We start from the raw sequence: 72,089 nt of genomic DNA, 5'->3' as shown, positions 1-72,089 counted from the left end.
ACCAAATGTCCCTCTATATTTCGAATAGCCTTCTATCGTTTGCGGCATGGAGAATATTAATGTACCAAAGATATATCTGTACTGAACAATGGCATTTTAAGACACATCAAATCTTTGTACTAGACAAAAATCGAATGTTAATGTTGTTCTTTTATTTCGCACTTAATAGTATGAAGATATTGTTTTCGTATCATCGTCTGCGGTAACTTACTCTGAATCCAAATATTGCGGGATATATGGTCATTTTGTAGCGAGTACTCTGATGTATGTATGACAACTTCAATAGGAGAAGGATATTTTAGTATATACGCATCTATGCACATATTTACATATGAACCGAAGTAATATGCCAATACAGTTCAATCAATGTCTTGTACCTACATTAATATATATGACTTGCAGATGTTTGAATGGCACGTGGTCTGCATGTCTATTTTCCAGCCATATTGCTTGCATGTTTGCCAGCTATTCAATCAGTGACCTTCAGAACAGACCGCTCACGGGACTGATTATACCCCAAACCAGGTTTAAAATTCTTGGAGTTGGAGGCAGAGACATTGCCACCTCACATGTTGGATTAACGGATATTCTTTAACTTCTAAGGAAAGGGAAAACTGACCGAGCAATGCCGTCGGGACGCAACAAAGCGAGCGTAATTATTTTAAGGCCCTGGAAAATGCAACATGAAAAACGTGAGTTTTCACACAGCACTACTGATCCTACTCTAAGCGATATGTTTATGTAGATACATTAGTATTTAAACGCGAATTTATACGCATCAACTCCGATTCGTTCACATGTTTTGACTCACATTTCCTGTTTTCTTGTAATGTGAAATAGCACCATCCGCAGACAAGGTGCTGAAGCTTGCAAATTAAAGTGCGAATTTTCCTTCATTGTACGCGTCACAGGATTTAATCAAGGAAGAATTAATGCATTTTAACCAGGAAAATACTGTGGAAGAACCAGAGATCGAGGAAGTTCAACCTGAAAGAAAACTCAAAAATAATGGCTGAGTCCTTCCTAATGCACTGCCCATTTTGAAGATAGAGATCCCCTTAACGATAGAAGAAGTGCTTAGTGTCAAGAGAATCTTAACAAGTGCTGGAGTATTGTTTCAAGCCCGGCATTCCGAACTACTATCCAGTGTCAGGTGAAAGCTCCAGATCAATTGTGGCTGCATCTGCAGTGACTTCTAAAAATCCCATGTGTTCCTTAATAGGATTTAGAGTGACGTCAATAATGTCGCGCTGTTCATTGGGTGCAGATGAGACTGAAGTTGTGATGTACGTTCATTGTACTAGACTTTCTTAATTCACATTCACCTTCTTATGAGCTCCTGCATTAGGCTTAATCAAAAGTATACATTTTAAGGGATCTGATTCGAAGTGTGTTTTCATTGCCGTTCCAAAACCTATCATGTTCAAATACAGAAATTTAATTCACGACAGGCCTGTTTCTAAACATCAATTAGTAAAGTTTTCATACTTCTTCCTTTTCTACTGCTTTTCCCACACCATTGGGTCGAGGGTGCGAACTGCGTCGCACATGAGTATTTAGCCCTGTTTTACTGCCAGATGCCCTTCCTGACGTCAACCCTATATGGAGGGACATAATTACTATTGCGTGTGCCTGCGGTGATTAGTAGTGTAGTGTGTTGTTTGCATATGAAGAGCACAGTGCTGGAGAAAAAAACAAATACCCAGTCCCCGAGCAAGAAGAATTAATCAAACGCGATTACAATTTACGACCTGACGGGAATCGAAGCCCGGACCCTTTGAAGTAAATGCCTCAACGCTGGCTATTCCGCCAAACAGTCGGACGTAAAGTTTGCTTACTAAATGGGCCAGTTTCACATGATTTTGGCGTACACGGTGAATTCGCGTAACATTCGTTTAGGGTATAACGATACCACCCTGTAGCTCAATCTGCTCCTCACATGAATTACCTACCCGTTATGGTCTTCATATCCATAATTATATCAATTTCTGGGTCGAAGGTGGCCCAGTGCACCATTTTATCGAAGTAAAAATATCAAGACAGGGTATACTGTAATATCCACTTTTAGTTATGTTAGTGTGCAGACTCCTGCACACTAATGAATTTGTTTGGTGGGTTTATTATCTTTTATTGTTATAGTTATTACGTCCCACTAAGTTCTTTTTCGGATACACGAAAGTGCTGGAATTTTGTCCCGCAGAAGTTCTTTTACGCGCCAGTATATCTGTTGACACGAAGCTGACATATTTGAGCACCTTCAAGTATTATCGGACTGAGCCACAATAAAACTCGCAGAACGGGGCTTAGAAGGGCGCGCTCTACCGTCTGAGCTACTCAGCCCAATTTGGTTTATTTGAAACATCCCTTTTAGCACCTCAGCATACACTTCTAACCAGGACAAATAATCTACATACGTTTATCCATTAAAATGTTTCTTACATTTCCTAGATGCCTTCACGTTGACCGATCTATATATTTCCCAGCATAGAATAGGAGTATTGTCATATAAATACTGTTATACTTCCCGAAACTATTACTATTATTGCGACTTTCATTCTCATTGCGGCGCCTGCCCAGGGGCTTGTATTTCACTTTATTCCCGGGCGAGATTGCAGATCCAAATCGGTTGCTGATGAAAATATATGACAGCAATTGTTGTTCCCTTCCTGAACACGGAAAAAAGCAACCTCTCAATTCTTGTCTGGTTATTTTTATTACATGCCTCTAGAGTAGGAAACCCGACCCTAGCCAGATTAGCAATGTTTAGCTTTGTTGGCTGTTGGAATGTGAACAAACTTTTTTCTAAATACACAATTCATCAAGTAAAGGAGTTAGGTAAAACTAAATTCTGTATTCAATACATTAATACCATTATGACTGGGAAACTCGACGGAGATGTATAAAATCGCCATTCCCCAACCAAATCATGATTTTAGCTCATATGTTTCATGTCGCCCTGAACAGGGCATATCCCATTGCCGCTATAAGTCCTATCTGTGTCGGCGCTACGTAAAGCAAACTGAAAAAGGAAAGGTTTGAGAAGGAAACGACCGTGGCCTTAATTAAGTTGCAGGTCCATAATTTGAATGGTATGAAAATGGGATACCGCAAAAAACCACCTTCAGGACTGCCAACAGTGGAGTTCAAACCCACAATCTCCCGAAGCAACCTCACAGCTACGTAACTCATACCGCGTGACCGGCTTGTTCACTGAAACTATTTATTTAACTTCTCATAGATTCAGTTTGGTATGATACGCAGTTAAATCCTATTTACCTCTTGTTTAAAGAGACGAGTTTATGAAACGAGTATTTAAAATGATATTCTTCTAAAAGAAATCAACATACATACATACATACATTATCATTATAGACTGTTATGCCTTTCAGCGTTCAGTCTGCAAGCCTCTGTGAATTTACCAAACGTCGCCACAATCCTCGATTTGCAACTAGTGTTGTGGCCACATTTAGTTCTATACCTCTTATCTTCAAATCGTTAGAAACCGAGTCTAGCCATCGTCGTCTTGGTCTCCCTCTACTTCTCTTACCCTCCATAGCAGAGTCCATTATTCTCCTAGGTAACCTATCCTCCTCCATTCGCCTCACATGACCCCACCACCGAAGCCGGTTTATGCGTACAGCTTCATCCATCGAGTTCATTCCTAAATTAGCCTTTATCTTCTCATTCCGGGTACCCTCTTGCCATTGTTCCCACCTGTTTGTATCAGCAATGATTCTCGCTACTTTCATGTCTGTTACTTCTAACTTATGAATAAGATATCCTGAGTCCACCCAGCCTTCGCTCCCGTAAAGCAAAGTTGGTCTGAAAACAGACCGATGTAAAGATAGTTTCGTCTGGGAGCTGACTTCCTTCTTACATAATACTGTTGATCGCAACTGCGAGCTCACTACATTAGCTTTACTACACCTTGATTCAATCTCACTTACTATATTACCATCCTGGGAGAACACACAACCTAAATACTTGAAATTATCGACCTGTTCTAGCTTTGTATCACGAATCTGACATTCAGTTCTGTTGAATTTCTTACCTACTGACATCAACTTAGTCTTCGAGAGGCTAATTTTCATACCATACTCATTGCACCTATTTTCAAGTTCCACGATATTAGACTGTAGGCTTTCGGCACAATGTGCCATTAAGACCAAGTCATCAGCATAGGCCAGACTGCTTACTTCATTTCCACCTAACTGAATCCCTCCCTGCCATTTTGTACCTTTCGGCAGATGATCCATGTAAACTACAAACAGCAAAGGTGAAAGATTGCAGCCTTGTCTAACCCCTGTAAGTACCCTGAACCAAGAACTCATTCTACCATCAATTCTCACCGAAGCCCAATTGTCAACATAAATGCCTTTGATTGCTTTTAATAATCTGCCTTTAATTCCATAGTCCCCCAGTATGGCGAACATCTTTTCCCTCGGTACCCTGCCATATGCTTTCTCTAAATCTACGAAACATAAACACAACTGCCTATTCCTCTCGTAGCATTTTTCAGTTACCTGGCGCATACTAAAAATGTGATCCTGACAGCCTCTCTGTGGTCTGAAACCACACTGGTTTTCAGCCAGCTTACTCTCAACGACTGATCAATCAATATGCAGTAATATAATTATACACACCATTTTCTACAACATAATAATAATAATAAGAAGAAGAATACAAATTTTCTCTAGTAACTAGGTACAATTCTGAGCCTTAAAGGGCGATTATTTTGGTACCCACGTATATGAGAAGCAGCTATAAGTGAAATACCGTCTCTGCGTGAGAAATACCGCATGACTGACATTTAGATGCGCAGTCCATTAGACCAATGTTCATTATATTCATTATTCTATGAAAAATCATAAAGGAAAATGAACCGTAATTCATTATACTATAGGAGTGTGAAAATACGTCATTCAATCCTACATTCCTCCAGTGCAGTACCCTAAGGTTCATTTTCCTTTACACGTGAGCATAGGACACTGAACAAAACAAAATTGTTATCATGGACTGCATAACTATGACGATATATCCCTCCTTGTTGAAACAATGTTCGTAAAAATGCTTTCTGTAAGATGTGGAAAATGCTTATTTGAAATAAGCAAAAATATCTTGCACCGCAATTGAAATTCAGCAAGATATCGCCGCTGCACGAGGAATTTCAATAAATATCACAATACCCTTCCTATCCTGACTGACTGACTGACTGACTGACTGACTGACTGACTGACTGACTGACTGACTGACTGACTGATTCATCATCGGTGAGCCAAAACTACTGGACATTAAGAAATGAAATTTTGGAGATACATTCCTATTAACATGTAGGTGCTCGCTAAGAGAGGATTTTTGGATATTCCGTCGCTAAGGGGGTAAAAAGGGGCTTGAGTTTTAAAATTCAGTGTATCTATATCTCAAAACTTTAAAAGTTTACAGATGTAAAAATTGGTATTTAGAATCTCCCTTAAAAATAAAGAGCATGTATTTTTTTATTTTAAAAAAATCGCAATAGGAGGGGTGAAAAAGGGTGAAAAAGTGGTTAAATGCCTTTAATGAGGATACTTATAATTCAGAAACTGAAGATATTACAGACCTGAAAATTGGTATTTGGGATCTCCTTTCAAAATAAAGAAATATGAATTTTTTTCGGAAAATCCGATTAAGGGGGGGGGGGTAAAATGGGGTGAATTTTTGAAACGAGTGTATCTATATCTAAAATCTTTTAAAGTTTACACATGTAAAAATTGGTATTTAGAATCTGCTTTAAAAATAAAGAAACACGTATTTTTTGTTTTTGGAAAATCCCAATAGGAAGGGTGGAAAAGGTTTGAATGCCTTTAATGAGGATACTTATATCTCAGAAACTGAAGATATTACGGACCTAAAAATTTGTATTTGGGATCTCCTTAAATATAAACAAACACGTATTTTTTGTTTTTGGAAAATCCAATTAATGGGGGGGTGAAAAGGGGGGTGAATTTTTAAAATTGATTGTATTTACATCTTAAAACTTTTAAAGTGTACAGATGTTAAAATTGCTATTTAGAATCCCCTTTTAAAATAAAAGAAACATATATTTTTTGTTTTCTGAAAATCCCAATAGGAGGGGTGAAAAAGGGTTGAATGCCTCAAATGGGGATACTTGTATCTCAGAAACAGAAGATATTACAGACCTGAAAGTTGTTATTTGGGATCTTCTTTGAAAATAAAGAAACACGTAAGTTTTGTTTTGGAAAATCCAATTAATGGGGGTTAAACAAGAGTGACAAATTGGGGTGATTTTTTAGAAACATAATATCTACACTATACCTCAGAAACGTAAAATTTTACAGACATAAATATTGGTATTTGGAATCTCCTGTAAAAGTAAAGAAACAGAGGTGATTTGTTTTTGGAAACTCCATTTAAGAGGAAATAAAAAGCGAGTGAAATTTTATAATGAGCATTTTTACAGCATATCTCAAAAACTGAACATGTTACCGAAGTTAAAAACAGTATTTTTTTATCTCTAATAAAAATAAAGTAACATGTATTTTTTGTTTTCTGAAAAACCACTTAGGTGGAGGTGTAAAAGTGACCGAAAATGGGATTAGGGTACTGATATCACGACAGCTGAAGATGTTACAGACGTGAAATATGGTATTTGGAATTTCCTTTAAAAATAAAGGAATACGTATTTTTGGTTTTCGGAAATCCACCTGTAGGGGGGGAGGGAAATTGAAAAAAGTAATTGAATTATTTGTATGAGGATACTATTATCTCAAAAACGAAAGATATTGCAGACGTGAAAATTGGTATTTGGAATCTGCTTTGAAATTAAAGACACACGCATTCTCGGAAAATTCAATGAAAAGGGGGGGGGGGAAGAATTCAAAAACTAATTGAATTAATTGTATGATGATAGTTACATCTAATGAAAACAAAGTTGTTACAAACGTGAACATTGGTATTTGGATCTCCTTTAAAAACAAAGGAAAAAGCGTTTTGGGGGAAATCATTTTCGGGGCGGTGGTGAAAAGGAGTTGAATTCCTTTTATGAGGACACATATCTCAAAAACTGAAGATGTTAGGGTCATGATAATTGGTATTTAGAATATCCTTTACAATTAAAGAAACAAGTACTTTAAACGGGAAAGTCACTTAAGTGGGGGGGGGGGAGGAGTGTGAAAGGAAGTGAAGAAAAGAGAATTCTTTTTATGGGGATACTTACATCTCAGAACAGAAGGCAACAGACGTGAACATTGGTATTTGGAATCTCCTTGAAACATAAGGAAACACGCCTTCTTTTCTTGGGGTTCGTGGGGTAAATCAACTTAACGGCGGTGGGGTGAAGACGGAGTTGAGACCAATTGATTTTAAAAAAATAATGTTATTTGTTTTACGTCCCACTAACTACTCTTTTACGGTTTTCGGAGACGCCGAGGTGCCGGAATTTAGTCCCGCAGGAGTTCTTTTACGTGCCAGTAAATCTACCGACACGAGGCTGACGTATTTGAGCACCTTCAAATACCACCGGACTGAGGCAGGGTCGAACCTGCCATGTTGGGGTCAGAAGGCCAACGCCTTAACCTTCTGAGCCACTCAGCCCGGCCCAATTGATTGTACTGTTCACAACGTACGTATTCTGATCATAAACTGATCATTATTAATCTTTCCTGGGTTCGTTTTCAAGAACCATCTTTTCGTTAGGAGAACATAAAGTTAGATTACATTAGATTATACTGGCATATAAATAAAAATTGAAATAAACGATAGGAATGGCATTGACCTTGCAATTGTTCACCACTATAATAAGGTCAATAATGCACGGAAGTATATCAGTCGTGTCGCCAGAAATCTCTCGCACTTGCCTACGCGCGACGATGGTGCTTGTCACATCGTCAGCAATGACAATGGCAGCAGATGTTATTTACCACCAAGTAGCGGTATTGCATCTTGCTGTGGGTTCCAGATCATAAATAATAATAATAATAATAATAATAATAATAATAATAATAATAATAATAATAAAAATAATAATAATAATAATAATAATAATAATAATAATAATAAAAATAAAATAATAATAAATATCGTCCCTGTTCTGCCAAAACGGCGAATGTTACGATGCCCTTTCTATCCATTATTTCCCTTAAGACTGGTCACGCCTTCCAGCCACATTTTGATATTCGGTTCATCAGAACAATTTCCGTTGAGTTCATTTTCCAATGTGGGCGTGTAAAGGAAAATGAACCTTACTGTACCATACTGAAGGAATGTATGTTTCCATGACATTTACCCACTCCTAGAGTGTGATGTATTTAAGGTTCATTTTCCTTTACACATGCGCATAGGAAAATGAACTCAACGAAAATTGTTCTGATGGACCGCATATCAATATATTGCTGAAGGCGTGACCAGTCTTAAGGGAAACAATGGATAGGAAGAGCATTGTAACATTCGCCGTTTTGGCAGAACAGGGACGATATATTGTTCAGGACTGTTTCAAAATGTTCAGACCGCGCTGGAAACGGGTCCTGGCCGGGTAATGACCACGATTCCAGTCCGGCCGCGAGTTCAATACCGCTAAGGCACCCAAGACGGCACCACGCCGGATCTCCTCAAGGATTTGATTCATATTAAAAATGCTTATAGGAAAATATGGCAAAGATTTAGGGACCCAACTGGCCGGGTGGAATACCTGGAACTAGCCCGAGAAGTACAAAACCGATTGCTGGACAGAAAGATTCGCCGTAATCTGTCAGAAAACGAGTCAGATCACGAATTTTGGCGGAAGATTTCAGAAAACGATTTAGATCGCGAATTTCGGCGGATTATATATGAAACATTAAGCATTCAATTATAAATTTCATTATAATACCGTAGCGAAGCATGGGTATCTTGCTAGTCTATTATATTTTGTAAGATTTGTCACGCCTCCCAGCTACATATGGATATGCTGTCCTTTAGAACAATTTTCGATGTGTTCATTTTTCTTTGCTAATGTGTAAAGGAAAATGTACCTTTAGCATGTAGTACTGTATGAGTGCGTCAATACGCCATGTAAACATGCTGTACATTCCTACAATGCGGTTCGGTAAGAGGATTGGTCGATCATTGTCAGATACGCGGTACTGCTTGCGCGGCGACGATATTCTTGGTGTGATTTGGAGCTGAGCATTTATATTTCGACGCGGCTTACACAAAATTGGTTGCATCTATGTCTGTATCGAGAGGAATGGTTTAACCTTTTAAGGACATTTTATGCATGAAAAAATTTGGTTGAATGCTGTCAGATATATATTTTGTATCGTAAGATACATCATACAGTGTTATAGATTCAGATATTATTACTGAATTAAATGGTGAACAAATTTAGCAATATATCTGGGGCGTAGGCATAACATTTTCATAGATAGTGTATACACGTTGGCAATCTCTTATTCTAAAGGGTTCTATGTTTCTGCAGCAACCACGGTGAACGGATATTATTATTATTGTTTATTAAAAATGCTAGCAGTGTCATGAGAATAACATTTTATGACCACAAATATGTAGTGATAACGCAAAAGTAACTTACCTCATAGGTTTGGATTAGCGTAAAATTATCAAAAGAAGCTCCTCCGATGGAGGTAATGGTAAATTGTCACCATACAATCCTCAAGTTGCTGGTTCTAGCCCAGTAAATTAAGTTGGATAAATAAAGAGCGGAGTAATCTTTTCGACAGTCCATGTCGTGTATTGTCGACATAGAAATAGTCTCAGGTGACGCACTTTTTCACCCGACAAAATTAATTAAAATTCAGCGATAGATCTCCTACAACAGGTTCGAATTTTCTGCTAGCTGGTACGTAGAAATTCACACTCATATGGCTGAGACACGTGACAAGATTTAAGAAAAATTATAAATAGTAAGATTATTGCCTGGTATGCGGTGTTGATTCCGTAGCGACGAATTATCAGATGCCCTCGGCCGAGTGTTAGCAGAACGTCATCCTCCTTCTATTGTCATACAGGAGTTAACGACGGATCTTCTCTGTATTTTTTTTGTTTTTTTGCAAAGTTGCTTTACGTCGCACCGACGCTGATAGGTCTTATGGCGACGATGGGATGGGAAAAGCCTAGGGATGGGAAGGAAACGGCCGTGGCCTTAATTAAGGTTCAGCCCCAATATTTGCCTGGTGTGGAAATGGGAAACCACGGAAAACCATGTTCAGGCCTGCCGACAGTGGGGTTCGAACCTACTATCTCCCGAATACTGGATACTGGCCGCACTTAAGCAACTGCAGCTCTCGAACTCGGTGTGAATTAATTTTGCTCGTGCCGGGATGAGTGGCTCAGACGGTTGAGGCGCTGGACTTCTGACCCCAACTTGGCAGATTCGATCCTGAATCAGTCCAGCGGTATTTTGCGATGCTCGAATACGTCAGCCTCGTGGCGGTACATTTACCGGCACGTAAAAGAACTCCTGCTGGACTAAATTCCGGCACCTCGGCGTCTCCGAAAAGCGTGAAAGTAGTTAGTGGGACGTAAAGCAAATAACATTAAATTTTGCTCGTCACTGTTCATTGCAATAATCTTACATATTTTACACTTTGTTCCATAAGATGTTGTTCTCATAAGCTCAAATTTTATGAAATTCTAAATAAGAAGGCCAACAAACGCAATAAACTTCTTTAATTACTGCCAGAATTATTATCTGTTGTATTTTCCACTTTATAAAGACTCAGGTAAATAAATAAATAAATAAATAAATAAATAAATAAATACAGCCATGATATGAACGCCTTTGTAACTTCTAAACAAATTTTGTGAAATCTCCACTCCGTAAGATACATCATGCAGTATTATAGTTTCGGATATTATTACTGAATTGAACGTTGAATAAATTTAGCAATATATATCTGGGGGTAGGCATACCATTTTCATAGGTAGTGTATACACGTTGACAATCTCTGATTCTAAAAAGTTCTAGTTTCTGCATCAACCACGGTGAGTGATCATTACTGTCTTCATAACTCAAGTACATTACGCAGTGATGATGAGAATTAACAGGAATGACAACTTCACTACTGATCATGATGGTAAGGAAGTGACTTGGTTGGACAGCTGAGAATAACAGAAAAAAATTGGTCGAAAATGCTCCAACGAGTTAATGGACTTATCATCAAAATTAGTAGTGATATTTTCCAACATCCGTTATTAATGATTATTTCATCGGATTTACTAGTATTTTTCTTCTTCTTCTTCTTCTTCTTCTTCTTATTATTATTATTATTATTATTATTATTATTATTATTATTATTATTATTCTGCTGGTGATTTAACGTCGCATTAACACATCGCAGGTTTTCCGCGACTCATGATTTGGAAATGTATCGTTGTAATTGGGAAGTTATCGTCCGTGGCCTTAATTAAGGTACATCACGAGCATTTGTCTGTTGTGAAAATTTGAAACCGTGGAAAGCCATATTCAGGGCTGCCGACGGTGGGATTTGAACCCAAATATACGTTTACCGCTACGCGAGCCTAACCACATGGCCAACTTCTCAGTATTCTTCTTCTTCCTCTTCTTCTTCTTATTATTATTATTATGATAGTGAAATCAGCGAAACGTCTTCAATATTAAAAATAACATTGCTATTCTTCTACATATAAATTTCAAAACCTTGGACGGAGCGAGATAGGGATTTTCATATATTTTCCATTAAATAGCATTAATATATTAGTCATAGGATAATTCTTGGGATCGGGAAGGGAACGGAACATAAAATAACGCCATATAATTTAATCTCGTTTCATCCCCGATCACATATAAGGAAAGGGGATACAGTCATAGACCAATTTCCGTGGCCAATAGGCCTACTAGTACAACATAATTATTATGTTTATTCCTAGATTCGACGCGTACTTTTGAAAGCTACATGAGATTAATTTACTGAAACGTTACTTCAGTATCATCAGGTGAAGAATGGAGTTAGTTTTACGTAATAGAATTATATTATTTATGTATGGTCTGACTGATAAATTATGGCCGATAAGTCGCTACTATATTAGGCGATTTACTTATTGTCTTTCTTGTGAATTTCATTGATTGCAAACTCTTTTCCAGTTCAGTGTTCGGGCCGAGGACTGGCCGAATAACCTGCGGGCCGGAAATGCCTCCAGGCTTCGGTTAGCGGGTTAGCAAACGCTAGAGGCTATCCCGCCTCCGGGCTCGGGGCTCCGGGAGAGTGGTCCAGGTACTGAGCCTATAGCATATTGATTTTTGTCGCTCCAGGAATTCTACACTGCTACACCGCGGTACGCATGCAGAAAAGTAGCTCCAACATTTTTATCCCTCTTCGTCTCCCTCTACGGCGAGCTCGAACAAGTAGCTATGAATAGCTTCTTATTTTCGATAGCACAGAAGTGACCCAAATCTGATTTCCTATTATATATGAGGAAAACTACATTTTCTGCTTGAAATCGTGGCCCGGAACGCGTTTCGGACCGGGGAGGATAAGATAATTCCCTCATATTTTTTCTCGATGTAAAGTGACCAGTGTCCATGATCTTCCCTTCTCCTTTATTTCAGCGCCAGTCCAACAAGCTTGTCACGAATACAAATCTCTCTTAAGGAATTATTATAATCTTACTGCTTTTTACATCACGTTAACTAATTGTACAGTTTCCGGAGACGATGAGATGCTGGAAATTTGTCCCACAGGAATTAATTTACGTGTCAGTAAAACTGTCGATCTGAAGACAGCGTATATGAGCACCTCAATATATCACCAGTCTGAGTCGGGATCGAACCCGCCACCTTGAGCTCTGAATGTCAACGCTCTGCCAACTAAGCTACTCAGACCGTCAACTTCTGTTAAAGGTCAAACCAAACATACCTTTAACTTGCTTAATTTCCATTTCACGAGAAGTTCCGAACAGTAAACAGCATGCTTACAAGTAGACCTCTTCGACTTTTCGTACGCATTCACTGAGTAAGTTGTGTGAACCGTCAGTAAATACTGCGACGTGTAGGAATTACTTCTTATCTGTTTACCCTCCACTTTCGGCTTTTCTCTCGGACTCAGCGAGGGTTCCCACCTCTCTCGCCTCAAGGGCAGTGCCTTGGTGTTTCAGACTCTGGGTCGGGGATACAATTGGGGAGGATAACCAGTACCTCGCCCAGGGGGCCTCACCTGCTATGCTGAACAGGGGCCTTGAGGGGGGATGACAATATTGGAGGGGATACAAAGGAAGAGGGAAGGAAGCGCCCTTGGCCTTAAGTTAGGTACCATCCCGGTATTTGCCTGCAGGAGAAGTGGGAAACCACGGAAAACCACTTCCAGGTTGGTTGAGTTGGGAATTGAACCCAGGAATTGAACCCACCTCTACTCAGTTGACCTCCCGAGGCTGAGTGGACCCGTTTTAAGCCCTCGTACCACTTTTCAAATTTCGTGGCAGAGCCGGGAATCTAATCCGAGCCTCCGGGGATGGCACCCAATCACACTAACCACTACACCACAGAGGCGGACGTGTAGAAATTTAAAATATATATTGATTGTTTAAAGTTTCCTTCGCTGTGAGGAAATAATCGACTACTGCCAGTCAAGCTTTCTCCATTAGAATGCAATTAAGTTGTACCAGGCTGAGTCTTCCGTAAAAACGTGATCAGGAACGATTCGTGTCAACTTCTCTGAGGTCAAAACTGCACTCTATTTCTAGTCTTGCCACAAATTGCACAGATATAGAGACACGTTTATGAAAACAGTATATCCAGGATGTGTGACCTTCTTTCCCACAGAATCTTTCTCACAATGTTCTCTGTTCTTGCACGAACAGTGCTGATTGGCTCAGACGGTGAAGACGCTGGCCTTCTGATGGCAACTTGGCAGGTTCGATCTTGGCTCAGTCAGGTGGTATTTGAAGGTGTTAAAACACAACTTCCTCGTGTCAGTGGATTTACTTGCACGTAAAAGAACTCATGCGGGACTAAATTATGGCACGTCAGCGTCTCCGAAACCCGTAAAATTATTTAGCGGGACGTAAAACCAATAACATTATTAAATAAATCAAAGACAAACCAATGGCACGTGCTGTCTAAACAAGGTCGTCGGCTGCTTTGACGATTACTGTCCAGGCAGATGATTTACATGTACCCTATTGGATAGTCTCATGGACAGCGTAACGATATTCTCAGCCATATCCCTTGACTTTCTTTATCATATTTAAAAGAAACAGAAATGATAATAAAGATATATAGTCAACGTTTTATTAAATATTAATGGGCCTATGTAAAATGAAAATTCGCCTGGCCTCGTCCTGAGGTGTCTTCTCAGGCACACCGCCAATAGATTTGAGCTGCATGTAGCGTTTTAACTACGTATTAGCACTTATTCAATCTTCAATTTTTGTCAGTACCGGAAACTGAAACCCGGACCTCGGAGGACGGCATCTTATACGGGTAGCGCCAACCGTGAAAATGCGGAGGTGGTTGAGACGCCAGCATTGGAATTTAGCCCGTAAAGGGCGCTTTAATAGGTCTGTAAAATGCTGCAAAGGGCTCTCGCATTTGAATACTCTTGAATTCCGTCCGACAGTGCAGGTGATCGAACGTAGAAACAGACGGCGACTCTTAACTATCTGCACCACACAGGTGGTGCATAGAGAAAATCGTCGCTTCCGGGGCAAAACCTCCTATGTGAAATATTTTAGCTCAGAAATTTGGCTGGTAAGGTTCTGTCATCTAAGGTGCAATATTGTGTGAATGTTATCGGGGCATTCTCGCTCTTCATAATGTATGTGCTGCTGGTCAGTATATCCACAAAAATATTATCACATAGGAGGTTTTGTCCCGGCAACGACGAAATGTTACTTGTTGAAGAGTTTGGTGTCATATTCTCAAATGACGTATTCAAATTTCCTTAATACGTTACTTAGTGTCACATACGGTGCACCGTACATTAGTATGTGACCAAGTACTGGATATAAGGTAACCTATTCTCCGAGCAGAATTTGGCTTGTTCCTTCTCTCATGAGTAATACATTTTTTAAATCCCCCGCCGAACATCGCTCTGCCCACCAGGCGTACGCCCCCTCAAGCTTCAATTACTCTCTGCGCTACAATAACAACGTCCCCTCGCAGTTCCATGTTATTCAAAATATAAATATAAGTAACGCCATTAATAACTTTGCACTCGTTGAAATTACTTGAAAGGACCAGTATGTTAAAAGTGCTGAATTTCCAGTGTTAACGACGTAGCATTGCTTAATATAGTCAAAGTTTTTAAGACTCGAAGTTTGGAGTTTTGAAATATAATAGCAGCTGTGATGAAAACTACATCACAATATTGGTATTCCGTGAGAATGAAGTGAACTCTGGGACGAATTACCATTGCGTCGCTCTGTGTCCAGAGTATTTTGGTTCGATCCTGGCTCACAAGGGGGCATTCCCATCTCGTCACCACCGATTTCGCTCAAATTTATAGAACATGCAGGGCTGTGCTAGAAATTAAAGTACCCGAAGTGGGAACTCTAGATGGCCAAGCGTATAGAAAATAAAAATAAAAATATAAATGTTGACGCGGCTCTCGCACCGTATAAGCCACTTATATTAGCGCACACGCCGGGCAGTAGGTGGCGTAGCGGTAAGAGATCGGACTAGTAATTCGATGGTCGCGGGTTCGACACCCCGCGCGGAGAATTCTTTTCTATGGAGACGTTGAAACAACGATGTGGATGTAAAAATGCGGCGTTTATGACTTGTCATAGGTGCAGAAATAATTATTGTTTCCCCTGTTTCTACGATAAATATCATCCCGACACATATAAAGCATCGAATGTCAATGAATAAAGTTTTGAATTTTCATGTACAAAGTCTTTTCGTCCGCGCTTTAATTACAATCCCTTGTTGAAAAGTCTGACAATGAAATCCCAATATTTTACCTTTCATATGCCTTTTGCGTATAAATAAATAAATAAAATGAAGTATTCACCTCTTTGCTTAAATGGAAAATGAATAATATAAAAGTTGAGAGGAAAAAGAAAAATAAGTCTCCACATAGGTAGTCAAACCCACGACCAACGAATTACTAGTCCCAGCTCTTACCGCTACGCCAACTACTCCTCGCTGTGCACACTAACGTAAGTAGCTTATACGGTGCGAGAGCCGCGTCAACATTTTATTTTTATTTTCTATACGCTTGGTCATCGGGGGCTCCCACTTCGGGTACTTTAATTTCTAGCCAAGCCCTGCATGTTCTATAAATTTGAGCGAAATCGATAGTGACGAGTAGGCAATGTCCCCTAGTCAGTGCGGTGGTATTTGAAGGTGATGGATTACGTCAGCCTCGTGTCGCTAGATTTACTGGCACGTTCAGGAACCCTCACAGGAAAAAATTCCGGCACTTTGGCGTTTCCGAAAACCGTTAAAGTAATTAGTGGGACGTAAAACTACCATTTTTATTCATCATCATCATCATCTGTTTACCCTCCAGGTTCGGTTTTTCCCTCGGACTTAGCGAGGGATCCCACATCTACCGCCCAAGGGCAGTGTCCTGGAGCTTCAGATTCTTGGTCGGGGATACAACTGGGGAGTATGACCAGTACCTCGCCCAGGCGGCCTCACCTGCTATGCTGAACAGGGGCCTTGTGGAGGGATGGGAAGATTGGAAGGGATAGGCAAGGAAGAGGGAAGGAAGCGGCCGTGGCCTTAAGTTAGGTGCCATCCCGGCATTCGCCTGGAGGAGAAGTGGGAAACCACGGAAAACCACTTCCAGGATGGCTGAGGTGGGAATCGAACCCACCTCTACTCAGTTGACCTCCCGAGGCTGAGTGGACCCCGTTCCAGCCCTCGTACCACTATTTCAAATTTCGTGGCAGAGCCGGGAATCGAACCCGGGCCTCCAGGGGTGGCAGCTAATCACGCTAACCACTACACCACAGAGGCGGACACCATTTTTATTATTATTATTTTAAAGCAAATATTAAAAGTGATCTTATAGTAGTACAGTTTTTCTTTGCGTAAGTTTATTTGCATGTTTCTTATTCAAATATTCGTGCGCAATAAAACATGTATGCAGACGTAATAAACTTAAGTGAACTTATTTCCCATATCCTAATTTCCAAATTTCCAAATTATAGCTATAATGTTTTTTGAAAAAATGATTCTCCCACCTGTTCGCCTTGATCGTTAGGCATCTAGTCTATATGATCTGATACCATCGTTAGCCGGTTTGAGACGCGCTGGAGAAAACAAATTTACGATCACATGTCTGGTCAGTAGCATTGCGTGTCAAAAGCCAGCATTCAGTTACGAACCTTTCTACAGTGTTCGTGTGTATCGAGGGCATATGACGCTGCTGATCGTGATTCATGCGTCTAGTGGAGACGTGAACGAATGTGCAGAACCATTGGTGTTATTCGATAGGAGTCGACACCGGGTTTCACACTAACCCTGTATCATCATCATCATCATCGTCTCACCCCATACTCGCAGTTCACCCACGGGCGTCAAGTAATTAGACATTCAACAGACGACCCGAAAATATCTTGTGCTAAATGAATAAATAAATAGTCCGCCTCTGTGGTGTAGTGGTTAGCGTGAATAGCTGACATGCCCGGAGGTCCGGGTTCGATTCCCGGCTCTGCCACGAAATTTGAAAAGTGGTACGAGGGCTGGAACTGGTTACACTTAGCCTCGGGAGGTCGACTGAGTAGAGGACGGTTCGATTCCCACCTAAGCCATCCTCGAAGTGATTTTTCGTGGTTTCCCACTTCTCCTCCAGGCAAATGCAGGGATGGTACCTAAGTTAAGGCCTGACCTCTTCCTTCTCTCTCCCTTGTCTATCCCTTCCAAACTTCCCATCCCAGTACAAGGTCCCTGCTCAGCATCGTAGTTGATGCCACCTGGCCGAGGTTACTGGTCATCCTCCTCAGTTTCATCCCCAGACACAAAGTATCACGCTCCATGACACTGCCCGTGAGGCGGTATTGGTGGGATCCTTCGCTCAGTCCGAGGGAGAAACCAACCCTGGAGGGTAAACCGATTAAGAAAGAAAAAAAAGTAGAATAAATAAAACAACATCAATTGCTTTTACTTTTTTGCCATTACCTTTAAGCTATAAAAACAGTAAGACAAGTTCTCACCACTGCTGCTAATAAATAATGAGTTTTTGAATTTCGATTATTAGAAAATATTGAGTATATTTGGCGGAGCTACAGTAATATTTGTCAACACCGGAAATTAAACCATTTGAACGCACGTGTTCCTATGAATACCAGTCACACCCCAGGGCAGGAGGATGTTTACCACGTAATAACAATGTACAACCGTTTCTGACGGGCTAGATTGCTCTTTCATAAATATAACACCTACATGTTACTTACTTCATATTTATCAGGGCTTAGAGAACAATGAGGCAGTCCATTTTTATAACAGTCGTAATTTTCCTTTTATTACAATAATGGTCAGGGAGAGCAAAGTGTTTTCCTTTAACGTAAATTACATGAAAATTAGTATTTCTAAGAATCAAGTGATGTGTCCGGCTTCCTGCCTGAACTATTATCGTAGTAGCCTTCGGTCCAGATAGCGCTGGGTTCGATTCCTAGTCGGACCGGAGATTTTAACCGCGTCTGGTTAATTCCTCTTGTTCGAGGACCGGTTGTTTGTGTTATCACCGAGCTCGATAGCTGCAGTCGCTTAAGTGCGGCCAGTATCCAGTATTCGGGAGATAGTAGGTTCGGGGCCGATGACCTTCGATGTTAGGCCCCTTTAAACAACAAGCATCATCGTCATCATCACCGATAGTAGGTTCGAACCCCACTGTCGGCAGCCCTGAAAATGGTTTTCCGTGGTTTCCCATTTTCACACCAGGCAAATGCTGTACCTTAATTAAGGCCACGGCCGCTTCCTTCCCACTCCTAGCCCTTTCCTGTCCCATCGTCGCCGTAAGACCTATCTGTGTCGGTGCGACGTAAAACAACTAGCAAAAAAAACTGTTTGTGTTATCTTAATACACATTCTCATTTGAATACAACGCATCACACTACAGACCATCACAAAAATATATAATCGTGAATACATCCCTCCTCATAGATTTGGCGTCAGGAAAGGAAGACTACCTGGTAAGCAGTAAAGAAGTGGAACAAGACAATCATTTCAAGTTCTTTGTATTCTCCCAGGATGGCAGTCTTTTTCTTCATCATCTTCTTCTTCTCCTTTTCTACCGCTTTTTCCCACCCCTGTGGGGTCGCGGTTGCGAACTGTGTCGTACACGTAGATTTGGCCCTGTTTTCCGGCCGGATGCCTTTCCTGACGACAACCCGGTGTGGAGGGATGTAATAACTATTGCGTGTTTCTGTGGTCTCCCAGGATGACAGTATACTGTAGAAAGTAAAATCGAACGAAAGTGTAGAAAAGCTAATACAACTAACCTAATCCCATGACACTACAGCCCTGAGCGGCCTTGGCCTACCAAGCAACCGCTGCTAGGCCCGAAGTTCTGCAGATTACGAAGTGTCGTGTGGTCAGCACGACGAATCCTCTCTGCCGTTATTCTTGGCTTTCTAGACCGGGGCCGCTATCTCTCAGTCAGTTAGCTCCTCAATTGTGATCACGTAGGTTGAGTGGACTTCGAATCAGCCCTCAGATCCAGGTAAATCAATGATTTGGCCTGGAATCGAACCCGCGGCCTCCCGATAAGAGGCAGGCACGCTACTGCTACACCACAGGGCCAGTAACTCTAATACGAGGAGTTGTAAACAGGAAGTAAGTTCTCAGAGGAAAGTATATTTACTAATACTACTGCTACTACCAATAATAATAACCATAATAATAATAATCGTATGGCTTCAGCTACCATTTACAAATATTTCTTAAATTTCGACGCCATATATGCAACCTGCGTTTCAATTTCGAGGTTCCGTTTTACTCCACCGGATGACCGAGGGACGGGACCACTTCTGGGCGATATATAACTGATTTTTAGCTAATTGTATCGGTTAAACGCTTAGTGAGTTACCAGAAATCTTTTTCATTCTTATATGGATAGTCGAATGGAGCTTCCTCCGCCCTCGAAAAATCTGACAATATCTATGGGCAGTAAATCCGCCATCACGGGTTCTGAAGGCCGACACTCTACCACCGATTCACTAAGACTGGCCAACCTGCACGGGATTTATAGAAGATTGTAGTGGAAATGATTACTGGTGCAAATAAGTGATTACAATGGCAAGTGAATATCCGCAATGAAGAAACGACAGATTTACTTCCTGAGAGCACGCCTTGAAATTCTAACTTGAAGTATAAATTTGGTATCAGTATTCTATACAATGGTCTTGATTTGTATGTTATTTCTACCTAACATATATTTTGGCAAGTTTTAAACTAACTGCCTGTATGAGTAATTTGAAAATGTATTCTCGTTAAAAAATGAAAAGCAGCAGTGATTATTTCAAATCAACAAAAATACACATCGTGGTTAAAGAAACAATCGCCGGCCCCACATTGCAGGGGTAATGTGTTTGCATAACGACTGGAGGCCCCAGGTTCGATTCCCAGCCAGGTAAGGCGTATTTACCTGTATCCGAGGGCTGGTTCGAGGTCAACTCATCCTACATGATTACAATTTTGGAGCTATCTGAAGGTGAGATAGCCGCCCCGGTCTAGGACGCCAAGAATAACGGCCGAGAGGACTCGTTCTGACTACACGACACCTCATTATCTGCAGGCCTTGGGGCTGAGCATAGGTCGCTTGGTAGCCCATAGCCCTTCGAGGCTGTTGCGCCATGGGGTCTGGTTTGGTTTGGCTTAAGAAAGAGTAGGTACCATGTATCTGACAATGTACTTCCTATCCATTATTTTCTTTAAGACGGGTCACGCCTCCCAGTCACATGTGGGTATGCAGTCCATCAGGACGATTTTCGTGGTGTTCATTTCCCTGTGCTTGAGTGTAAAGGAAATTGAGCTGTAAATATATTGTACTGTAGGAGTGCGTAAATACGTCGTGAGAATACACATTCCTACAGTACGGTAAGGTCCATTTTTCTTTAGAAGCACTAGTAGGAAAATGAACACAGCGATTTTTATCTCATGGACTGCATATCCGTGTCTTAAGGAAAATAATGGGTATAAAGTACGTTCCTTAACCCGCTATATTTTAAACGTTCTTTCCATTATGAAGGGTTAAGTTTGTCACGCAACGTAACAAAGTATAGCGACGGCCTAGAATTAATACCTCGTATCTCAAAAAGTTCTTCCTATCCATTATTTCCGTTAAGACTGGTCACGTCTCCCAGCCACACATGAATATGCAGTCCATCAGAACAATGTTCATTGGGTTTATTTTCCTATGCTGAAGCGTAAAGGAAAATGAACCTTATAAAAATTATACTCTAGGAGTTAGTAAATACGTCACGCAGACATACTTTCCTATAGTACGGTACGTTAAGGTTCATTTTCCTTCACACGTCGGCATAGGAATAAAGAACACAACGAACATTGTTCTGATGGACTGCGTATTCATGTGTGGCTGGGAGGCGTAACCAGTCTTAAGGGAAGTAATGGATAGGAAGAACTTTGTGAGATACGAGGTTTTCATTCTAGGCCATCGATAGTATTCTCAACTCTGCAACGAGTAAGAGAAAAATAACCCGATTGACTCGCTTAATTCTGTTTACAGCTTAAATTCTTTTTTGCGTAACGAACAAGGATGAGAAATGACAGACTATCTCAATGGCAACTTTGGAAGGAAAAGTGATATTTGATTAGATTGTTAAGTCTTCAGTAATACCTTAATTTACTATTACATCGGGATAATAATTGCAACACTCTACTAATTAGCAACTTATTAATTAACTGGCAACTCTACTAATTAGATTTCTCCTTACAAAGAAGAGAGTATCAACATTTAAATGTTTGTTCCATGGTAGATAGGGTGCACTCAATTTCTGGAGACATTTTAAACGGTAAAATAATTCGAGTCCTGATTTTCTTCTTCATGTATGTGTGGCCTTATGCTAAACTACCGAGCGTGTTGACCCCATGTTTACTGTTGAGTGGCTGTGAGATTGTATTCGGGAGATGGTGGGTTAGAATTAGAACCCAATCGTCGGGAGTTCTGGTGATGGTTTTCCGTGTTTTCCCATTTTCACACCAGGCAAATAGTATAGCTCTACTATATTTAAGACCGCGGCCGCTTCCTTTCCAATCCCAGCCCTTTCCCGCCATACTCGAGTCGCTGAAATCTTTCGATGTGTTTATGCGACGTTAAAAGGTTAGGAAAACCCTCTAAACTGAATTAAGTGACAGGCGTAAGTGACAGCGAACGAAAGCTAAAAGGCCGTTCCTTCTTATGCCATGTGGCATTAGAACTCCCAACAGAAGGAAGTGAATTACAGAATATAATGACCACGGTATTGCAGATGTTCGGTGATGGAAGATAATTTAGTTTTCAGTGTTCCGGGACATTACATAGCAGAATTCAGTAAAACTAAGAATTCCTTCATCTTTGATTTTTAATTAGTAATCATTCGTAATACTTAAGTTCAATATCTTTAATACATTATTCATAATGTAATTAAAATTAAACAAGTTTTATTGGGTAACAGTAAGATGATCCACAAATCCTGTTGAGTGCAAAATATAAGTAAATTTTCTTCTAAAATTATAGCCATGGATTTTGTTCATATTGTCAGTAAATAAGTTGTACGAATGTGCCATTTTTTTAGTTCTTCCCAAAAATATATTGTCCCTTACAGTAGTTCTTTTGTAGCGCGAGACCATCCATATAAAACTTACCTAACAGTAACAGGAATTAGAATAAAATTTGGCGCCAGTATGCAGACTTACTCCTAACTTCAAATGTAAGCCATCTGTAAATAGGATTATGACCTATCTCCCTTTTCGGAGCGAATATATATGTACACGTAAAGCTTGTTGCGCAAAGTTTTCTCGTCTGACGAATTCTTCCAATCTAATATTGTAGACGCTATTTCAATAACACGTAATTCAGTTCTAAGAAATATAAATGATAGAATAAGGCGAGCACGTATAAATCCAGAAATAAAGATAAATAAGTCTTCTGTATATCTACACGAGACAAACGGAATGAGGAAGAAGTGAAATGGAAGAAGAAACGAGGTAGGGTGGAAGGGCATAAACTATACAGATAGAGAGCACTAATGGAAAAATAAATTACAGGCAGGTAAACAAAAGAAAAGACAAGATAAGACATCCTGCAAATTAAAGATGGGTACGAGTCTGAAAAGAGCATAGAGAAATATACATGAAGGAGCGATGGCCGAGATAGCGCGGGCTCTTGGAATGCTGGTGAAAAGGAGAGGGAGGGGACGGGTCGAGAAGCTGATTGAGAGATATGAAGAGGAGGAAGAACTCGGGGGTTGGGGTTATAAACAATGAACGTTGTTTGTAGTGGAATGGCTTCTGCTGTCAACTCAGGAGTACTGTTGGCCTGGTATTCGACTGTGAATGATCCCTCTACTTCATACGGGTTCACCTGTTTGTATAAAATTGAAATATGAAGTTCTGTGTTCTGTTTCCATATGCAATCATTCTCGAATAATGCAGAATAAGATTTCAGTAAATCAAAAGTAATTTAATATTGAATTTTTCCAATTATACAATCAAGTGATGAGAGCGAATCACTGGACAAGATAAGGTCCCTACTTCTAACCCAGACCATACCGAGCCACGTTGGCTCTGTACAGAACATAGCTCTGTGGTACGTATTCAACGTACACTGTATGATCAAAGAGCCGACAATACAGACATAAAGAGAGAATGATCGTGAACATGTAATATTTCAATCTACAGCCTACAGGTTAGAACTCTTTGTGTGTATTAGGTGCAAAGTTAGCTATGTAGCATATATTTTAGCCATCAGAGGAGGGACGGCGTGTCACAGTAGTTACTTCGGTGACCAGAGATATTTCACGGATAGACAAATGTCCCTCACCCGACATTAAGTAATTCCCTGGCCTCTTATCTTTATAGTAAATTACAGTACATACTGCACTACATAAGCTAATACCTGAAGAATCATGCAAGGAGGAAACGATGTGCTTTATATACTACGTATTTTTTTTTGCCGTAGACCTAGCGTCATATTTTTCGGAAATAAACAGCCATATTTTTCTTACTAGTGTCGTTTATGCAAGCTGGTGATCGTTTCATTACGTTTTTTATTGTTATGGGTATTCCTATGAGGGTAGCTTGCTTGAAACCGGAACATAATGCACACATACCTACAGTATTGAAGTCCAGGCATGTCAACAATTGAACATACTGCTCGATGACGATTAGAGAAACTCCGATCCGGAGATTCGAATCTATAAATCAGTGAACAAGTGATTACTTTTCAGTCGATTAGAAAATGAATTATGAGTGAGAAAGTAACGTTATTCATTCAATATTCTATTTGTATGGATCTCAGGAAAGTTGATGGAGCTCATAATGTGCTCCATATTAGCTTATTATAAATTCATGGATGATTTGTTTGACTTTTCAGATTGGCGGTATTTTTATCTGAAAGAATTCCGAATATGTTACTGGGGTATTTATTTATTTATTTATTTATTTATTTATTTATTTATTTATTTATGTATTTATTTATTTATTTATTTATTTATTTATTTATTTATTTATTTATTTATTTATTTATTTATTTATTAAGTGGCGAAGTTAGGGCCAAATGTATGTCGGAAAATCCAGTCAAATTATGGCCATCGACCCAGATTCCAAACATGAAAATGTTTCTTACTGTTTAGACACAGTCACAGGTCACAGATTTGTGAAGTTGCAACAAGTGACTAGACATCAGATAAAATACCGGTAACACGTGGCATCGAGACGTGATATAATTTGTTATATGATGGAGTGGTGGATTGTTTGACATGTAAGGTCTGTTCTGCCGAATTGATTGCGGCGAGAACTCGTTAATTACAACAGGCACGGAATAGTATATTCCTGTTCATGATTAATATCGTCACAGAACTTTCGAAAAAGGTGGTTCGTGATGTCAAAGGAGGTAGCGAGTCTGGATCAAACGAAATCATGGTCGTTGACTCCGTAATATATTTCAATTCATCAAGGCATTTTATGTTCTCTCATCAAGTGGTGGGCGTGTTCAGAAGACTTGTTCAGAACATTAGACAACAAGCTGGTGAGGTATTGATCTCGCATGCTTCTCGCTTCATATTTGAAGAATAGACTGCACACAATAGTAAGAGATATCAAGCAGAAACTTCCCTCCTTCAATCTCCTTTTCTGTCCCTTTCCCTTTATTTCCCCTCTCACCTTATGTCAGACTCGCTCATGCGAGAATTGTTCACGGTGGATCGATTGCATCAAACCCTGGCCCTCAAGGCTCACCCAAGCACCGCATATCGCTAAGAGAGAGATACAGTTCTTGGATGAGTGGGAGTAGAGGGGATGTGCCTCGTTACGTCATCCTTCAGTAATTGCATCTTGCAGGAAGCACGCGCGATCCAATTTGTTCGTACGAGTAGGTCTTTGACACCTCTCTTTGCGTAGGCCTGCCTCTACAAGAAGTCTCGGTGTGGAAAAGAAAACCCGTACTAAAATAAATACAGCGAGTTCGCCTTCTTCTCGCATTGCAGAAATAATATGGAAAGAGATGGAAAGGCACTGAGATCCACTCGTCAGGTACACTCCCTTGAAGACCACAGTGAAATTTCACAATAATTAAAACGAGAAGAATTTTAACTTGCGTTACGAGGAAGGAAAATTAAACTTAATGATAACTAGGGAAGTATTTAGAACGAGTTATCGTGCACTTCCCTACTCTGAGTGTTACGTCCAAGAATTGTGAAATGATCTAATCAATTCCCAATCCAGTCCAATAGTTTAATTCCACAAGTTACTTTTCATTGTTTATTACATCGGATATGAAGTACGCCCGAAGAGACAGAGCATACCTCTGTTAAAACAAGGTAGTTAGTACAATAATATTGTTGATAAGTCTTAGGAGCTTAAGAAATTCTAGGCCATTAGAGTTCTTTCCTTCTAACGAAGCGATATTTGGCCAACGCTTTTCTTCATGATCATACTTAGCCCTCATTCTTGGAGTCATCGTTTTACGGACTCGGTAAGCATTTTGTCAAAATTTATGAACATAGGCCTACTTACATCTTCATTATCGACTGTTACTCCTTTCAGTTTCCAGTCTGTATACTACTGTGAATTTTCTAAACGCCGTCATAATCCACCATTCGTACCCTCCATGAACGAGTGCAATATACTTCGAGGTAACATATCCTCCTCCATGCGCCCCACACGACCTCATGACCGAAGCCGGTTGATGCTACAGTTGGCCTATATGTCCTCATTCCAAGTACCCGCCAGCCATTGTTATTACCTGTTTGTACCAGCGATCAATCACTATATATTCATGTCTGTTACTCTTAGGTTATGAATAAGATATCCTGGGGCCATGCAACTTTCACTCCCGAACAACAAAGTTGGTCTTTCTTTTTGCTAGTGGCTTTACGTCGCACCGACACAGATAGGTCTTATGGCGACGATGGGATAGGAAAGGCCTAGGAGGTGGAAGGTAGCAGCCGTAGCCTTCATTAAGGCACAGCCCCAGCATTTGCCTGGTATGAAAATGGGAAACGACGGAAAACCATCTTCAGGGCTGCCGACAGTGCGATTCGAACCCACTATCTCCCGGATGCAAGCTCACAGCAGCGCGCCCCCAACCGCATGGCCAACTCGCCCGGTGAAGTTGGTCGGTGAACGAGCCGGTATAAATACCGTTTTGTCTTGCAGCTGACTTCTTTCGTACGCAATACTGTTGATCGCAACTGTGAGCTCACTGCATTCACTTTGCTGCACATTGATTCAAACTCACTGACATTACTACCATCCCAAGACACGGGGGGAGATACAACTGCTTAGGAATACCAGTACCTCGCCCAGGCAGCCTCATTTGCTATACTGAAAAGTGGTCTTGTGAGAGGATGGGTAGATCGGAGGGGGTGGACAAGGAAGAGGGAAGGAAGCGGCTGTGGCCTTAATTTAGGTACCATACCAGTACTTTCTTGTAGGAGAAGTGGAAAACCACGCAAAACCACTTCGAGGATGGCTGAGGTGGGAAATTAATCCCACTACTCAGTTGACATCCCGAGGCTGAGTGAACCCCATTTCCAGCCCTCGTATACTGTAACATTTCAAATTTCCTGACTCAGCCGGAAATCGAACCCGTGCTACCGGGGTGTTAAGTAATCACACTGCCAACTACACTGAGAATAATTTCCATTTACGTATTTAAAGCCTTGGTTGCAGTGCGTGTACTTGACAAACGCTCGAAGTTTACTATCGCTTACTATAGGCCTATTATAGGTAGACAGTACATCGAAAAGTTTTCATTAAATTGCTCACTTTACGCTACGAATTATTTGCATCCTATGGAATACTTCAATCCACTGCAACGTTATGCATTTTATGGTATGCATTATTTGTCTCAAATCTTTCTAAAGACGAATATGACAATGCAAGAAGTAAGGAAACAACACCATTACGTTAATAATACCATTGTGTCTCATATAAAACAATGAACATTGCCTATGTTTCCCATACGAATCGATGAAGATGTTCATAACCGCAACATAATTCACCGTTTCATTTGGAGAATTGTTTCCTGAATACATTTTCAGAAAAAGGTTCAATGGGTCTTGAAATTAATTTAAATATCCTCATCTAAAATAGGTAGATAAATATTGTACTGTGCTTCACAGTATTGGCAGATTCGATATAGAGTGGTTGTAATACTAACATAAGCTGTATACTGCTGAAAAAAACAATCTAACATAATTGGACTGTATTGCAGTAATAACATGCCTGGATCTAATAGATTAGGTCTTAGATCATTGTACATAAAAACTGCTTAATTAACTGTAAACAGTTAAGTGAGAACATATATATTTGACCACATATGATGTGAAAATATTATTTTATATTCCAAACAATTCATGTAATCTTTTTTCAGTTCAGGGTATATCTGAATTTGAAGATACATGTCGATGGCTTCCTTTTAAAACCTCGTATTTAGCAATGTTTTTCCCACCCATTACATTCCTAAAGACTAGTCTCGCCTCCCAGCCACATATTTAGATGAAATGGAATGGCGAATGGCTTTTAATGCCAGGAGTGTCAGAGGACATGTTCGGCTCGCCAGGTGCAGATCATTTGATTTGACGCCCGTCGTCGACCTTCGCGTCGTGGTGAGGATGAAATGATAGTGAAGACTATACATACATCCAGCCCCCGTGCCAGCGAAGTTAACGAACGACCTACCCTACCGGGAATCGAACCCGGGACCCCTACGACAGACGACCAGCACGCTATCCATTTAGCCATGTAGCCGTACTACATATTTAGATGCAGTCCATCAAAATAATTTTCATTGTGTTCATTTTCCTATGCTAAAGTGTAAAGGAAAACGAAACTTAAATATATTACATTGCAGGAGAGCGTAAATTCGCCATGCAAACTACACCTCTACGATATGGCACGGTAAGGCAAGTACTACATATCGACGGCTTACTTCTAAAACCTCGTATGTCCCAACGCTATTCGTACCCATTATATTCCTTAAGACTGGTCAAGCCTACGAACCACACATTTATATGCAGTCCATCAGAATATTTTTCGTAGTGTTCATTTTCCTGTAGTAATGTGTAAAGGAAACTAGACCTTACCATACCGTACTGTAGGGATGTTGTTTGCAAGCGAATTGGCGCACTCCTGCAGTATAATGTATTTAAGGTTCATTTTCCTTTACACGCTACCATAGGAAAATGAACACAACGAACATTGTTCTGATGGGCTGCATATCCATATGTGACTGAGAGGCGTGACCAGTCTTAAGGAATATAATGGATAGGAAGAGCATTGGGACATACGAGGTTTTAGTAAGCCATCGATATAAGTATATGGCAGGGAGGCGTGACCAATCATAAGGTATATCATGTGTAAGAAGAGCATTGGGGCATGCGGGATTTTAAAAGGAAGCCATCGATATACATGTTTACCAAGGAACGTTAAGAGTTGAATTCATATTCCGTTTTGTAAATCAAACATTAACATTACGATGCATTGATCAAAATACAATCCTCTTACAATTTACTTTTGAATTCAGTTTTTCATTCTATGACTGTTATGATTGAGAAAACTTACCGATTTGTAGAACCTGATCCAGATGCTATTTGTCAATATGGTAATGTAAACTATAAACTTTAAAGTTTTTCACCCATTATTCATGCAAGTTGAAAAATATTGCAAGGACATTGCAAGCCTCCATGAAGAAGAGCTCCACTTAGTACCACAAAAGTGATATTACATTGAAAATATGGGAGACTCTACTGTGACGATACATATTGACTGAAAGTTCTATTCAAGGATAATATAACTTGCAGGTGAGATATTCCTTCGTTAATGTAAATAGATGTTTTGATGAATTCACACAGAGACCTCTGCACTTGTTATTTCGAACTTGAAAATCACTTGATACAAGCGGCGTTGAGATGGAAATGGAAGCCTGGATACAACCGCTAATGGAGACGAAGCGCAAGAGACTGAAGAGACGATGAATAGGTGGTGCGAAGAAAATGATGAAAAGTTGGTCTCTATGACAAAGAAAAGTAAAATTTGATGAAATCCTGTATGTATGAAGTTCCCATTTGAAATTTCTACAAAACGAAAAGAGTTCACTGAACGTACAATGTGGTTCCGTCGAAAAGACCTCTGTTAATTAAAACACCCATGCCATATGGAAGAATAAATATTTCAATTTTACCATGAACCACATATTTAGCTCTTTCGTAGATATTAGGAAGTGTGATATTGGTCGGAAGATCCTGAGAAGCCTAATATTTGAAATGGTATTAGAGAAGTGTCAAAATATCCCTGTGTAAATATTTAAAGGCTCTATTTCTTGCAAACAATTTCTATATCCTAGCATGATAATAGGCTTTTAGTCCTTTCTTCAAATGCAACCCTGAACCGTGTAAGACTTTTACGGTAGTCTAGACACATGAAGAATTGTATCTGGCTACTCGCCATCAAACTCCACGAGATTAGGATACACACGAAGTTACTTTTAAATTAGATCACTAATGCTTCAAGCAGCCCGTTTCAGGTGGTTCGTGGCAATACTCTGCATGTAACTGCTGCTTGGATTTCAACTGTTGCCATTCGCCTCATAGCCAGAGCCATTCGCACTATCAGACGATCTTCTCTTGCTGTCGTCTGCCCAAAAGGACCTGTGTCTGGTCAACATACTACAGTAAGTTCCTCCGAGTACATCTCTTAAACACTCGTTTTACAGTCATTGCACAATAGCCTAGTCTCAGTGCTACCAGTCTCTCTCACGTTGCCTTGTCCTCCACGACAAATATACGACCGTGCTCAAAATCAGAGAGATGGCTATAATTTTGTTATGTACATCGTCTGGGCATCCTCTAGTATAGCTGAAACATCTCATTGATTTTTTACAATCATCAACAGTAGCAGCAGTATCTTAATCTTTAGCCTCTGTGAATTATTGTAATGTTATTGCATTCGTAATAGTGAAACTGTAACCAGATCACCTCCTTGGCAAAGGAGCCGTATACAACAAATTCCGTTATATTACGGTAAGGTCCCCATGGCGCAACACTTTCCATTCTTTGTAATGTATTTACAACCATTAAGATCAGCAATCTGAAATGATTTCTCGAATTTCACACGTCTGTTATTATGTAGAATGAACAGATGGTACGATGGTAAAGAAAAAGCTTCTAAACCTGTGGTGTATAGACAGTGGCGTGTGGTAGTGAATAAAACTACATACAAAAGTAAACATTTGATAAGAGGTCAAAATTACCATTAAATGCAAATTAAAATTTTGGATAATAACATAAGAATTCATCTCTAATACAAATAGTGTAAAATGAGAGGAACGTAGCCCTTGGCAAAAACGTTAAGACATGAACTTCTAAACATGCATGCTGTCTGATGGCTACATTATTATTCAACTTACTTTCTGCAATGATTTCATCCGTGGAGGCATCGTGTTCAATAACATGGACACAATTGGTATAATTTCTGCTCTGTACATTTTTTCCACCTCACATATAACTAACAGTGGCTGCTATACATTTATCGTAAAACTTTAACTGTAGCCTGTAAAAAATAGAATGAGGTCCAAAAAGCATAGGCAAACGCTGATAACTCTTTTTTTTTTTGGTATTAATGAGTTAATTGAACATATGAACAATAGTAAATTAATAGAATATCAAATGGACTGCAGGTACAAAGTAAAAGTAAAGGGCTATAATTTGAGCGAAACAGTTAAAGGACTGTCGTGAAAAGCAAGGAAAAAATGAATAATTCGAAAGATCTACAAATGACAGACACTTAATAGCTGGGAAATGGCAAGAAAAACGATGCTGTCTTCAGCTTATCTCAGACATTTCTGTATCCATGGACACGTGATGGCTCATTTTGGAATTTGGCCAAGGCTTGAATGCATAAAATTAAAAACATGAGGAAGTTATAATTAAGGTTTTGCGAAGCTTATTATTTTCGTACAAATTTTGAGTCTGAGTAAACAAATATTTCAGTAGAATGGGCCGTGGTGATGTCGTGATCGTACCAACAGAATCTGCAGTTCTACGTGAAATCCGAACCACAAAGATATGAATGGAAATGAAACTCCACCGCCTGTTTCCGGTCATTCGACCGGGTCAGGAATGGAATGAATGAAGCCCCATCTAGCGGCGAAGATAGGAAAAATATGTCGGCTGCCGAAGCCTGTCCCACTCCTCTGGGACAGTGATAAATGACTGACAGATGAAATGGAATGTTAATGGAGAGTGTTGCTGGAATGAAAGGTGACAGGGAAAACCGAAGTACCCGGAGAAAAACCTGTCCCGCCTCCGCTTTGTCCAGCACTAATCTCACATGGAGTGACCGGGTTTTGAACCACGGTATCCAGCGGTGAGAGGCCGACGCGCTGCCGTCTGAGCCACGGAGGCTACTTCACCTTGATATATAAACTTAATTTCAATTTCGTTTCATCATTCTACCTTCTCACTAAGAATTTACCCTATTAACGTTAACACCTATTTAGGCATACCGAATGTGAATTGCATCGATTTTATATTACACTCAGATCTTGATAATGTGTATTTTAGATGGCATATCCCTTCTTTCTATCTCTAATTAGCGTAGGAAATAATGGTCTTCCGTAGATATTCATCTTAAAACAGATCTTCCAGATTCCTTGGAAACACGTCTCGGTCCTTCCCGCCAATGTTGCCTCTTCAGGGAGAAAGATTTCGAATGATTCATGGGTTGCGATGACGTGGTAATGTGCCTTGACAAAGCGAGCACTGGTGACTGATATGCAGAGCTGCTGAGTATCTGGAACAGATGCTCTATACAGGAGATTAGTGGTCTAAATCTTTCTCTGAATTTCACTCGCGATTTAAGAGTTTGACATTTATAACCTTCCGGATTAGTTCCGGGGGGAAAGAAATTTCCCCTACACCGTAATCCCCATGCCAAACACTGCCGTGAAAGGGCAAAGGGATCCTTTCAAGTTTATGTATATCTTGAAATGCGAAGGTTACAATGCCATGGAGTTGAAAGGAGAGTCTGGGTGATAAATGAGAGCCAAGATCCGCAGAGCTTGTGGAGAAGAGGCAACTTCCATACCGAGAGTCACGTAGACAATGCACTGACCATTAATATTCGTGATATAACACTGGGGAAATTTTTGGAAGCAGTAATCGAGTACCACTAAATAAAATCTGACATTTTGTTCAACAATATATTTTATCATTTATTGACGGGATAATGATAGTCACACTAATGTATTCATTCTTGTACTCCTAATGTTGGCAAGATTACTGCTGGATAACTTTAATGTGTGTATAATTTTACCGACGGGAAAACATTTGAGTACTCGAAATGTAATATAACTCACTTTCCTAGAGTACGGGGGTTCATTTCCTCGGACTGAATATGTGTTAGAATGAACACACGTAGACAATATTAAGTAATAAACACAACTTCAACCGATCATATATATCGTCGCTGCTATGCCAGATAGACAAATGTGACAATACTGCTCTTATATATTATTTCTGTTCAGAACGGCCACGCTTTCCAATCGTTCATCAGAACAACATTCGTTTAGGCTAATTCATTTTGCTTTGCGCGTGTATAAAAAAACTTACCCTTCCGTACTGTAGGAATGTATGTTTGTATAACATGTTTACCCAGTCCTAGAGTATGATGTATTTAAGGTTAATTTGCCTATACACATGCGCAATGGAAAATGAACTTAACCAAAAATTGTTCTGATGGACTGGATATCGACGGCTTACTTCCAAGACCTCGTATGTTCCAACGCTCTTCGTACCCATTATATTCCTTATGACTGGTCACGCCTACCAACCACACATGCATATGCAGTCCATCAGAATAATTTTCGCAGTGTTCATTTTCCTGTGCTTATGTGTAAAGGAAACTAGACCTTACCATACCGTATTGTAGAGATGTTGTTTGCAAGCGAATTTCCGCAATCCTGCAGTATCATATATGTAAGGTTCATTTTCCTTTACACAGTACCATAGGAAAATAAACACAACGAACATTGTTCTGATAGACTGCATATCCACATGTGGCTGGGAGACGAGACCAGTCTTAATGGAAATGATGGATAGGAAGAAAATTGTTATATTCGCGGTTTTGTGTGCAGAAGCAACGATCGTTAAATGGACGTGGGTCCGGATATGATTTATTTCCATGTTGGAAATCATTTTCTACAAATCTACATAGTATATTAATCATGGAGAATACACAGAAACGGAACGTAGCAGCATACCTCACGAAGCACTTTCTTACATTAATGGTCAAAATGCCTTTATTACCATTTATACGTGATTCTACAGTACTCTTCCCCTATCTCAAGTGATTAAGGGTCACACCTTCAAGAATGTCAACATCTCACAGAGGGGATTTTTAACATTCCATGTAACAAAGAGTTTCATGGGGTTTGCTGGTACGTTCTGTACCTGTATGTTCCCCATTGGGAGATATAAGTAAAAAATATACCCGGTTTTTTTGGGATATATCTATCTATATATATAAAATAAGAGTTTTGTCTGTACATTGCTCAGAATTTGAAAAGAATGGTATTTCTGTATCGGTCATGTCCACAGTAACAAGGAAATCCATTTTTTTTCTTTTCCGTAATTTCTGTCTGTCTGTCTGTCTGTCTGTCTGTCTGTCTGTCTGTCTGTCTGTCTGTCTGTCTGTCTGTCTGTCTGTCTGTCTGTCTGTCTGTCTGTATGTATGTATGTATGTACACGCATCACGAGAAAACTGCTGAAGAGAATTTAATGAAAATCGGAATGTAAAGTCGGGTGATAAACAGCTACAATCTGCTACAATCTAGGCTATTAATTATTTTATTCACGCCGAGTGAAATGGTAGTTTAGGGGAAGGCCTGAAATTTAATTCTCAAATATTTATGTTATTAGTGGCCGTGTCTTAATGAAAATCGGTATGCAAGGTCGGGGTAATAATTCGATATAATCTAGGCCATAAATAATTGTACTCACGCTGAGAAAAATGGTAGTTTAGGGGAAAGCCTAAAATTAAATTCTCAAGTATTTATTATATTAGTATATTGGTATGCAAAGTCGGGGAATAAGTCGCTATAATCTAGGCCATCAATAATTTTATTCACTCCGATTGAAATGGTAGTTTAGGGGAAGGCCTGAAATGTAATCTATATACATAAATAAGAGTTTTGTATGTACATTGCTCAGATTTTGAAAAGAATGGTATTTCTGTATCGGTCAAGTCCACAGTAACAAGGAAATGCATTTTCTTCTTTTCCGTAATTTCTGTCTGTCTGTCTGTCTGTCTGTCTGTCTGTCTGTCTGTCTGTCTGTCTGTCTGTCTGTCTGTCTGTCTGTCTGTCTGTACACGCATCACGAGAAAACGGCTGAAGAGAATTTAATGAAAATCGGAATGTAAAGTCGGGTGATGAACCACTACAATCTAGGCTATTAATTATTTTATTCACGCCAAGTGAAATGGTAGTTTAGGGGAAGGCCTGAAATTTCATTCTCAAATATTTATGTTATTAGTGGCCGTGTCTTAATGAAAATCGGTATGCAAGGTCGGGGTAATAATTCGATATAATCTAGGCCATAAATAATTGTATTCACGCTGAGAAAAATGGTAGTTTAGGGAAGGCCTAAAATTTAATTCTCAAATATTTATTATATTAGTGGTCGTATCTTCACTAAAATTGGTATGAAAAGTCGGGGAATAAGTCGCTATCATCTAGGCCATCAATAATTTTATTCACTCCGATTGAAATGGTAGTTTAGGGGAAGGCCTGAACTGTAATCTATATATAAAATAAGAGTTTTGTCTATATATTGCTCAGAAATTGAAAATAATAGTATTTCTGTATCTGTCATGTCCACGGTAATAACTAAATGCATTTTTACTTTTCCGTAAATCCTATCTGTCTGTCCGTCTGTGTGTATGTACACGCATCACGAGAAAACGGCTGAAGAGAATTTAATGAAAATCTATGTGTAAAGTCGGGCGATGAACCACTACAAGCTCGGCTATAAATTATTTTATTCACGCTGAGTGAAATGGTAGTTTAGGGGAAGGCCTGAAATGTAATTCTCAAATAAGTTATTTATCTTATTTATTTCTCAAATAAGGTTCTCAAGGGATACCTGGTAGGAAGGTATCGACAAATACTACATAACTAACATAATTTTAGTTATGTCGTAATTTAGTAGTAGTTATGTAAGAAGTTATTAAATTTCCGATCACTTATGTCTTATACATTGTTACTGTACCGCATATAATCTCAGAGATATTTAATGAATTGGGATTTTTGTTACTAAGTCATATAAGCGCCGAGTCACGAGAAAATGGGTAGAAAGAATTTAGTGAAAATAGGTATGTAAGTCTGATAAGTAACTACAGTCTAGGATATAAATAATTTTGTTAGACGCCCTAATATCGCAGAGTCGAAAGAAAACTAATGTGAAGGCCTGCAATATAGAAAGCTCATAAACTTTATCAACAATAACATTACATTGACCATTGTTTGTTGTGATGTGCTTTTTGTCTTCTGTTTCCACTCATCCCCGATAGATAGGATTACTGCAGCGTACCGAGGATTTTTAAATATGATTTACGTCGCACCGACACAGGTAGGTCCTATGGCGACGATGGGATAGGAAAGGAATAGGGTTGTGAAGGAAGCGGCCCAGGCTTTAATTAAGGTAAAGTCTGGTGTGACTGGTGTGAAATGGGAAACCACGGAATACCATCTTCAGGGATGCCGGCAGTGGGTTTCGAATCCACTAACTCCCGGATGCAAGCTCACAGCTGCGCGCCTCTAACCACTCGGCCAACTCGCCTGGTCGTACCGAGTGTAACAGCCTGCCTGTATATTGGCGGGAAGTAGCTGGGTAGTTAGATAACTTTCTTCTTTAGCTTGCCATTCCTCTGATTCATACATTTTCTGATATTACTGGTACGTAATACACTGGTTCATCATAGCATTCGAGCTATTCAATCTGAGGCACTGGTTGGAATGAGTAGTGTGCATATTTAACGGAATAATGACAGAGGAGTGTTCACGGCAGTCTGCGACCTGGTTAATCCAGCTCTGTAACTTTGGACTGTTAGATCGGCACCGTAGTACTGTTCGTTGAAAGTGAGAAAGTGTGCAGTTTTTCATTTGATCGAGTATTGTATATGATAACATTGCTTATAATCGCTACATTCCTACTGACGTTTTTGTAATGACCCATGTTGAATTCAGTTAAGAAAACCATCAAGCCAGTCTTTCTGAGAATCCCGTAGCGAAGCACGGGTACATCAGCTAGTATATATATATAAGCGAGAGGGTGGTGGGTATATACATCAAAATCATACCTCAGTGTCCATGACCTCAACAACAAAAATATACCCCTGCTACCCTCCATCACAGCACATGCAAAGTCTCTACTTCTTACTGTGTCGCTATACAAATCGGTTAGCCGCAAAGAACGATACTTTTTCCATCTTTTCGCTAGTAATTTTGTTAATAAGTAAAGAAAATAATTATCTGATAAGACACCAGGGCTTGTACAAATTGATTGTTTTAAGGAATCCTATAATTCGTAGTCTCAGCCGGCTACAATGGAATAAAAATATAGGGCTCAATGTTTTCTCTTCTAGCTGTAAATGACAATATGAGGGGAATAAAATTATACCCACGTGCGTTAAACGTCACCTTACTTGCAATAGAGAACATTTTACTATCCATAGTTACAGAAGTGAAGCGTATCATTCAGTAGATGAAATGTCGTATGGCTTTTAGCGCCGGGATATCCCAGGACGGGTTCGGATCGCCAGGTGCAGGTCTTTCTATTTGACTCCCGTAGGCGACCTGCGCGTCGTGATGAGGATGAAATGATGACGAAGACAACACATACACCCAACCCCCATGCCATTGGAATTAACTAATTACGGTTTAAAATCCCCGACCCGGCCGGGAATCGAACCCGGAACCCTCTGAACCGAAGGCCAGTACGCTGACCGTTCAGCCAACGAGTCGGACATTCAGTAGATGAATCCGCTGTACGTGTAGTTGTCAGTTATGGAACGTCCTCTGTATGTGCTGAGATGTATATCATTTCTTTTGTAGTTGTTATAAACAAGATCGCATTTGCTCCGTAATCAGGGCCTACGCTGCAAAAGCGAATGTTAGAGATGGAGAGAGGGAGTAAAAGTGAAAGTTTCCCCCAATCTTCATCGCCTTCCAAGACAAACACCAGATGGTGTTCAATATTGAAATTGGTGGCAAGGGAAATTCCGCGAGAGGCCCAAGAAGAATGGTGGATATTGAAATGATGGAGTGAGATTGTTGGGTTGTGGGGTGAGCTGAGAGCGGGTGGGGGTAGGTGGAAGGGGTGGGACTGATGCCAATGGGAGAGAAATTTCAGGCCGAAATGAGAAACGCTCCAGATTTACCGTGGTGTAAATCCCTGTCTCATCACTGGCCAATTGTACTTATCAAAATAATGATTGTCATTCAAAAGTTAAGTCGGAATATAACAATGCATTATTCCCACATGACACTAGTTCATTTCCCTCCGTTGCGAAAATTCTTTTGTCAACGTTCACAGAAGGAAGAGCCATCCTACCAGGAACTGCTTTATATATGCTTTTATGGTATGTTCCCTCTGATTTATGAATAAGAATTTTAATGTTCACTAAGCTTTCATTTCAGAAAACACCAGGGTCGTTTCGTACGTCCTGGCAACCTTGTTGCATCGTCGCTGCTGTGCCAGAACCGCGAATGTGACAATGCTCTTCCTATCCAATATTTCCCTTAAGACTGGTCACGCCTCCCAGCCACATCCATCAGGATGATTTTCGTTGAGTTCATTTCCGCATGTGTGCGTGTAAAGGAAAATGAACTTTATTGTACCGTACTGTAGGAGTGTATGTTTGTTTAACATATTTATCCACTCCTAGAGTATGATGTATTTAAGGTTCATTTCACTTTACACAAGCACGTTGGAAAATTAACTCAACGAAAATTGTTTTGATGGACTGAATAACAATATATGATAACAATATATTTGAAATCCGTATCACACTCTACTCAATGCTGCTGTCTGATGGCATATGTCTGCATTGGTGAATACACTACTCAGCAAATAACCTAATGGGCGAGGAAACATACAGTACCCGGGCTGAGTGGCTCAGAAGTTTGAGGCGCTGCCATCTGACCCCAATTTGGCAGGTTCGATTGCTGACTGAGTTCGATGGTATTTGAATGTGCTCATATACGTCAGCCTCGTGCGGTAGATTTACTGGCACGTAAAAATATTCCTCTGGGAGTACAATATGAAAGTGACCGAGGTATGAGCGATGCTAGTAATGCCATTCCTAATGCAGCCAGTCCCCGTTATGAACGGTGTGAAAGACGGGCTGAGTGGCTCAGACGGTTGAGGCGCTGGCCTTCTGACCTCAACTTGGCAAGTTCGATCCTGGCTCAGTCCGGTGGTATTTGAAGGTGCTCAAATTCGTCAGCCTCGTGTCGGTAGAATTACTGGCACTTAAAAGAACTTCTTCGGGACTAAATTCCGGCATCTCGGCGTCTCCGAAAACTGTAAAAGTAGTTAGTGGGACAGAAGAAAAATGACATTATTATTAAGGGTGTGAAAATATCATTCGTAAGGTCGGTTGGTGCATGCATTTCAGTGGGCTTGGCAGACTAATGTGTAATAGCAATTTTTTGCCAGCGAGGAAAGCAACTGGAAACTATATCATTCCTCATTTATCCAGTTGCCTCTTCAACGACACCTAGGCGATCTATGACAGCTGTAGGTAGAGCTGTGGAGGATCAAACCAAACTTCGGGCTAAATACCCAACATACATACATACATACATACATACATACATACATACATACATACATACATACATACATACATACATACATATATACATACATACATACATACATACATTATGAACCCTTGACCTTTGTGCCCTAAGAACATTATGCATAAATTAACAATTAAATTAAAAGTTGGATTCTTGATAGCATGGATTTGACACGTGACGAGGGGGTGATTACTTTCGGTCCCACGCTCTGGGATACATGACGTCAGCCACACGTGTCGACGGCGGAAGAATCTCAAGTCATTTTTGTGAACTATTTCAAAGCGCGTGTACATGGCGTGACCCAAGCCAAGACAAAAATATATAGTGCCTATCAAAGGAGGTTAATCATCTCACAAATCGAACCCGTATAAATTTGAAATGTCCATGAACACCACCGCCAGAAATGTAGCAAGCATGTAGTCACTTTCAAAACTCTTGAAATTACAGTTTAGTTAAGTCAGAAAATGTATAGAAATTTTCTAGGCGGCAAAGGGAGATATCCGAAGAGAGGGGGTAACTGCTATAAATATGAAGGGACGCCATGACGAAGTCTCCTTCTCCGGCATTTGTGATACAAAGCGGACGAAAAATTGTTGAGCTGCTCTGCGAAATCAAACAACAAAAGTAGACTGAGTTCAACTGCAGATTTGAGCCATTGTGGCTAGGTCTTGACTCCATGAGGAGATAGTTTTCTTGAGTGAAATAATTGTACCAGATAGGACGGTCAAAGTACTAAATAAATTCTAATGTGATTAAGTAATTCGTGTGCGGAAATAATTATAGTCCATCGTGTGCGTTCAGCAAACAAGTAAAGGGTATTTTCTTTTTTTTTATGCTTTATTTCAGGAAACCTGAAGAAATATAATAATGATATGGAAAGCCATGAATGTAAAAATGGCTAAATAAAATGCCAGGGTCGCAGGTGAGCCCTATGACGAACAATGGTGTGACTACATAAGGTAATGTGACTTTCCATCTTACTACCTATTATATCTTGTTTCATGATCTCTAAAAGTGTATTTTAGTGGGGATATACGACGCAGTGGTCACCCCTACTAAGTTTTGTAAATCGATGGCCTAGATTGAATACCTAGTATCTCAAAACGTTCTTCCTATCCATTATTTCCCCAAAGACTGGTCACGCCACCCAGCCACACATGAATATGCAGTCCATCAGAACAATGTTCATTGGGTTTATTTTCCTATGCTGACGCGTAAAGGAAAATGAACCTTATAAAATTATTCTGTAGGAGTCAGTAAATACGTCACGCAGACATACTTTCCTATAGTACGGTACGATAAGGTTCATTTTCCTTCACACGTCGGCATAGGAATAAAGAACACAACGAACATTGTTCTGATGGACTGCGTATTCATGTGTGGCTGGGAGGCGTAACCAGTCTTAAGGGAAGTAATGGATAGGAAGAACTTTGTGAGATACGAGGTTTTCATTCTAGGCCATCGAAATGTGAGAGTACGACTAAAAGTGTCATTTGTTTTATTTTCCACTTGGATAAATATTTGAAGTCTTGCGAGTGCCGTATAATGTTGTAAAAGTTATTGAATAGGGTTTCGAAGTGATATCACGTCCAATGTAGATCGTCATCCGTGTGAGTGTACTGCCTATATTTTGTGATGTCAAATTAAGATGTTCATTCGACGTAAAATTTTTCCTGTCTGCAATTTGACGTTAATAATATAGGAATCCATGGTTACTCATTTTCAATCGAGTGGAAGCGCGCTGTCGGGTGAGAATCTAGGGTGATGAATTTGGTCACGGAGAGAAACGTTTTGCTAGGCCCATTTTAAACTGTGTCTGACTGACAATAAAAAGATCTAGTAGAATGTTTCAGTCATTTTTCTGTAAAAATCAAGTTATTAAATACGATATCATTTATGCGAAGTTATTCATGATTAATGCATTGTGCGATATTAGACGTCGAGATTTCTAGTAGGATTTTATTCCAGTTCTTTGTCGATGATAATTGTGGAGCTGGGAAACAGAGGTTAGTTTTGTTGATATGAGATTTGTGAATCAGGTTGGACCTGTCATTGAAGCCGGGACACGGAAGCCCGATGAATGTTTTACATGGGTTGAGATGAGACGTGCGAATCAGGTTAGAGTCCTGTCATTGAAGCCGGGACACGATAGCCCGAGGTATATTTTATAATGTTGGGAATGGAAAGAAATACATAGAAATCCATAGCGGTATTAATTTGCGACGCGTATAATTAGTGTGGGCATCTTGAAGCATAATCTGTGCATTTTTGGTGGTTAGAATATCGTATTTGTTTAATTATGTCGGCAGAGTTTAAAGGTGAGCATTTTGAGAAGCCAGTCAACTGGAACAAACCAGGTGTTTCATGTTACTGCCAAGCAAACTTGGGGACCAGAGGCCTCAGCTGTGAAGGTTACACCATATGATAACGGGACAGGCGTGGAGTTGAGATTGTACTGTATTCTCGGCCGGGGAGAACGTTAAAATGCTGGATTTAGTTGAAATTCATAGCCGGTAATAATCTGAGTATTGTGAAATACTGTAAAATTTGTTTAATTGGGGACGTAATGAACATTTGAAATCACGAACTTTGAGTATAAGGAACAGAGTAACCAAATTCAGGGTTGTCCAAAATATAGAGCGATGGTTGTGATGATTGGTTTGTGTGTGAAGGGTGTGCACATTTCATAAATGGTATGATGAGATATGACATCGTAATTATATGGCGAGTTGTTTGGTTTGTGCGTAGATTATTAGGATATCCAAGTGTTAATAACGGTTAGGACTAGATTAGATTTTAAAGTGTGAGATCATGAGACAAGATATATAACTGGACATGAATTATGTAACAATTCTTTTCCAGCCAGATAAATATCACAAGATTGAATTTACATCACAGCTGCGTAGGAACTTGTGAAGAAACCAGAGTCCGCGGAGATAAAATTTACTGTTCTTTAACATTTCGTTAAATCATTTAAATTTATTTAATTATTAAATTCAGTGAAACCGCATTTTGAAATAACTTTAATCAAGCGAATAACCTGGAGATGCATTCTGGAAATTTTAGTTTGTTTTCTGGGGAATATTTAAATGTAAATTAACGATTAAGGGGACATATCCGAAGGAAATGGATTTTACTGCCACAAAGTTTGTGAGCATTGCTATTGTTGTATTTATTGAACTTTGATTGATTGAGCAGTGAATGTGCTGGGGATAGTAAAGTGGAAACTTTGGTCATCAACGATGTAACTTAATTGTGTTTAGCCTTCAGCCTAGAAACTTGGATGGTCAGGGGGTCATCAACCTCAGTGACTTAGATTAGGGCCATATGCCATTGTAGCATTATTTTCCTTGCGGTCATCATCCACAATGACTTTAAAGTAACTTAGAAGTTTAGATGTCGGTCCATGACATAGATGCAGGTCACATCGATTCAATTAAGGGTCCATGCCGTAGAACCACTGTGTGGTACACACCAATTGGACTGCCTTAATTATACCCAGAGTCCAGAGTTCGTGTTACGAGGGCTGGACCATAACGAATCACTATGATGGTACATGTGGTCTCACATGGAAGCCGAATTTAAGGATTTCCACACTTTCCTTTCTTAAATAATTAATAATTGAGACAATGGTTTCTAGTAAGAATGCCCATCAGGCAGTTACGTTAAAGTCTCACACCAGTGTTCTGACCTTTATGTAAAAATGATTGTGGTGTCCAGTGGACACAATTGACTTCGATGATACCGTTGACATATCAGATTGCTTCAGAATTTTCCTGAAAAAATTTAATAATATTTTAAACAGACCTTTCATTCCAGTAGATAGATTAGAATTACTGAACCCTACCTTTACCTCAGCAAGTGACGAAGAACCCGATACGACCCAAGAGACAGATCTCATGAACTTTGCTGATAGGTAAGAAAGGTAGGTATCCCTCAATATGGACCAAAGGTTTCAATACATACATACATACTGTATATACATACATCCTTTTGGCTTGGGCTTGCACAATACTTCCGCGCCTGCAGCTCTGCCACGCTCTCTGTGCAACGCCGCAAGTATAGTGAACAACGCACGAAATAATTTTAGTACAGAGCTGAAAAAACCGTTGAGTGATAGTGTTTCCAAATCAAACTGTTGCGGCCTTCAATCATAGATGGTTAGCAACTGTTCCCGTGTCCGCCCACACGGAGGATTCAGTGGCTGTTTTTTCAAAAGTTAGACTGTGCAAAAATTATCCATACATATTGTTACGAATAAAACAGCGTCTGTTTATTACCCTAAATTACTAATGGATGACCCAATAAACGCACGCACATACACATACAGTTCTAATCAACCGTGGATGGCCACACTTGCTAATTGCAGTCTATTGACAAGTTTCTCCACCTTATGGCACAGCAGGCAGTTCGGTTCATTGCTGTACATGGGGGCAACTAATTCTTACTTTCACTCCCCAAAATCCAGTCACTTCATACAGCAGCTGTGTGTAGACCACTGGATTTGAACACAGGGGTACGGGCTACACAACACACGATGACTATTCCTTGGTTCGACTCAAGGCACAGTGAAGTAATTTACACAGTCAGATGCAGTGAACAACTAAACAGCATCAGCTCAACAGTATTCAATAGCAGGAAGATACAACAGCGAATATTATCACATGTCTATTTACCCTCACATTCACGTAGCTGCTTCCTTTGGTGACTGACGGCGATCCTCAGTCCACAGAAATACCCAAACACACAGTACTCTCCAGTAGTACAGTGTCTTCCGTTCCGAACGTCGTCTGCAGTCCATTTACTCACTTGACTCTCCGACGTCACAAGTACAGCTCCTGGTTCAGACCTCGGTGTGATATTAGTGACTGCCAATTCCTATGTCGCCCTCAGCCCAGCCACCGAACTCCAACACACTTAGTCTCACACTGACTCCACCAAGGAATCCAACACTGACTATAGCTCCAACACGGAGCTCAACATAGACCGACAGTCAGCGGCTAGCCTACCTTTCTATAATTCGTGTGATGCGAGTCAAAAATTTTGTGAGGTGGCTAGAGTCGGAACAAACCCTTTGAATCTCCAAGGAACTCGCAGGTGAGCCGGCCGACGAGAACAATCAACAGAAATGCCGGCACCACCCCACAAGCCGGCTGGGAGATTCCCGGTCTCGTAAGTCACTAAGCTCTTCCTGGAAGTACCAAAAAGGGCTACCACAGGGCTCGCACATAACAATATTGATATTCCTAAGGTGTGAAGGTTTAAAATATCACAACAGGACTTGCAGATATTCAAGATTTGAATGCATAATACAAGAATGATGCCTATATACTTTCTTCTGATTGCCCCTTGCCATTAACTCCTGTACCCGGACCCCACTTGGTGCTAGCATTGGGAAGCATGTTTCACAGTCCTTAAGACGCATATAGTGTATTTAAAATGCTGCTGCCATATTGGAAGGTATAAGAAAGTTGCCATGACTTATGAAAATGACTCTGATAGTTCAAAACACAAAGTTGCCTTACTTTGCTCCTATATTTTGACCCTTTGCGATTTTTACATGAATACATTTCGTAATCAAAGAAGAAGAATGCATCTAAATTAAAAATGTCATAATATCGATATTACTCTCCGTAATAGGAGACAAGATACACAGCAAAGACTGCATTTCGCATACCGAAATCAATATATTCCTCCAGAATTACAAAGTCCTACAAACACTTCTCTATTTAAAATTAGTTCTTATGCTAACATTGCACAGATGTCATCATTTGATGTATCTGAAGATATTCTGCATCCTTTGCTATGGACACATTGTTCAATTTCAATGTGGTCGGTTTCAACCATGAGGTGGTGGCGTATCAAATGGGACAGTAATTTTCCACCTTAGAGTACTCAAATTTCAACTGCATTATTGCCAGATACTATATAACTATCTAGTAATTCTCAGTCTATTCTTGATCAATTCAGTCAGCTTTTATAAAATACCGGAGGAATTTCGTTTACCTCCAGTTTCCTTTTGCAGTCTAGCTTAATCGAGAATCATTATTCACCACATTGCTCCCACCTCCTTTGCCGGAGGACATGAAAGCATTGATTTTAACCATCGAAATCGCTCACTGGCCAGTAGGCAAAATTAAGGCACATTACCCATCGTAGTTTTTTTGTACTCTAATTGTAACAGGCATCTCTGTGCATTCTCAAATGTTCCATTCCTTTAGGGAACATGAACGACCATAGAACCAATAGCAATCATATTGCTTTCAATTATTGCATAGATGGCCAAGAAGTGAAGACTATAACCGTCCTCATCGTTCATTTGACGTTATGTCAAAATGAGACTTTACCGTATCGCACAGTCGGAATGTATGTTTGAATGACGTACTGATGCACTCATACACTATAATGTATTTAAGGTTAATTTCTCATTATACATTAGCACAGGAAAACGAACTAAACGAACATTGTGCTAATTGACTGCATATCCTTATGCGGCTGGGAGGAGTGACCCATCTTATGAAAAAAATGAATAGGAAGCGTATTGTCGCACGGTATCGCTGTCGCAGCGACGATATTTACAGCACCATCGCATAGCAATACACTTAAAATGTTTCCTTGAAGCACGTATTATTCTTTGTAAAAGGTGCAGGTAATGGATTATAATGATCAATTCCCCAATTATAATGATTTATGTCACTCGACTGTGGAATTAAATGATACGAATATAATATGACAAAAAGTGACACGCACAGTTACACCTCACTGAGATAAACTAAGACCGCAGGATTAATGACTGAGTTTTATCTATGCTTTAAAACAGGCTAAAATAGGATAATGAGAGTACGCACAGCCTCCGGAGTGCACTTGAACTCTATATTTCCTCACTCACTTTGTATCCCAACTTGGTATTCTATGCGGTTGTCTGAGTACCAGCAAGCGCTTTGTCGTAGTTATCGGCCGAGTTAAAGATTGAAAAGAACGTGGAGTGCTAATTGCTGCTCTCCTGCGGTAATACTTTTCCGCCTTTCATGAGTGTGCGAACAAAATGGTGATATCCTGTCTATTGTTTATTGTAAAGTTCACGGCCCCATGATGTAGGGATAGCGTGCCTGCCTCTCACCGGAGGCCTCGGGATCGATTCCGGGGCATGTCAGGTAATTTTACCTGGATCTGAGGGCTGGTGCGAGGTCCACTCTTCCTACGTGATTCCAATTGACAGTGAGAGAGCAGCCCCGGTCTAGGACGCCAAGAATAACGGCCGAGAGGATTCGTCATGCTGACCACACGACGCCTCGTAATCTGCAGGCCTTCGGGCTGAGCAGCGGTCGCTTGGTAGACCAGGGCCCTTCGGGCCTTTTGAAACATGGGGTTTGGTTTGGTTTATTGTACAGTCGATATTAGGTTAACTAATAAAATTCAAATAGTCTTGTCTAAGAGATTAAACAAATAGTTCATAATAATTACTGTGTTCAGAATCACGGGAATACCTATTTTAATTAGCAGATATATTTCATCAGTTTATAGGTTAACGAAGCCATTGTGTTACGCATTAAGTAACCGACAGAAAGAAATGAAAGTTGTCACAAACTGTTCATTCATGCTAATTTTATTCGGTAAATAAATATTCATATCCCTCCCTTATCATCAAAAAGCATACTTGTAGAACGCTAATTTTTGCAGCATTTTAAGTCAATAATCAAAATTCTACTAGCATAGGCCTATTAGACGATATGTGAGCAATTATACACCGATATTAATAAATTATAAATATGGAAATTGATAACTAAATTTTCTAAATGTAAATTATTAAAACAATCCCGTCATTACGAAAGGTAAATCGCTGGCCACATCAGACTGCCGAAAAAAATGGTGTGATATTCGCTTATCAAGTAAACCATTGTTATGTGCAAATCTTCAGCGAAGAACTGTTCGTAAGTGATCTTCTGTAGACCGGAAATAAATTATTAGTATGTTTATTATTTTGAGACCCATCAAGTACTTTTACGATTTTCAGAGACACAAAAGTTCCCGAAGTATCTCTCGAAGGAATTATCTTACTTGCCAGTACGTCTAGACACACGAGGCTGAAGTATTTGATCAACTTTAAATACTACCGGCCTGAGCCAGGATCAAATCAGACAACTAGGGCTCCCACGGTAAGTGCTCTGCCCTCTGAGCCACACAGCCTGGCACTAATGCGATTCAGACGAAGGATTGAGGAACCGTGAATACATTTTTGAATGCAGTGACCTGTCGATCTGTCGATCAGCCTTTTTATACGTGGTTTCCGTGACTGAAAAAGGTGGTTCATCTAATAGCAGGGCGATTGTGCCGAGGGACATTGCGCTATACATCACAAAACAAGAGAAATTACGAAATTTAGTTCAGCATGAAATATTAAGTATAAGATGAAAGAGTAGGACAGCATCATCATTTTCCTTCATTATCCAATCCATTACCACTATTAGAGCTTTGGCGATCACACTTCTACATTATTATCTGATCAAATCAAAGGTAAAGAAGAAAATCTGTGCCGTGCTTCTAAGAAGTCGGAAAAGGGACGAGTGGGTGTGACATAGTAATAACGGCCCGGGACGGACCGGTAATCCGCCACTGGCATTGTAAAGCACGTCTCCCTAGCCCTCACTTCGATCAAACGATAAATCTAATCAGACTGCGTGTAGGTGGCCATTACTGGCTCTTTGTACCCGTGAGTGCAGGTCGACATTTAAAACTGACTTGGAGCACGGCTCTCAACCACACAGCAAAATTCCACCCTTACCTTCAGATTCTGTAGGGAGAGCGACCGCTGCATTTAGGAGGACGGACAACCTTTGATAATGATGACTGGCAGGGGTGGTGCACTTCGATCTGCCATCCCCAGCAAAATGATGGAACTTAATTCTATGGCCGTAACTGATAGATAATTTCATTACAAACGAGTATTACAACTGACAGTAATATATGAACAATGGAAAGCAACATCCCCTGCCATTAAAAGGGGACAGGTAGTGTTCCTTCATTTGACAGCACTCAGCTCATCTGAATGTGGTTATAAGTCATTAGGTTGATATTGTCATTCATGCGGTTACGTGTAACCGAGGAACCATAAGCTTAGTAAGTATAATTATACAGGCTTCTTTTTCTTATATAAATCAAGAGTAGGTTCCCTGCTGTGCATCTAAGCATCTCTTCGAGCCCAAAACAGGACTATGAATGCAAGCATCTAAAGTATCAAAAAGTGAATTGCGTTCCAGATGGTAGAATGCAATAACCAAGTACTTCTGAAGTACCCTAAGGAAGAAACAATGAAAATGCTAAAAGAATCCAGTCGGACGAACACAACGTTATAACATAAATGATATTTCAAGGTATAACAGCTGAAATAAAATCACAATAAAAGAAGAAACAAAACGTAGTCCCGAAAATGGCACTTCAAGTTCACTCAAAGAGATATCCCTAGATTATTGAAATTATACCTTTTTTTTTACAAAGTGCTTTACATCACACCGACACAGATAGGTCTTATGACGACGATGGGATGGGAAAGGTCCAGGAGTGGGAAGGAAGTGGCTATGGCTTTAATTAAGGTACAGCCCCAGCATATGCCGGGTGCGGAAATGGGAAACCAAGGAAAACGGAATTCAGGGCTACCGCCAATGGAATTCAAACCCTCTATCTCCAGAATGCAAGTTCACAGCTGCGCGGCCATAACCGCACTGCCAACTTGCTCGGTGCAATTATATCAAAGAAAAAAACGCGAAATATCTTCGTGAAAGAATTACATATAGACAGGTCACAAATTGTGCTGGAAAAGAAAAAAAGATGAAAAAGTTTCACAGTAAGTTAACATACTCCATATTCGAAGAAATATTTATATTATATGTTAATGTGTATTGCCGATATTTATAGACCGTGGAACGTGGGAAAATCTTGGGATTTCTCTCAGTACAACAACGTGTTCGTAATTCGTAAATACATTTTTATACATTTTCGTGTTGTACGTGGTGCTTACCTCTTACGCAGTGGTTCAAGATTTGATACGTGGCCAGTCGAAGCATTTTATTTCTTGTATGAAGGAGATCAGAACTGAGGAGTTTACTGATATCAGAAGCTGCATACTCGTTCACGAAAGCAAAGCAAAAGACCTGAAAATAACGTCACACTGACTACGTGCCACTCCACTATCTGAATATCATCTAACTGAGTGACAATCTGCCAGACAGTCAAGGCCCTTAATGGACGATTGCGCCACAGGATGTTTGAACAGATACAATACCTCAATGATCTGTATCATTTTTTACATTTAGTGAGTTTCATTGAAACCTTTCTTGTCTAATTGACTTGCAAAAGCATGCCACTCTACAATTTTATAAGATTTATGTTTCAGCTCATATATATCAACGTTGCCGGGACAAAACCTCCTATGTGATAATATTTTTGGAGATATACTGACTCGCAGCACATACATTATGAAGAGCGAGAATGCCTTGACAACGCTCACACAATATTGCACCTTAGATGATAGAACCTTATCGACCAAAGTTCTAAGCTAAAATATTTCACATAGGAGGTTTTGTCCCGGCAGCGACGATATTAACCTTTATTTTTATATTACCGAGGGAATTGGCCATGTGGTTAGGATCTCGTGTAGCTGTAAGCTTGCATTCCGGAAATGGAGCGTTCTAATCCGACAGTCGGCATCCCTCAAGATGGTTTTCCATTCTTTCCTATTTTCACATCAGAAAAATGATGACAAAATGAAATGGTGTATGGCTTTTAGTGCCGGGAGTGTCCGAGGACAAGTTCGGCTCGTCAGATGCAGGTCATTCGATTTGACACCCATAGGTGACCTGCGCGTCGTGATGAGGATAAAATGATGATGAAGACGACACATACACCCAGCCCCCGTGCCAGCGAAATTAACCAATTAAGGTTAAAATTCCCGACCCTGCCGGGAATCGAACCCGGGACCGCTGTGACCAAAGGCCAGCACGCTAACCATTTAGCCACGGAGCCAGAAAAATGATGGGATTGTATCTTAATTCAAGCGACGGCTACTAACTTGTCATTCACAGCCCTTTCCAACCCTTGCATCGCCGAAAACCGTCCATGTGTTAGTGCGACATTAAACCACTCTAGGTAGTATAAGCCCACCGGACAAAAAATATTCACCCTTGGAGAAATCATTACAAGCACCACTTAATGCCGTGTAACTCCGCCTCTGGACTTAATAAACGCCTGGATTCTGTTAGGAAGTGAGTCCACAAGGTTGTGCAGGTACGTCTCATCTCGGTTAAGCCACTCGCTGAACATTTGATCGCGCAATTCCACCGAAATATGGGAATGGTTATGTCAGCGTTTTATCCACTGTTCGGACATGTCCCACACATTTTCAATGTGGTTCAAGTCAGGTGAGTTTCCAGGCCAACAGGGATGTAATGGGGTGAGAGTGTTCATAAAACCTGTCATATATGCGTCCATCCAGATGAACTTTTGTGTTGTCATCTTGAAAAATCGGGGTATGATTAGCATATCCATCATGCAGTTGTTGCATGAAAGCCAACACCTGATCATCCAGAATGTTTAAATAAACATGCTAGTTCATGTTAGTGGTCGCCTCAATGAGCGGTCCCAATCCATGACAAGAAGAACACCCCCAAACCATTACAGACCTACCCCCACCTTGAACCTGGCCTTGCAAACATCCAGGATGAAATGCTTCAGTTATTCTCCGGTGCACTGGACGACGTTCGTCATTGGAATACAGGCAAAACGTGATTCGTGAGACCACATTACGTTCCACTGGTCAGCTACTATCCTTGTTCGATGATTTCTCGCCCACTGAAGATGCGCGCGCAGCTTTATATGCCTGTATGAGCAATTGCCTCTTGCGAGGTGACCGACTGCAATTGTTCATTGCATGCAGTTCCCGTCGCAATGTTCTCTCGCTAACAGGTTGGGATGGACCTTGGTTCACTGACTACAGTAATTCATGTGGGGTTTGGAAGTGATTTTGACTCGGAAGCTGTGAAACGCGTCTGCAGTCCCTCTCAGTCAGAATATTTTTCCGATCACAATTTCGACATCGTGTTTCGTGCCCACGTGTAGTACACCATCGCGTGTAGACACGTTGAATAGTCCGCTGCTAAAAGCGAACAAATCCGTCAACATCACGCACCGTACGGCCACGAGCACGGCCAAACACGATTGCCCCTTTTTGCCACTCTGTCACATCGTCACATCTACCCTCTTTCCGCTTCAAACAACAATGTATCGCTGATCGCTACTGCCTTTTGCTCATGTAGAGGCAGTGTGCGTTCGATTGTACACGGGTCTCGTTCGCAGTTCCGTCTATACAGGCTGCCCTCATGCTCCCATGCATTACGACATCGGACCACTGTCACATCCGAATGCCGCACAAATCTGGATATTGCATTATTGGACCAGACGGCTAAGTGGGGACCCACAGTAGGGCCCCTTTCAAACTCTCTCAGATGCGGATAACGCTGTCTCACACGAGTACGTGGCATCTCTGTGTCTTTCAAAGCGATCACTCAATATATGACGCTATTCTCTCCCCTTATGTACACTTACAGTCCTAGTGATAATACTAAAATAGAAAAACAATAATGCACTACCTGCCACAGAGAATTGCAACCCTAATCAATTATATTCCTCCGGATGTTGTGTACGTGTACGAATTTACAGTACATTGACATCCGGTCATTTCTTCTGCGTTTTTCAAATTGTTTTTCAGGCATTGTATTAAGTTCAACAGACAGGAAACTTTTCACTTTTTAACTGTTAACAAGTTGATACTGTCTTGTAAGTAAACAGATAAGTCAAAAAGAAATGAAATTCTATTTTGAATTCTTATCACTGAAAATGTAAAGAGAATATCAGAGTTAGAAAACGTTCGTAATCCAAGTATATAATCACCATGATCTCATTGCACTACAAGCAGTAAACTCCCTTATTTGCCTGACCAGCACAGTGAGTTAGGTGTTCACTAACTTTACTCAAAGTCATATTTGAATGGAACTGAATAGTGTTTAACTGTTAATGAACCCTAGTTTGCGTACATCTTATAACCGTGCAGCTTTGTCTTACATTTTAGGTGAAATATTTCGTACTCAGGCGTTACTAATGATTTATGGTAGTTTGTCTCGTACACACGTAATTTTCTCCCTTAGAACAACTATCATCACACCATAGACTGATATTTAAGCAGATAATACTAGAATGGAATTGACGTTTGGCGTGAAACAATTTGGTGAACATGTGTGACATAGACCTACATTTTAATGGGGAGAAAGAGACAAACACAAATTTTCAGGATATTTGAAAATAATTCAACATATCGATTAGTTTATGCTCAAATGCAGTTAGCAACCGTGTATGTCAATTTGGTGTATTGTTTTATATGCTTTATCAGTCACATTCGCAGTAGTATTAACACGATAAAAACCCACTAGCAGCACCTGTGAAAGAAAAGCCTTCATGTAGCTGTCGTGCAGATGTACTTTATAGTACCATCGACCGGGTAGAGTAGCCTTCTCCTCAACAACGGCTGCTTTTACTATCCTTGCATCTCTGAATCCGGGAGGTGGAGGGATTTGTCCCCACTGCCGGCTGTCCTCAAAATGGTTTCCATGGTTTTCCAGTCTCCTGCGTTAAGAAAAATGCAGAGAGATATCCCTTCATCAGCCACAGCGTCCGGCTCCATGGCTAAATGGTTAGCGTGCTGGCCTTTGGTCACAGGGGCCCCGGGTTCTATTCCCGGCAGGGTCGGGAATTTTAACCATCATTAGTTAATATCCCTGGTGCGGGGGCTGGGTGTATGTGTAGTCTTCATCATCATTTCATCCTCATCACGACGCGCAGGTCGCCTATGGCCATCAAATCAAAAGACCTGCACCTGGCGAGCCGAACACGTCCTGGGATCTCCCGGCACTAAAAGCCATGCGCCATTTCATTTCATCAGCCACAGCCACCACCCCCTCACCCTCTGCATTCCTTAAATGACCCCTTCAAAACGCCTTGGCCTGACACAGTGCGTAACACTCTAGGACGCCCGCCTTACCCCACCAGGATATTGAATGAGAACTTTGAGTAGTAGTAGTAGTACCATATCACGATAGCACCTTTTTAAGAATAAAATTAAAGTGGCTTCCCTAAAGATGGAAAAGTATTAATGTAGTTATCTTACAGAAATATCTCAACGTATCATGCCACGGCACAACCTTTGAAAAATAGGAATTAAAGTAAATTTCCTGAAGACACAGTACTTCTTATAGTACTATGTCACGGCTCAATTATTTGAAACATGTTTTAGGGAATGTTTCCTGCAGATCGGCATATACCTTTTAGCACCATACCATCGTAGCATTTTTATAAAAAATGAGTATAAAGTATATTTATTGCAGATAGATACTGCAGTACCTTATCACCGCACTGCTTATGCAGAAAACCATCTTCTTGCTGATAGATCTGTAGGTACCATGTCACTGGACTATATCGTCCGACTCGTTGGCTGAATGGTCAGCGTACTGGCCTTCGGTTCAGAGGGTCCCGGGTTCGATTCCCGGCCGGGTCGGGGATTTTCACCTTAATTGGTTAATTCCAATTGCTCGGGGGCTGGGTGTTTGTGCTGTCCTCAACATCCCTGCAACTCACACACCACACATAACACTATCCTCCACCACAATAACACGCAGTTACCTACAAATGGCAGATGCCGCCCACCCTCATCGGAGGGTCTGCTTTACAAGGGCTGCACTCGGCTAGAAATAGCCACACGAAATTTAAAAAAACCGCACTATATCTGGAAGGAAATAATTAAAGTGTCTTTCCTGCAAATAGCTGTTATATTATATTATATTATATTATATTATATTATATTATATTATATTATATTATATTATATTATATTATATTATATTATATTATATTATATTATATTATATTATATTATATTACCAACTTTTGAAGAAGCGAATTAAAGTAGATTTACCGCAAATCTATCTTATATTACTGTATCACGGCTGCATCTTTGTAGGAAACAAACAGGAGCAGATTCCCTTCAGTTAGATCTTATGGTACCATACAACGGGGTAAAATGGACGTAGAACCTATAGAATATATAAGTTTTCCCAAAATTGGCATACAACCCATTTGGAAAATTAAGTCATGAATTACGAAAAAATGCAGCGCTTTATAGCCGATTGACAGGGACGGTAGGATCGTTTGGCATAACACATTTTACAATGCCGACAGTGCGCGACCAGTACATCATATCCCACAGTGCTCTGCTGATCTATTATGTTCTCTAAAACTGGTCACGCCCCCCAGCCACACATAGATATGTAGTCGATGAGAAAAGCGTTCGTTGTGTTCATTTCTCCGTGCTAACGTGTAAAGGAAAGTGGACCGTAAATGCATTATACTGTAGGAGTGCATAAATACTTAATGAAAATATGCATTCCTACAGTACGTTACAATAAGGTTCAGTAATTTCCTGCTGGTAGATCTGAAGGTACCATATCACCGCACTATATCTGGAAGGAACTAATTAAAATAGCTTCCCTGCAAATAGCTGTCATAATAGCATTAGACCGGGATTTGTTAACGTAGACATAATGAGACTAATAAAGAAATTTTAACAGAAAACCTATATTTGGATAAACAATTGTCGTCACTTAAAAGTGCTGAAGCCGGGCTGAGTGGCTCAGATGTTTGAGGCGCTGGTCTTCTGACCCCAACTTGGCAGGTTCGATCCTGGCTCAGTCCGGTGGTATTTGAAGGTGCTCAAATACGTCAGCCCCGTGTCGGCAGATTTACTGGCACGTAAAAGAATTCCTGCGGGACAAAATTCCGGCACCTCGGCGCCTCCGAAAAACGTTAAAGTAGCTAGTGGGACGTAAAGCAAATAACATTCTTATTATTAAAAGAGCTGAACCGATGTGAACGTGATCAAAAGGTGAATGATTACTTCCAATTAATAAATCAATTTGACAATTTGAATAGCATCACAACTGAGAAAGTTTGCATGCATTATTCCTGTCTAATAGTGTGTTAATTGTTAGCAAAGTGGGGGGTTTACAGTTATTCAGGAGCCTACAGATACGCAATGATGAAAATCAAATTAGATATGAGCAGAGTTGCGGAGCGTCAAGAAGAAGTGCTTCAAGAGCGGTTCTTCGAAGGGAGAGACCGGGAGGGTGGTAAGCCTCTAGCCGAGGAGGCACCAGCTCACAATCTGTCAAGACATTGACTTTCAAATCGCTATTCTTCGTTTTATTTCAGTGCAGCGGATCATGACAGGAGGAAACGAAATCGCGAAAGAGAATCAAAAGATAGGAAAAGACTTTTATAGATACAACATGGAATTAAGGAGGAAGTCTAAATCTGGTGAAAATAGCGTCTATTTGATATTATTCAAGAGCGGGATTCATCTTTCTGGAAGAATACCATATCTCCTTTCGGAATATTCACCACGAGGGGGAATATATACAAAAGAGGCTGATATATTTTTATAATCCACTTCACAATGCGACTCAATCGGGAAAACACTTTATAATTGAACTTGTTTCTGAAAAGTGCTTTTTGGGCAGTTAAAGTCTGGAAAAGTACATAATTAGAACACTCGCTCGTACGAGAGGACAGGTCCTCTATTGATCGGTGGGCGGAAGACCTTAGTTGTTAGGCGCCTTTAAACAACAAACATCATCATCATCATCATCATCATCATCATCATCATCATCATCATCATCATCATCATCAACATCATATTTTGATCGACAGTAGAAGCAATAGAAACGGGTAACAGTTAAATAATAATAATAATAATAATAATAATAATAATAATAATAATAATAATAATAATAATAATAATAATAATAATAATAATAATAATAATAATAATAATAATAAATGCTATACGTTCCACTAACTACTTTTATGGCATTTGGAGACGCCGTGGTGCCGGAATAACGCGCCGTAGGAGTTCTTTTACGTGCCAGTAAATCTACCGACTCGAGGCCGACGTATTTGAGCACCTTCAAATACCGCCGGACTGAGGCGGAATCGAACGTGCCAAGTTGGGGTCAGAAGGCCAGCACCTCAACCATCTGAGCCTCTCAGGCCGGCAGAATGAATTCTAGGTCGCTCATTGCCAATTGGAATTACAATAATAATAATGTGATTTGCTTTACGTCCCACTAACTACTTTTTACGGTCTTCGGAGACGCCGAGGTGCCGGAATTTAGTCCCGCAGGAGTTATTTTATGTGCCAGTAAATCTACCGACACGAAGCTGTCGTATATGAGGACCTTCAAATACCACCGGACTGAGCCAGGATAGAACCTGCCAAGTTGGGGTTAGAAGGCCAGCGTCTCATCCGTCTGAGCCACTCAGACCGGCTAATTGGAATTACATTCACAAAGGTTGGGAAGATACAGTTTGGTTGCGAAACTGATGCCGCGTACATTTGCTGGTCATGAAGTATGACAAAGTATTCGATAAGGACTGCTTCTTCCCTCCCCACCCCCACCCCTCGTGATTGGCATGCAGTGTCAGTCCTGTACACTACAGTTCCTTGGTTTGTCTTTGTATTCATCCATAATAGTTACCCTATTATTAAATTTTATATTTTCCCTACTAATACATATATACCGTACTGTTGGCACGTTTCATGTGTACCGTCGTTTAAGGAACAGTACCGCATATCTGACATTTCTCTTCCTGTCCATTATTTTACTTAAGTCTTGACACTGCTCACATCCACATATGGAATATTTTCGTTGTGTTCATTGTGCCTATGTTTACGTATAAAGGAAAATTAACCTTACCATGCCGTGCTGTAGGAATGTACGTTGGCATGAATTTGCACAGTCCTACAATGACCGGTTTTGAGGAAAATAACGAATAGGGAGAGCATTTTCAGATACGTGGTACTGTTCCATAAGCGACGATATGAACAGTTAAACAAAACCAGAATAGGCAAAATATTAACACATTTTTACATTTTCACAATTTTATTAGGTATTTACTTTACTATTCTTCAAGCCTATGAATATATTGAAGCTCCTTTTACAATTAGGTAAATGTAGGAACTTCAATCATGTGTACAGTTACCAACGTAAGGATGTCACAGTTACCAACGTAAGGATTAGATATGCTTAAATAGAGGTACTTAACCTCTGGGAGGGGCTGCCTGGCCGAGGCGGTAAAGGCGTGCTCGTTTCGCCCGGGTTCGAATCCCCGTCAGGAAGTCGTAAAATTTAAGAAACGAGATTTCCACTTCCGGAGGTGCATATGGCCCTGAGGATCACTCAGCCTACACCAAATATTAGTACCAGGTTGATTCCTGGGGACAAAGGCGGCCGGGCGTAGAGATCACCACTCTACCCCATCACGTACCGCGGTTAACAATTGTGGAAGCCTTTACCTTCCACTCCTCCAAGGGTCTTCATTGCCTGTACGGAGGTGTCATTGTCTGGGAGTATTAAAATATCAACCAATGATTTTCAAGTGCTTGTTTACTCGAGCAGTCGCGTAAATATTTTCATGGCTAATTTTAATTTCCGTTCAGTTTAAATCTGCGTGAATTAGGGTCATATAAAAACATTAATTAAAAAAACAGGGACTGTAATCCAGTACATTTTTATTTTTTACTTGGGGCTAGTTTAAGCACGATTCCAATTTTATTTGTAAACAGATTTAATGTTTGTTGTTGGAAATCAATAATAACGCACAACTGGAGGACGAACCTCATTCTACCCCTCCAAGGATTATAGAGGACGAATAAAATGAAAATATTTTGTGTTTAATATTATTCCTAAAGTATCACGTTTTTGAAATACTGTATTTAATAGTATCTTGACAACAAACAATACAGTACTCTACCAGCACCGATTAAGTCGTGAAGGTCTATTAACCCTCGAGCACACGCGCCAGATCTTAGGACGCGGACACTCGCGTGGGGGTGCTTTCCACCCCACATATCATTGTACTGTAAAATAAGAATTACTGTATTAATTGAAGATTTAAAGATAGATTATGTAAGAATGACTCTTTCTGCGGGGATTCAGCGGGAAAGGTACAAGAGCGGGGAGAGCACAGAAACATTATTTATAAATTTCGCTAGGAAATAAAATGACCTGGGGTGTATTCCACCCCATACGCATGTGTTTGAGGGTTAAACGTGACCTCAGTGAGAGCTATTCGTTTTGAAAATGGATTAGCGCCTCGACTGCAATCCTATATATCTCCAACATGGGTTCCAAGAACATGAAAAATCGAATTTTCAATATCGTGTTGAGATATTTTGTATTAATAAGTTGGTTCTTTACTAAATATTGTTCTTTCATTTGTGGGTTGGCAATATTAATCTTTCTTTCCGCCAGTTTTGAAATTAGCCAGTCGTAAATTTCTGTCATTAATTTTCAGCCAATGGCATCTTTCTTCCCCAATGTCGATGTGTAACTGTAAGTTACCCAATAAACGACTGTGGGTGTGTCTTAATCATTCATGAAAGGTCTCGAATCTTCCCCGAGAGTATAAAAACTGCTGATTTTCCTGGCTCTCCGCCACTCGTACAACATCTTGCTTAGTGTATGGAAGTATAGCAGAAGGCGGGAAGCGCCTCTTTCATCCACCAGCAGCTCTTCTACAAGGTAATGGCCTTTTAACATCTTTAATTCTTGCTAGCTCAGCAGTTTAGCCCTCAGGGAAGGTCAGAAACTTTTTTCAATGTAATCTACCTTTCGAAAAATGTAACTTAGTGCCGGCTTATGTAAAAGTTTCTTATCACTTTAACTGTAAATCGGGGATGGAGAGTGCTTTACCCTCTCGAGCTCCCCTTCATCTTGAGTTGAGGTGACTTAATGTCATAACATTTTCTTATACGTGTCACCTCCCTCCCTTGGGAATAGCCCCTGTATCATCGGCCTAGTGCCCATTAGGTTTTATAAGGTTTCATGTAGGAGCGCAAGCTGCGCCTCCATTCATATTGGTATTTTGGGCCATTTAATTAACCTATTATTTTTCTTTTAAGGCCCTGTCGGCTAGGTACGAGATACCCCTGTTGAATTCTTAAAAGTTGTGCCTCGATGGCAAGTTACTGTAAAGTCTGGTATTGCCTTTAATAGGCTTGAAAGATTGAGAGCCGGTCAGCTCTTTCTGGTATGTTGAAAGGTGCCTCTAGGAGGCTTGACATTACTAGGTGGGAGCAAGTGCTCCATGGAATTTGGGGTTTTCTGCCCTTTGGTAATTCGTGGTTGTGAGCTGAGAGCTCAAGTATTATGAAATTGGGGCTTGAAGCCCAGGATTTGTAAAGACCCCATTAACTTGTGTTTTCGCTTGTAAAATTGTTATTGTACCTGAATTTTCATTGTTATTTCACCTAGTGAAAATTTGTTAAATCTTGTTGTCTATTGAACATATAACCTTTATTTAAATTTTAATTAATCTTCCGGACTTGTAGTTAGACCCATTCCAGCCCGCACCTTCTTTCACCTCTGCTGATCCACGGGTAACCCCGTAATAATAATAATAATAATAATAATAATAATAATAATAATAATAATAATAATAATAATAATAATGGAAATGAAATAAAATTATATCCAGTTTCTAGTCATTCGACCGGATCAGAAAAGGAATGATGGAATCCCCCATCTAGTGGCGGGGATAGGAATTGTGCCGCCTGTCGAAGCCTGTCCCACTCTTCTGGGGCGTTGATTAATGACTGACAGATGAAATGAAATGATATTGGAGATTGTTGCAGGAATAAAGAAATGACAGAGAAAACTGGAGTACCTGGTAAAAACCTGTCCCGCTTCCGAATTGACCAGCACAAATCTCATATCGATTGACCGGGATTTGAACCACGTTACCCAGCGGCGAGAGGGCAACGCACTGCTTCCTGAGTCACGGAAGCTCGTATTATGATTATTATTATTATTATTATTATTATTATTATTATTATTATTATTATTATTATTATTATTATTATTATTATTATTAGGGGCTGCCTGGCCGAAGCAGTAAGGGCCTGCTGGGGTCGCCCGAAAGGACGTGGGTTCGAATCCCCGCTAGGAAGGCCTACATTAAAAATAAGCACCAGGTTAATTCCTTGGGTGAAAGGCGGCTGGACGTAGAGCTAACCTCTCTACCCCATCAAGACCCGAGGTTACGGATAGTGGAAGCCTTTACCTTCCACCCGTCGAAGGCCCTTCATGGCCTGTACGGTGATGACTGATCTTTATATTATTATTATTAATAATATCAATATTGACTACTCGCCAATAATGTCTGCCGAGAAAACAATTCTCATCGTTTATAACTATGGATCTCAATAGTTGCATAATAATCGGAAGGACAAGCATTGTCTGATACTTGAATCGAGGATATTTTCGTTCGTTTTTTAAACAATGTGGATATGAATTTGTCGAAACGTTTGAATAAACAAATTTTCGTTGTATATCTCTCAGAATCAACAGTCCCTTCAAATGAACTTTCACTTCCTTCCACCCTTGACCGAAAGTAGTCTGTTACATTAAATCTGACGTCGTTGTCTTCAAAGCAAAACTGAAGTAAATATGGGCTGGTCCTATGTAAAAAACATAGTAAGACACAGTTTCAATTTTAAAATAATCCTGCAATTAAAATTCGCAATACTCTGCTCCTGATGGATGCAGTCAATGAGAGATATCGAATAATGATCGGTAGGCAACCGTATATTGAGGAATACTCCTTCGGTGCACTTAAAAGATCAAATACTCTATCATGTCATGTAAGAATATGCTAGAACTGTCATTCATCATTTTACACATCGATGGTCTAGAATGAAAACCTCGTATCTCACAAAGTTCTTCCTATCCATTACTTTCCTTAAGACTGGTTACGCCTCCCAGCCACACATGAATACGCAGTCCATCTGAACAATGTTCGTTGTGTTCTTTATTCCTATGCCGACGTGTGAAGGAAAATGAACCTTATCGTACCGTAGTATAGGAAAGTATGTCTGCGTGACGTATTTACTGACTCCTACAGTATAATTTTATAAGGTTTATTTTCCTTTACGCATTAGCATAGGAAAATAAACCCAATGAACATTGTTCTGATGGACTGCATATTCATGTGTGGCTGGGAGGCGTGGCCAGTCTTAAGGGAAATAATGGATAGGAAGAACTTTTTGAGATACGAGGTATTCAATCTAGGCCATCGACATGGCATTTCTTATGTCCACTCAAAAAATTACCTGTTATCATCCTAATTCTCCTCAGAAAATTTAATAACCTATTGACGTATATACTCTTTCAGTTCATTAAACGTGTATACACTTCTCTGTACACGTTATATATAAATGTTTTATCATCTGCTGTTACTAATAACAACTCCATCGTTGAACACTTCCTGAATTGCTGATTGCAAAACAATAGGACTATCAGCTGTCACACAATTAATGTAGAAAAAACAGAACATTGCATTCCGTCATAGTTAATTCATAAAAACGTGTAACGAAGTGATTACCACACATATCATCAATCCTACGCCAAACCCGCGTATGTGACAATGCTCTTCCTATCCATTATTTCCCGTAAGACTGGTCACGCTTCCCAGCCACATATTGATAAACAGTCCATCAGACCAATTTTCATTGAGTTCATTTTCCTATGCGCATGTGTAAAGGAAAATGGACCTTAAATTCATCATACTCTAGGAGCAGGTAAATATGTCGTGAAAACATACATTCCTACAGTACAATACAGTAAGATTCATTTTCCTTTACATATTAGCAACTGTATCACGAATTTTTAACTGAAGGAAAATTCGCCCCGGGTATGGAATTGTTGATATTCTTGCTTAAAGGGTAAAATAAGGATATTTTTAATGAAGTTTCCAGCCAATTTACTTTATTATCAAGGAATTCTACTATGAGCAGAGTACGATATTTTCTTCTCATCATCACTTCCTCTCTCCTCGAAATTTGTTAATAATTTAAAGAAATGTAACCGCAACATCTGAGATTTTTTCTTGAAATAGTCACATGCCAGCAGAAGTAGATTCTAAACGAACATATAAATACTAGGTGAATATTAGTTGAGGGGCAGAATTATTTTACCCATTATTATTTACGTATCTCGTCTCTCACAGAGGAGTGTGGGTCCGATGACCTTAGATTTTAGGCCCGTTTAAACAACAATCATCAGCATCATCATCATCATCATCATCACCATCATCTCATAGGACTGTATATAAATAACCTCCAACACAAATGTGTTTTATTTAGATTCTAAAAACAAAATGCATTTCGCGCCGCACCACGTATTGCGATAGGTAGTTCTCCTTTCCACTCGACATATTGGTCAAGACCAAGCTACCCGCAACCTGAAGTTCTTTTTTTTTTTGCTAGTTGCTTTACGTCGCGCCGACACAGATAGGTCTTATGGCGACGATGGGACAGGGAAGGGCTGGGAGTGGGATGGAAGCGGCCGTGGACTTAATTAAGGTACAGCCCCAGCATTTGCCTGGTGTGAAAATGGGAAACCACGGAAAACCATTTTCAGGGCTGCCGACAGTGGGGTTCGAACCTACTATCTCCCGAATACTGGATACTGGCTGCACTTAAGCGACTGCAGCTATCGAGCTCGGTAACCTGAAGTTTCTCCGTGCACACGTTTCACAGAGTCGGCAACCAGAACGAATTAAATAACATTTATTTTGAGTAAACGTTGATGGGTTCGTACTGTATCCTTAAATAATTTCAGATATATCGTCGCTCCTATGCCAAAACTACGAATGTGACAAGGCTCCTCCTGTCCATTATTTTCCTTAACACTGGCCATGTGTCCTAGCCCACATATTGATATCCGGTCCATCAGAACAATTTTCGTTGTGTTCATTTTCCTATGCTGGATTGTAAAGAAAAATGAACCTTACCGTTCCGTACTGTAGGAATGTATTTTTGCATGACATATTTTCCCCCTATGGAGTATGGTGTATTCAAGGTTCATTTTACTTTACACAAGTGCGTAGGAAAATGAACTCAACGAAAATTGTTCTGATATATTGTATATCAATATATGGCTGGTAGGCGTGACTAGTCTTAAGCTATATAATGTATAGGAAGAGCATTGTCACATTCATGGTTTTGGTATAGGAGCGACGATATGTTATTTAGAACGTTTTAGTAATCCAATCTCATTTTGATCTTGATGTCCTCAAACCATTTCAGAAGCCTGTATGGTTGGGATCAATATCCGCATGTACTTACCGAATTTTACGTCTATGTGGTAAGCTGTGTGGACATGATGTCTTTCTAATTTAACTGACTGTTGACTAGGATTAAGAAGGAAAAGATTGTGCTCCAATTGCTATCTTCCTGATTCCACTGAAGGTGAATTAAGAAACGTTTCGTCGGATGGTAAAGAGTGGGATTCAAGCAGTCTTCTCAGCTGTTCTCGAAAAGCTTTGTACACTCTGTTTCTACGGCAGGATATAATTCGTCATGGAAGAGTTGGAAATCAAGTACATGCCTACCAGATGGAAAGGTACTACGATAGACAATGGAGGTCACAATTTCATTTCAACAAATTGGCTGTACAGTGTACTCGTATAGACTACTGTGTGTTTATTACTTGACCTATTGATAGCGCACAAATACGGAACAGTCCTAACTTATGTTCATTGCTGTGAAATCGTAAAAGTCCTTCAAACATTAAAAATTCTTCCGTTAACTGTCTACATACAAACTTGTTTTATGAGCCATTTGACAGTTTAATTGTTGTCATAAATGCCACCAGCTTTACTCACGAGTTCATTACCAATAGGATTAATCAGTTTTTACAATAGCGCAAATATACTACCGTCGATATCCAGTAGAAACATATTAATATTCACATAATTATAAATATTGGGGAATTTAAATAATAATGATAATAATAATAATAATAATAATAAACATGGGGATAAGTAGCTCAGATACTAGAACATTACCCTCTAAAGCCGAAGAATGTAGGTTCCCTTTCCGTTCAGGCTGTTAATATTTGAAAGTGGCGAAGTACTTCAGCCTCTGTGGATAAATTTTTCCAGCACGTGAAAGTACTCCTGTGATACATACTATCCGGCACATTTGTTTCTGTGAAATTTGTAACAGTCGTTAGTGGGTCGCTGAAACAGTGTTATTATTATTATTATTATTATTATTATTATTATTATTATTATTATTATTATTATTATTATTATTATTATTATTATTATTATTATTATTATTATTATTATTATTATACAATCACGTGTGATCTGCATTTAGAACAGTCGCCCTGGTGGCAGATTGCCTATCAGTTGTTTACCTAATGTTTTCATAGACAATTTCAAAGAATTTGGAAATTTATCCAACACCTTCCTTGGTAAATTATTCCAACCCCTCACTCCCCTCATTAAGAATAATATTTATCCATTTTTCCTCCTAAGTTTCAACTTTGACTATATATTTTGATTTCTCCACTGACAGATCGGAACATAACCGCTTAGTCCAATAGGTTGTCTCGTTTCTCTTAAATTTCCCCAACGCAAACTTTGCTACGCTTTGGTAGCGCTACTCTTTTGCCGGAAATTACCCAGAATAAATCTAGCTGCTTTTCTTTGGAATTATTATTATTATTATTATTATTATTATTATTATTATTATTATTATTATTATTATTATTATTATTATTTCTTCTTATCCACTATTAAGAATATGAGTAATTATAAACAGTCCAAACGGTGTAGACAAGAATGTATTCTGGGAGAAATTCCAAGTTTAGAAGAATTATTGGAGGGGGTTGTCTCGTTGTACTTTACTCTAAAACAATGTACAATATCATCACCACCAGTAGATGAAACTCGACGAGCGTATATGGAACAGTATATTTGCTACTGTGTTTAAATTTTGTTGCTACCAACATGGCAATGATGTTATTGCGTATTTTTTTAGTATTCAATTATTTTCTTTACATGGGGTACAACTAAAATCAAATAACTGCGTATGCCTTGAGGGTTATTGCCATGTGATGAATAAATATTGTTTTAAACGTAATCAAAACTAAGGTCTATAATAACCTTCACTACACTCATATGAAATTTAATTAGTACTACAAAACATTTTCCATGTATTTTACAATTAACTGTTGATTATATCCCACAGAGTTTCGTGCTGCAGAAGAAACTCCAATACACCAAATATCGCACTCAGTGTTTCTCTACAACTGCTCCCACCTTCTATTCTCCCTCGTCAAGTACTGTTACGATGTGCTCGTCGTCTTCGAACAAATTAAATTAGCACTCATAAAGCTTAAGATGTGGTGATACTTCTTCTGTCTTGGAGCTAATGGGACTGCAGTAGGCTAAGCACGAGTAAGTACAATTATCACGATATAATCACCTTAAATTACACCTGTTTGAAGTATGCACTTACATTCCTCCATCAATAACGTGACCATGGTGTTACAGACATACCTCATACACATGGCAGTCATAGGTTTGCTTGCTATATCATGTACTTGTAAACTGATGCATGGAAAAATAAGTTTGTATACTGAACCTTACTTGATAAGTGGATAGTACCGATGTTGATGCAGTTTGAAATTGAAAAATTCACAGTATTCTGTCAAAAATATGTGTACTCATACACAATCCAAACCAAACCCATGCCTCAAAATCTCCGAATGGCCTTGGTCTACTAAGCGATACGAAGGCTGAGGTGAGGTTAGGTCAGCCCAACGAATCCTCTCGGGCGTTATTCTTCGCTTTCTAGACTGAGACCGCTATCGCACAGTCAGATAGCTCCTCAACCATAATCACGCAGGCTGAGTGGACCTCGAACAAGCTCTTAGATACAGGCAAAAACACTCACCTGGCTGAAAGTAGTACCCCAGGTCTCCACATAAGAGGCAGGCAGAATACTCCTATACCACGAGGCTAGATGTACACATAAATAACAATGTATAGTAAAATTCCCAACTTTTTCCTGTACTCAGTAATGTAAGCTCATGTTTTAATATATGGAATGGTAGTTCTTATATTTTTGCAGACAATTTACTAAATATATATATAAAATAACTTGTCCTGACTGACTGACTGACTGACTGACTGACTGACTGACAGATTCATCATCGCCGAGCGAAAACTACGTGACATAAAGAAATGCAATTTTGAGGATACATTCATATTAACATGTAGGTGCTCGCTAAGACGGGATTTTTGGACATTCCGTGGCTAAGGGGGTGAAATTTTAAAATGAGTGTATCTATATCTCAAAACATTAAAAGTTTACAGATGTAAAAATTGGTATTTAAAATCTTCTTTAAAAATAACAAAATGCCTATTTTTTGTCTTCGGAAAATCCCAGTAGGAGGGGTGAAATGAAATGAAATGTCGTATGGCATTTAGTGCCGGAATATCCCAGGACGGGTTCGGCTCGCCAGGTGCAGGTCTTTCTATTAGACTCCCGTAGGCGACCTGCGCGTCGTGATGAGGATGAAATGACGATGAAGACAACACGTACACCCAGCCCCCGTGCCATTGGAAATAACCAATTAAGGTTAAAATCCCCGACCCGCTCGGGAATCGAACCCGGGACCCTCTGAACCGAAGACCAGTACGCTGACCGTTCAGCCAACGAGTCGGACATAGGAGGGGTGAAAAAGCGTGATAAATTGGTTGAATGTACTTAATGAGGATACTTATATCTCATAAACTGAAGATATTACAGACCTGAAAGTTGGTATTTGGGATCTCCTTTAAAAATAAAGAAACACAAATTTTTTGTTTTTGGAAAATCCAATTGATGGGGAGTGAAATGGGAGGTGAATTGTTAAAATGAGTGTATGTATACACATCAAAACTTTTAAAGTGTACAGATGTAAAAATTGGTATTCAGAATGGTCTTTAAAAATCAGGAAACATCTATTTCTTTGTTTTCGGAAAATCCCAATAGGAGGGGTGAAAAGGGTGAAAAAGTGGTTGAATGCCTTAAATGAGGATACTTATATCTCGGAAACAGAAGTTATTGCAGACCTGAAAATTGGTATTTGGGATCTTCTTTGAAAATAAAGAAACACGTATTTTTTGTTTTTGGAAAATCCAATTAATGGGGGTTAAACAGGAGTGACAAATTGGGTGAATTTTTAGAAAGACTGTAGCTACAGTATATCTTAAGAAACGTAAGATATTATAGACGTAAAAATTGCTATTTGGAATCTCCTGTAAAAGTAAAGAAACATAAGTGATTTGCTTTTGTAAACTCCAATTAAGGGGAACTAAAATGGGGGTGAAATTTTAAAATGAGCATTTCTACAGTATATCTCAAAAACTTAACATTTTACCGAAGTGAAAAATAGCATTCTTATCTCTACTCAAAATGAAGAAACATGTATTTTTTGTTTTCTGAAAAACCACTTGGGTGGAGGGTTAAAAGTGACTGAAAATATGGTTGGATTATTTTAATTAGGATACTGATATCTCAAAAGCTGAAGATGTTACAGACGTGAAATTCGGTATTTGGTTCTCCTTTAAACATAAAGAAACACGCCTTTTTTTTGGTTGGTGGGGGGTAAATCAACTTAACGGCGGTGAGGTGAAAAAGGAGTTGAGACCAATTGATTTTACTGTCCATAATATACTTATTCTGATCATAAACTGTTCATTGTTATTCTTTCTTGAGTTCGTTTTCAAAAACCATCTTTTCCTTTGGAGAACATAAAGTTGGATTGCAGTAGATTCTCCTGGCAAATACATAGAAATTTAAACACATATGAAATAAACGATAGGAATGAAATTGACCATGCAATTGCTCACCTCTATAATAAGGTCAATAATGCACGGAAGTGTATCATTCGTGTTGCCAGAAATCTCGCGCTCTTGCCTACGCGCGACGATGGAGCTTGTCACATTGTCAGCAATGACAATGGTGATAGGATGTAATTTACCGCCAGGTAGCGGTCTTGCATTTTGCTGTGGGTTCCAGACCATCAATAATAATAATAATAATAATAATAATAATAATAATAATAATAATAATAATAATAATAATAATAATAATAATAATAATGTCAATGTTCTGGACCGTCGTCAAAATGTGTGGACCGCGCTGGAAACGGGCCCTGGCTGCGTAATGACTACGATTGCAGTCCGGTCGCGGGTTCAGTACCGTCAAGGCACCCAAGACGAAACCACGCCGGATCTCCTCAAGGATTTGATGCATATTAAAAATGCTTATAGGAAAATATGGCAACGATTTAAGGACCCAACTGACCGTGTGGAATATCTGAACCTAGCCCGGGAAGTACGAAATCGATTGCTGGAAAGAAAGATTGAAAAATGGGAGGATCTTTGCCGTAATCTCTCAGAAAACAAGTCCGATCACGCATTTTGGCGGATTCTCTCAGAAAACGAGTTAGATCGCGAATTTCGGCGGATTGTATATAAAACTTTAAGCATTCAATTATAAATTTCATTATAATACCGTAGTGAAGCACGGGTATCTAGCTAATATTGTATATTATGAAAATTATTCTCAATGAAAATTCTAAAGATAAGTAAACACTCTCAGGTACTGCATACTGAAGAAGGAATAATAATAATGCTATTTACTTTACGTCCCACTAACTAATCTTTTACGGTTTTCGGAGACGCCGAGGTACCGAAATTTAGTCCCGCAGGAGTTCTTTTACGTGCCAGTAAATCTACCGACACGAGGCTGACGTATTTGAGCACCTTGAAATACCACCGGACTGAGCCAGGATCGAACCTGGCACGTTGAGGTCAGAAGGCCAGCGCCTCAACCGTCTGAACCACTCAGCCCGGCGAAGAAGAAATACAAGAAGTGAAACAGTTCAAGTACCTCGGACAATAATATTGGCGAAAGGTCTTCGGTGTGAAACTGAAATCAGAAGTCATATAGCTACCACTACACAGGCATTGTGTGAAAATGTCTCTGATTTGTCCGGGCACCATATTCCTCAGCCTAAGGAAAGCAACTTTTAAAGACGTATGTGTGGCCATTTGCGACATAATTTGGTGATATTTAAGGTCTGAACAAATGTGACATTAAGCAATCATAAGCGTTCGATATGCGGTACTGGCGCCGTTTGTACAAAATGAGGTGAGTTCAGAGGACGCCAACACAGATGTGCCAGACCATTTTAGCCAGCAATGACATGTGATCAACCGAACCCATAGGAGGATATCGTCGTGACTGGGGCCAGATTGTGACATAGCAGCCTAATAATCAGTGTCCTAGAGCAGTGTTTCGGTACCGATTTGCGGCGAACATTTATGTAAACGCATTGTTTGAACTCTATTTTAGAGTTTGCTGTGTTTCATGCTCTTGTATTCCGTTCTATGCCGCAGCACTCATTAAATAACAATATGATGTTTGTTTATTCTTTATTACCTTCCCCAAAGGTGTATATATCCTAAGAAATCAAATGTAAATGATTGCTTACAATTGTTATGTCGTAGTTTTGCTTATCAGTATACTTTCATATTTCGCTTCTCCCTCTGAGCAATGTGGCTTCCTTGTAAAACTTGCCACATGTTCTGGGTACGTGCTCTTTCCCAGACTGCTCGGATTAGCAAAACATTACCTTACCTTTATTGTCCGGCTCCATGGCTAAATGGTTAGCGTGCTGGACTTTGGTCAAAGGGGTCCCTGGTTCGATTCCCTGCGGGGTCGGGAATTTTAACCATAATTGACAAATTTCGCTGGCATGGGGGCTGGGTGTATGTATTGTCTTCATCATCATTCCATCCTCATCACGACGCGCAGGTCGCCTACGGGAGTCAAATCAAAAGACCCGCATTTGGCGAGCCGAACTTGTCCTCGACACTCCCGGCACTAAAAGCCATACGCCATTTCAATTTTTACCTGACCTTGATTACGTTCTTACGTTGTTATGGTACTTAACATTTGTTTGTTAGTGCTTCAGCATTTGCAGCACACATATTTCGTCGATGCGTCTCCGAATACTGTTATATGCGGCGGACATATCATTACAATTTTAAATTATCTGATACGACACGCATAATATTGAACTTCCGTTGACAGAACAGAACAGAACAGAACCCACCAGTATTCAAAGTGTCAATATTTCACGTAGCGCAACAGAGATTTATCCATCTATGCATGTGTGCATTCATTCACTGTATAGGTTCAAAGTCAGGTTTATTGCAACTAACTACTTATAAGTTATTTTTATAGCTTTTCTGATGCAGTATTCGTAATTTCTCTCTCCTGCTTGTGTAATTCCGTCCTTAAGTCATTATTTGACAGCTGAATTATGGTTCGATATTCCGCGGTCATCCCTTCCAAAACACTTACATATATGAATCACTAAGTCTAGATTCTGCATATACTGTAAATTTCTTTCAGATGAGATTAAAACAATGTCGGTGAAGAAACCAAACCTCGTAAATCACAATGATCTTCCTATTCAATATGCCCCTTAAGACTGGTCACTCCTCCCAGCCACATATTGATATGCAGTCCATCAGAACAAATTTACCTTAAATACAGTATACTGTAGGAAAGGGTAAATTTGTCGCGCATACCTTGGTATCATCAATTTCATAATTGAGTTCGGTAAATGAATTCTGTTCATTCCTATGTAAGGAGATTGAAGTATAGCAACAGTGTAAGTGGTGGTCGACTACCTCTTCGCCTTAGATATCAAGGGAAACTCTGATGTGTTTGGTAACAACATACCCCCCATCAAATCCAGTTTCCATTAAGCCCTAAACACTACTTCCAGTTAATCACATAACCAGTCCCAGTTGTTCGGTCGTCTCTCGAGTTCCGGAGACTTGCAGTTCATCACATCGGTTAAGCTCTCAGAGACACTAGTAATGGTCTAAAGCCCATTCATTACAGGACACATCTATAATTTCATAATTACAGCAAATAAATCACAACAATGTAGCTATCACTAATCAATAAAAGCTGGGTAATAGCTAATTTTGGATCTCACAGTATTAACGAGCTCTTCTATACAGCCGATCCCTGCCATGAAAACAATTACCGTGATATATTACCAAAATTAATTACATCTTTAATTACGCATTTTATGAAAGACTTTACAAACAATCATTAAAACCATGAAGCAACAAACGGGTGAATTTTACAATTCGCAGTGAAATTATCGTCTCACGTTTAGAGAGGGAATGAGATAGTCACCGTGCGAGTAATACAACGTATCTGGCAATGCTCTTCCTATTCATTATTTTTCTTAAGAATGGTCATGCCTCCCAGTCACATATAGCCTAGATACGCAGTCCGTTAGAACAACGTACGTTGGGTTCATATTCCTGTGTGAGTGTGTAAAGGAAAATGAACCTTAAATGCGTTATACTGTAGGAGTGCGTAAATATTTCGTGAAAATATACATTCCTACAGTGCGGTATAAAAAGGCTCATTTTTCTTTATAGAGTGGCATAGGAAAAATAAACCCATCGAACACTATTCTGATGGACTGGATAGCCAGGTGTGAACAGTCTTAAGGAAAATAAAGCATAGGAATAACATTGTGGGAAACGAGGTGTTGCTCGCACACCGTC

This window comes from Anabrus simplex, chromosome 2, assembly GCF_040414725.1.
Source record: "Anabrus simplex isolate iqAnaSimp1 chromosome 2, ASM4041472v1, whole genome shotgun sequence".
NCBI classification, from domain to species: Eukaryota; Metazoa; Arthropoda; class Insecta; order Orthoptera; family Tettigoniidae; genus Anabrus; species Anabrus simplex.
The sequence above is the reverse complement of the archived record's forward strand: the minus strand, read 5'-3'. Positions refer to the sequence as shown.